General features: G+C 40.0%; 3 protein-coding genes across 4 annotated transcripts; 2 read left to right on the forward strand and 1 right to left on the reverse strand.

The window, feature by feature from the left end:
• Positions 1-3,042: 3,042 nt before the first annotated feature.
• LOC124131442 lies at positions 3,043-8,261 on the forward strand. Its single transcript, XM_046494726.2, has 2 exons — positions 3,043-3,116; positions 5,873-8,261. Exon 2 carries the CDS (start codon positions 5,886-5,888, stop codon positions 6,921-6,923), a length of 1,038 nt encoding a protein of 345 aa, XP_046350682.2. The 5' UTR covers positions 3,043-3,116; positions 5,873-5,885; the 3' UTR covers positions 6,924-8,261.
• Positions 8,262-13,095: 4,834 nt separating this feature from the next.
• On the forward strand, positions 13,096-19,685 carry LOC124131353. Its single transcript, XM_046494572.2, has 2 exons — positions 13,096-13,557; positions 16,187-19,685. The coding sequence occupies exon 2, from the start codon at positions 16,199-16,201 to the stop codon at positions 17,195-17,197; it is 999 nt and encodes a 332-aa protein (XP_046350528.1). The 5' UTR covers positions 13,096-13,557; positions 16,187-16,198; the 3' UTR covers positions 17,198-19,685.
• On the reverse strand, positions 18,119-54,124 carry LOC124131352. 2 transcript variants are annotated; one of them, XM_046494570.2, is made up of 18 exons: positions 53,592-54,124; positions 52,953-53,019; positions 49,568-49,716; positions 45,941-46,071; positions 45,223-45,358; positions 42,914-42,982; positions 40,703-40,806; positions 40,051-40,132; positions 38,966-39,133; positions 37,767-37,853; positions 34,763-34,857; positions 32,806-32,913; positions 31,753-31,813; positions 24,776-24,883; positions 23,829-23,893; positions 23,229-23,300; positions 20,885-21,054; positions 18,119-20,013 (listed from the first exon to the last, which is right to left on the reverse strand). In XM_046494570.2, the coding sequence occupies exons 1-18, from the start codon at positions 53,616-53,618 to the stop codon at positions 19,886-19,888; spliced, it is 1,827 nt and encodes a 608-aa protein (XP_046350526.1). In that variant the 5' UTR covers positions 53,619-54,124; the 3' UTR covers positions 18,119-19,885. The 2 variants fall into 2 exon arrangements, with proteins under 2 accessions (XP_046350526.1, XP_046350527.1); XM_046494571.2 differs by having other exon boundaries at positions 52,953-53,032.
• Positions 54,125-72,089: the final 17,965 nt, after the last annotated feature.

Consider the following 72,089-nt stretch of genomic DNA (forward strand, 5'->3'; position numbering starts at 1 on the left):
CTTTATTATGGGTCAGGTGTATTTGTGACGAAATGTGGTAGGTACATATTATAGCTCTATCGTTTTATGAAGATGGGCATTAACTTTCCGCGATACACGGATATTTAACGCCGTCTTGGTTAAATAACTGTTTTACGTTTTCTGGTTTTCAAGTTTATGTTTCGTGTCTGGTTTCTGTAACATGTACACGTGTGTCTCAGAAACAAAATCTGATCGTGGTCACGGGTGATAGTGAGTGGCCATGAGTGAGTGAGTGTGGTATTACGTCGCTTTTCTTATTATTCTAGCAATATAATGACACGGGACATCGGTGAGTGAGTGTAAATAGTTTTACACTGCTTTTAGCAATATTCCTTGTAAGAATATCACGGCTCGAGAAGCTAGAATTGGCTTACACCAGTGCATCATGTGGGGAATCGAATTACTTACTTCGGCACGACGAGCGTTCTCTTTAACCAACAGGCAACACATCCTCCACTTACCATTATGTAATCATGTTAATAATTATATACTATGTCAGTGAAGTAGTTAAATCTCTCAAATCTCCGAAAATTAGGTTAAAACTCTTTTCAGATACGCCCATCTTGTTGGTGAATATAACACCCTTCCTTGATTAAGGCCTGGTTCTTAGAATAAGTATGTCGCATTAAGAGTCGTATATTGTGTCCATATGTAAGTCGTACAAATTCAATTAGTGTGAGGTAATACAGGGCTGAAACTCGAGTTGAGGTATCATATGTCAAAATAACTGATAAACAGAGATGTACATGTGTGAACGACGACACGATTACTGCGAGGAAACCAATGTACACGATATGAGGTCTGTCTCGTCTTGTAACTTCTAACACGGTTGGAACGCCACCGTGGTCTGGTCGTAGAGGGTCCGTGCGGAGAGCGGAAGGTTGGGCTTCGATCCCCGGTCGCATTAAATCAAAATACGTTAAAAGATTGTACTTGTTACCCTGTCTGGATAGCTAGCGGCATTAAGGGGCTAAAACAAGGACTGGTCGGCTCGGAGTTAGTATACTGTGTCTGAGTATGCATGTTTAATGTGGGCATGGTATCTCAGCACACACACACACACACACACACACACACACACACACACACACACACACACACACACACACACACACACACACACACACACACACACACACACACACACACACACACACACACACACACACACACACTACACATATTCTGAAACGCCTATTTTTATGAACGGTTTATGTACATGACACTTATGACACTTATAAGGAAAGCTATAGCATTAGATTGAGATCTGTATGCCCAAGAGTATTATATTCATGCGAGTGAAACTGACTTTACTGAAAAAAATAATCCTGGGTTTGTTTGTCGAGATCTTAGCCTCCTGTCTTGGAGTTTTTTTCTGGTAAGGTAATAACCTAATATACAGATAAATGTTTGCTCAAAATAAACTCGTTGCTGCATCAGATTCAATCTAAAAATTGAACCTAAAATCGTATATGAAATAACATGTAATACTTGGTATTTTACGAATATTAGTGATGTCTTCGTGACAGATGAAGTGTGTTCTGGTGCTCAGTTCTGTCGATGTGTTTTCTTTCAGAAACACGTTCAGTATGATGGCATTGACTCTTCATGAAACAGTTCCTGGTCATCATCTACAGGTGCGTCGTTGACATGATCACAAAGTGTAAACACGTTCTCAGAGATGGTATACCCAGCTACATGTTGTAACGTAATTGCTGCCACCTAATCAGTGAATACTTTCTACTCCCCATCGTTTCAGTCCGTGTACGCACTCACTGCCAGCCTGCCAGACTTCCAGAGAAATATTGAATATGAGAAATATTTTGCCGTTCCTTATCACTTTCCGTTTTACACGGCGTACACTGAGGTGAGTAGCTGGGTGTGGTCTACATCCAAGCAAGTATGATCAAACTTAATATTACACTGTGTTGAACTGCAAACTCAGAGTTTATTATGTATATCAGTCTAACAGTTCATGACTACGAAGCGTACATCCAAAATACCCCACTCTCTCTCTCTCTCTCTCTCTCTCTCTCTCTCTCTCTCTCTCTCACACACACACACACACACTACACACACACACTACACACACACACTACACACACACACACACTACACACACACTACACTACACACACACTACACACACACACTACACACACAACACACACACTACACACACACACTACACACACCACACACACACACACTACACACACACACTACACACACCACACTACACACACACACTACACACACACACACACTACACACACTACACACACCACACACACACACACACACACACACACACACACACACACACACACACACACACACACACACACACACACACACAGAGACACACACACACACACACACACACACCATCAACCGGAACAGATTCCATTTTGCGCAAATTGAAAAACAGACGTGAAAATTATGTGAATGGCCCGCTGAAAATCAGTGATGACACCAGGTGTTCGCGAAAAGGGTAAGCATGTCCAACACTTCCGGTAGCACCCGCAATTCAAGTGAACCATGGAACAGAAAATCCAGTGACACGATAGTGCCTTTACATTTACTAATTCATTCAGACGCTTCAATTCGCTGTGCAGAGTTGCGTCCCTTTGACACGCCAGAAACCTATGATGGTGGATTCGATTCACAGATTCGCCCTGATGATGTGTCTAGATTTGTTCTCGAGGGTTTCACCAAAGTGGTAAACGTCTTTCCTCCCACATCAAGCTGACACACCGTGATATAATTGAAAACTGCTCTAAGGGGCCTAAACACAACTCACCCCCTCACTCACCCATGTGCCCATTTGGTCAGATGTATATGAATAGTTTAAACACGACCGCGTCAAATGTATCGCGAGGCATACATGTATAGTATTACATCTGCCAAGACATAGACGTCTGACAGTGATAACACTGAGGATACCTGAGAACAAGCCCCTTGAAAGTCAAACTGGAATCTTATCACTACAGGTGTTTGGTTTCTAAACAGAAACGAGTCGTGCGCATGAGTTGTACGTCGCAATCAGCTGTTAATTGAAGGGATCTTTCATAGGAGGTCTACAAGAGGTAGAGGTGAGGCGTTTTTTCTTATTTTTAGTTTGCGTCCGTTGGTAAATCCTGTGTGTTTCGCCAATAGCTGAATGATAACATAATGATCTGTTAACAAGGATCCTGCTGGATCATTTTACTGAGATGCTTTCGCTTTTATCTGGACTCCCGATGCAGCCAGGGCTGTATGTTTACTGAATTTAGTTAACATAGACAGAGTCATTCCAGGTTAATATTTGGTTCGTTTGTACTTGGTTAACTATATGCGTAATTCCATTTGGAAAAAAACATAACCTCGAATCGTCCCGTTCCAGTTTAGTATATTTTCTATTGTCGGGCATGTTCAAAACTTATAGAAGGAATAGTTCATAATTAGCTATGACACTCCTGCACCATGACTATCTATCTATCTATCTATCTTATCTATCTATCTTATCTATCTATCTATCTATCTATCTATCTATCTATCTATCTATCTATCTATCTATCTATCTATCTGTCTATCTTAAAGGTAGTAGTTGGTCAAATTTAAAGAATGTGTCACTGAAAATACACCTATGTTAGTAATAGTGTTTTACCTTCTAATGTCCACTCTTGCACATCGGACCGCCTCCGTGGTCTAGTGGTAGGGCGTCCGCCCGGAGAGCTGAAGGTTCGGGTTCGATCCACGGCTGCGTCATACCAAAAGACGTTACAAGATGGTACTTGTTGTTACCCTGTCTGGCGCTCGGCATTAGGGGGCTAAAACAAGGACTGGTTGGCTCGGAGTCTGTATACTGTGTCTGAGTGGGATATTCATGTTAAACTGCGGCATGGTTTCTCTGTGAGCTAGCACTAAAAATCGGCATCAGTCCGGACTAGTACAGGCAGCCACACCCACACGTGCATTCGCGTCGCTATATAAGTGCAATAATCTTGGACGCGACGTTAACCCAATTTCACATCACATACTCTTGTACATCCCTGAGTCGTTCAAGGCGGCCGGATGTTGCTATTTTCTGTAACGACAGGTTCAAGAAAATTAAGTTTGGCACAGCAACGTGTCTATGTTTGTATCCTTTTTTATGTATATTTAAGCCCGTTACTCGACCTAATAGCTGTTGGTTAAAATATACATGTGCTCACCAATTCTTGGAGATGCACATCAAATTTAATTTAACTCAAATGTATTTATTTTCAAATAACTTTGAATTATGAAATAGATACAAATATAAATGCATGTTCAATACAGAGACAGAATCAAGCATTGTCACAAACCTCAGAAAGAGATGTTGTTCCCAGATCTTCAAATGTAATATATTTCTAGTAGAAGAGAACATATTAAAGTATATTTATATAAGAAATCCAACCAATGTCGTTGGTCATGTGGGGCATAGGAAATAATGACCCAAATTTACGACAGATGTTGACAACACCTTGTTTTGTAAACAGATTTTAGGCATTTTTGTATTACAAGCAATGATGCTGTACTCGGTGAATTGGGAAGGTACCTATATCTATAGTATGTTATGAAATTATATCCTACTGGATAAAATTGTTGTCTATGCTATGACGTAGGTACCTCAGAATTTGTTGTAATATGTTGCTTTCACTTGATGATCCCGGAAGGCAAACATGGATCGGATTTGTTAGAAATAGTTTGTTTGAACATGGGTATGGATTCATTGGTTTAAATCAGGGTGTTGGAAGGCCGCAACTATTTTTAGTTTCTTTTTCATATAGATTGAAAAATGTATCACGTCAAAATTGGCTTTGTAATCTCCATGGACAATTAAAATTAAGAGTTTATGAACACTTCAAATATGTGGTACAATAAGAACAGTATCTAGTAAATATTAAAAGTCAGCTATTTAACAAAATTTTATGCTTATGTAAGTTCCGTTTTGGAGGGAAGGCGCCGCGATTAGCTGTGCAGATTTGTATTCCTTGTGAACGCCAGAAACCTATGAATGTGAGTTCGAATTCTGGTTCGCACCGATTATGTTTCTAGGTTTGCCAGCACCATACCCGTGCTCGTGGGTTTCTGAGACCTGCATCGCTTCGGACTTTCCTCCCACATTAAGCTGACACGTCGTGATATAACTGGATTACTGTTAAAAGCGGCGTTAAATCCAACTCACTCACTCACTCCCTTTTGGAAATCATAATTTTCGTATTTAGTCTGGACGATGGGAAAATAATTTTTTACGAAAAATGATCATGTTTATATTGTAAACTTTGTTTGTTTAAAGAAAGTTACCGAAGGTGAAAGACGTTTTCTGTTGATCTGTCCTTTGTATGATAATTTGATGAGTCTGAGGTGAGTGAGTGAGTGAGTGAGTGAGTGAGTGAGTGAGTGAGTGAGTGAGTGAGTGAGTGAGTGGGTGAGTGAGTGAGTGAGTGAGTGAGTGGGTGAGTGAGTGAGTGAGTACGTATTGTTTTACGCCACTTTTGGCAATATTCCTGCAAATTTCACGGCGGAGGACACCTGAAATGGGCATGACATTTGTGACATTCAACATGCATGGAAACTAGGTGCTTACACACTTCATGGCCTCAGTGTGACAAAACACGATGATATGTCTTAATACCATTTGTTGATATATATTGAAAGCAATGTATTGAATGTACAAAGGCCTTTCATTAATTTAAGGTTTACGAATTGTTTGTGAATTGTTTGTGAAATGTTAGTGAAATATGGGCCGGACACAACATTTTAAAGAATACCACCCAGCATATTAGTTTTCGACTTAAGAAAGTATCATTTAATTTGATATGATTGATTTAAATTGTTCTTTCAGGGTCAGAGAGAAAATGAACTTCACAACAAATGCTACTAAAAACGCCAATAAGGCTTTCTGGCCAGGATTTTATACTTACATCGCTAACATTCGTTATGTATTCGCGGTCATGGAAATTCTTCTTACACCCATCATCGTGTCCGCCAATATACTTTTGATTGTCTCAATCCTGAGCAATAAAACACTCAGACGGGAATTTCGCTACCTCGTGATGATAAGTATTGCTTTAGCTGACCTTCTCATAGGACTCATCTCGTGCCCATTCCGAGCTGACATGGTCTTAAAGTCGACATACCAACATGGGTGCTTGTTCTACCTGTTCATGACAGTGACGGAGTCATATGTCCAGATCTTTGTTGGAATGTGGGGTATTGTTACCATTAATTTAGATTACCTGCTAACATTATTTCATGTCAAACGACCACAGCTGAAGACGTTCCCAAGGAATTTTGTTATTGCAGTGATTCTCGGTTTGCCATGGTTAGCGATGTTCTTCGTTGTGTTACCAATAGCATATTTACATGCTAAGGAATACTTTGCACCTTTCCGCTATTGTCGTCTCATTATTCCATATGATGCCCGACAGATCGTGATGTCTCTCACGTTTATCGCCCCTGCGATTATTACCGTCGTCCAAGTGACCATCATGACATCAGTACACCTCTATCGACAAAGGACCGGAAGTGGCATGCCTTCTTTGATGACTTCACCGGAAGCGGTTCCGTTGCCATGGACATATGTTGCTGGAAGCTTGGTTACTGTCATTATGGTTGGTTTTGAACAATGCATCAACATGGCGCAGAGGGCGTTTATCCAGGCTTTAATGCCCCAGTATAAAATAATATTTTTCATGAAACACAGCAGTCATTTCCTGTCGGATTCAAAATCAGGAGTGACGCCGATTGTTTGGTTTACTATTCCCGAATTAAGAGCGGCATTCATAGAGCTTGTGAACAAATTGCCATGGAGACGAAGACTCAGGCGTTCCGACGATGCTAAAGAACAAACGGTTCGTTACAGAAATTTGTGCGAAGATACATCAATGCCTTAAGTTCGTCTGCTGGTGTGTGTTTCTGTTCACTGCGCAACTTGAACTGTTGTGAAGACAATTTGCTACAACTATCAACAAACAGTCCAATGACAAACTGCAGAATGGCCTATGAGATCATTCAATGATGAACACGTTTCTTTACGTTACAATACTGTATCACATTATCACTGGAGTGAAGCCCCACGTTATAAATTGAGTGAAATACGTAAATGTTCAGAAACCTTTTAGAGAAAGTTTTTTCTTAGTTTTTTCTTGAAATTTCAAGATACTAAGTTGAAATATCATCTTAGTTTTTTCTTGAAATTTCAAGATACTAACTTGACATTTCAAATTATAATCTTAAGATTTTATGTTATTATCTTGAAATTTCAACTGAGTATCTTGAATTTGAAACATAACGTCTTGAAATTTCAAGATAAATAAAACAAACAACAACAAATGGCCATAAAGCCTAAGGAAGCCCCTTAGGGCCATTTGTTATTTTCTTTTTTTTCTTGAAATTTCAAGATAGTAATTTGAATTTTCAAGATTGTAGCTTGAAATTTCAAGATACCAAGTTGAAATTTCAAGATGTTTTGTTGAATTTTCAAGATACATACTAAGTTGAAATTTCAAGATAATGATTTTGAAATTTCAAGATAATAAGTTATTATCTTGATTTTTTAATATCATTATCTCGAAATTTTAACTTATGTTTCTTGAAATTTAAACTTTTCAAAAGTATAATTGGGTGTTGAGTGTGACAGACACTGATCCACGATCAGTTTAATGTGTGAATAAAGTCGATTTGAAGAAGTGTTATATTTAGAGGTTATTATATACAGTTTTCATATCATACCCCGTATCAGTCCGAGACCCCAATAACAGCCCTCTGGCCTTTGTTTCTGATATGGAGTATGATATGAAAACTGCCATATAGTAACCTTTTTCTCATAAACCATTACATCAAACTGTTATTGTATCTATTTGCAAGTGAATGCAATAAATGTTCACCTTGTTTGGAAGACATTGTCACGGGAAAGCTAGCTGAGCAGAAGACGCAAAAAGGGGCGTAACTATATTACAAATAGGGCTTAATATCGTCACCCTTTCAAAATGCATTGACTAGCCGGGTACCACCCGGTCTTCCAACACTGTGCCCAACTTGGGGTATAGAGGAGTAAGGGATAAGTGTATAGTCTGTATTAAACTGTGTCCAGCTTTTCAAAGAAAACTAAAATAAATAGTGTATCACTATTACCTTGTCAAGGTAGACACAATTTTATGGATAACAACTTCTTTAAGATTGTAAAAAGCGACGTTTCGGTATAGATCCTTATACCGTTGTCAAGCAAGACTGAAAGAGGGACATAGTACAGAATATAAAAAGTAGGTGGAGGATTAACAGTAGAGTATATTCTGTACTATGTCCCTCTTTCAGTCTTGCTTGACAACGGTATAAGGATCTATACCGAAACGTAGTTTTTACAGTATTAAAGAAGTTGTTATCCCTAAAATTGTGTCTACCTTGTCATCCGTCAACTTCTAAGTAATGCCTATCAAACAATTCATTATTACCTTGTATATATTTCGCGATACTTTTTAATATTTTTCACAAATTATCCTTAACAACGGAAATCCTCATATTGGCAAGTCGGTAGGCACGATATAGCTCGTTTATCACGACACTTGTCGAACGCACCGGCGTTCCCTCAGCAAACTCATTTACATGAACCTTAAATTACGTAATCCTAGATACATGTTACATCAACCCTTCGTCTCTGATCAAGCGTCGATACATATTCCCTCATAAGCAGGCACACGTTCAACGATCTTCCAAACTATAATTACAATCAGCTTTGTTCGACAATTCTGATATTACCATCTTTCCATTGTATTCTCCTGTCGTGCATACATGGTTAAGAGTTAAAACCTTTTCCCTTGGCAGCAGACATATGTTTAACCATGCTAAACAGTAACTAATATCATCTCTCATTAGGCCAGGCTGACACTAGTGGCTTACCACATACATACTGCGAGTTGGAAACTTTCTCGGCTATGGCCAGATACCATGGTGTCAAACCCACAACATCAGAGAAAATATTACTGTTATACAATAGAGCTGTGAGGGTATTTAAGTCCCTGCTTGAATAAACACACTTGCTTGAATAAACCTTGGACCCCACATCTCTCTCCTCTCTTGTTTCAAGGTAAGAACATTTAAATACTTTTTTTTGTTATTTTATGACTTAACTTCTTATTTCATTGTTATTATTGTCCAGAAAATGTGAGTGTTAATTTTGAATAAGTGAATCAGTATTGTCATAGTGTAACGTTCAATCTTATGAGCATATATATGTTTGTTCTTAACGGCTGCTTATAACATAGTATTTACGGTTTAATACTTAGGCGCTATCCAGTAATCTTTTACGTATACTGCGTCGTGGGCTCCTCTAGTAATATGTCTTTAATGTACAAAACCAATATTCCATTTTTATATTTCCACATCCACTATCATCCCCCTATCTATGTCTATGTTTAACAATGTATGTAGAGTCCAGATTTTCGTGCTTTAGCCTAGTGTACACGTAGCTTAGTCACAAAACGATTCCTAGGTTTAACATCACTACTATTTTATAGGTAGTTAGTTAATTCATACTTACGTCAGTTCGCTCAACAAATGTTATATGAGTTGATATTCTGTATTCTTATGTTTTATCACCATGTATATAAGTATTTAAATATTGTAATAGGTTTCCATCCTTACTCAGTTATAAACAGTAGAAATCCGCTAAATACATCACCGCGGTAATTTGAATACACTTGTATTCTCCCTTTATATTTCACGGTAATGTACATTCAAAGGCACACCACTGAAGTATACATATACAGTTATATACGGTACAAAATAACCTATGAGCCAAATACGTTACCGTAGTCATGTAAATACATTTATAGTCCTCTTTTATGTTTCGCGACAATTAAGAATTGACTTTCACTTTTTGTGAGTTCATTTGAGAATGAACCTTCATAGAGTGAGGGCCAAACATTGTATGAACGTCGTCGCAAGCTCCGACGTTCATACAGTTTGGCCCTCACTACTCATACAAAGTGACCGACAATTCTTATATTTGCTTATATTTGTTTAGGGGCGGTCGGGTAGCCTAGTGGTTAAAGCGTTCGCTCGTAACGCCGAAGACCCGAGTTCGATTCCCGACATTGGTACAATGTGTGAAGCCCGTTTGTGGTGTCCCCCGCCGTGATATTGCTGGAATATTGCTAAAAGTGGCGTAAAACCATACTCACTTACTCACTTATATTTGTTTATATCACAACCTCGAATGACGACGACCTTGATCTATATACACAGTTATATTTAGTACGTGTGACTTCATGTTTACACTGACTGTCGTACTACAACCAGCTGTATCGCGTAATAAAATAGTTCCTCCAAACGAGAGGTGACATGAGCTTATGAATGCTCAACTTGCTCAACAGGGACAACTTTTGTAGTTTCTGTACAACAAATGTACTCAAATAATATCCTCATTAGGTGAGAAAGGTCTGTTAAGAACTACCACAGTAAGTCAGTCAAAATGACAGCGCGTCGTAATACATTTACATCAAGTACAAGACGTCAAAATGGCCGACACGATAAACGTGACGGGAGAGATTTCGGAAGTTGTTCAGTCATCACTGATCAACTGGCCGACCATTGAAAGGTGATTAAAGATGTGTATAATAGACAATAATGTAAATTCATAGATTGTTGTAGACTCACTGTCAGTCTAGACACGGATCGAGTCGACGCTACGATAATTTGGAAGTGCATTTCTTCGTTTTGTTCATTAGGATGGGTCGTAGCGAGGAAATTCGTGAACAATCATAAGCCAAACTCTCTGACGTTTATCAATGTATACTGTAAAACTGAGTTCCAGATTAAAGGGTCTAAATGTTCGGAAAGAACGCTTATGTATGTATTCGCACTAGGGAATTCCCAGGGGTTTCCCCAGGAATGTGTAAGTAGTCCGTCAGTGTTTACGTCATTTCAAGAACACGGTCTCGTGTAAAATGCATGAATGTCAAATTGTTTCGTTCATACACTTATGAACGTCAATTTCGCGGTCATATGACCGAGCTCTCGTCCAATGGAAAAGTCGTATATCGTGTAAACATCAAAGAGAGTTTTTATTGTACATTGAAACGTGCATCGTTGGAGTACACAATTACCATACTCACTCCATTATCTGTTATCGTCTAGCTCTTTAGCTACAGGAAATGCACGTCGACAAAATAACATAGCCTGCGTGATACATTACCGTAGTCACCAAAATGATCACAAATTAAACTTTATATTCTCTTTAAAACTGAGCTTTATATTTTCTACCGTGTACCTTAGTATCTTTACTCTGAACAAACACCCGACTTGTTTTCCCTACAGTAATTGTCGAAATTATGATGTTATAAAAAAGTATGACTAAAACTACACATTACCAAATTAAATGTCACGAACACACTGCGCAGTTGATCGTATATGCCCTGCGTATGTATTTCTCATTCCATCAATTTGGTGTCAACGTTTGTCACATATTCTCACCTTAGTTACCCATCCCACACATATAATTGTCATGTAGGTTGTACATTGTCTATTACATGTCTATTAAAATGTTACAATTACTCAATTTATCTGTAAGCTAATGTTGATGGTCATTGTCGTTCTTATTCCAGTAAATGTATATCCCTTGTATAATAGCTATGTGCGTATTTACCGTACACACTCCAATATAACATACATTGCATTTATTCCTAGACTTAGAATAAAACTGTATTATGATTTATTACCATTATTATTAGCAGTGTATGTCGTTATTTGTAAACTGATAGCCATTTGTCATTACCGTTATTACTCTAGTAAATGCCATATCTCTTGTATAATGACTGTGTGTGCATTTACAATACGTACATATATTGCATTTATATCCAGAACTGTATTAGAAAATTATTATCATTATTATTATCATTGTATGTCATTATGATATATGCCTGAATTATAAGACACTTGCTTTAATAAACCTTGGACCTCACAGCTTTATCCTCTCTTGTTTTTTAGGCCATTCCCAATAGCTTATTCCCCCATATCGAGGCCTGACAGTAACTTGATCTGGGTCAAAGCTGACTTATTATGAAGAAAAGAAGAAAATTAATTCATCACCGTGACACGTATTATATACATATTATATATTATGTCTATTTATTAAAGATACTACTATATTACCATTGCTAACGGACAGGTCAACGTCTTGTACATCGATTATGCTCTAGGTGGGCAAAAATAAAGTCCTATTCCAGTTTCTATGCTTACTGTATGTTTAAGTATAGTATATAGACATGCATATTTTACTCTGTTTGTTTTAGTTTTCTGTAACAATCCAAAATCCCTTAATCAAATACTATACTGTAATCCTCTAGAACCAAAGTTCACAGTAGGGGTAGGCCGACTTGCTATCTCAGCCTGGCAGGGTGTGTGACACGGGTCTGGTTATCACATAGCCCATCACCGCCTTTATAGCTCTATGGCACCTGCACAATCCCTCCTATCATTGATAGGTACAGTGTATATTACTATATGACACGACTTATTACATCACGACCTGTCAGTTTAATGGAGGGGGAAGGCCAAAAGGGATGCAGCTGATCTAGTAAGTTACAAGTTTCTAGTTATATAAATAACGAATGTTAATAAATGTTACATCATAGGAGTGTATGCATGTATACGTTAATGCACACGAGAAGTATGGGCGAAGCTGTGTAGCGATGTTTGATAAGAGAACTGGAGGACGATTTAAACCATTTTCAAAAGAATATATTGCTATCTCTACTTCATGACTTTATATCGTCAGTCTTGTAACGCAAAACATTGGGTCTTTCGAACAGGATGGGTCATGTGACAGTGAATGAATCGCTTTTACCCAATACCCATTTGGTAAACCTTGAAACACAACACGAACATATTTCTGATCATGATCAGAAGTATATTTTGACAATAACCAGGTCACCAAACCCTTTTTAACCTCAATTGGGAGAAGTCTTGTTTCCAGCCTCTGTGAGTGAGTGAGTGAGTATGGTTTTACGCCGCTTTTAGCAATATTCCAGCAATATCACGCCGGGGGACACCAGAAATGGGCTTCACACATTGTACCCGTGTCGAGAATCGAACCCGGGTTTTCGGCATGACGAGCGAACGCTTTAACCACTAGGCTATCCGACCGCCCCCCAGCCTCTGTGACATATCTAAGCCAGAAAAGTTAACTCTTCCGTTAAAATCCGGAACATCATGCCATTCAAAGAACTAAAACCCGGTAGGCCCTGACAAAGTCGTTCACACTGTATATATAAAATGAAAATATATTAGGAACAAAGAAGTAAACGTTTACACAGCGTAACATAATAACAAGAGTAAACAATTAAAGCATGTTCGCATTTATTTCGAGCAGTCATAATTGGTTAATGAATGTGTGACCCTAATTAGCCCCACATGTGTCTGAGAACCGAGACATTGAGGTAATACTACCCTTTACTTATCAAGGCAATAACGCCCCTTGTATTTGGAGCTGAATGCACAACAGGCAACAACACAGGCGACGACGCTCTCAAGGTAGGTTGAACTCAAAGCAAAGAATGCATTAATATTATGGCAAACAAAAAAGTATTCTTGTAATAATTGAGCACAATTACCAAATATGCCATGTACATAAATAGTCAACCATTCCTTTCAAGCACCGGTAGTGCGGGTTGAATGATTGATTTATGCTGCAAACACAGCAGAACATCTCGAATGCAAGTCGAAATGAAATAGTGATTACCAAATACACATTAGAGATTGTTTTAACATTATATAACATGTGTACACATATAAAATATCCTTTCACTGGAAACGTTTATAAAATGTATAGATAACTTATAAACTTACGAAGCCAGAAAACGGAGGAACAAACATAGGAACGGGCGGACGAACTAAAAGAACAAATCTGATGAACACAGATCGACCACGGTTGCACTTAGATCATGTTACTTTTAGACACAGATTATTTTTTTATGCTGAGGAAAACTGTACAAAATAATAATTAAGGAACCTTTCACAGATTTGACTGCAGCAACGATAGCAATGAAACTAAACTTTGCAGTTTGTTCCCGTCAAAAGTTATATTGGTTTCTGTGGCATTCTTTTAGAACATTCTGTATTACGGATGATACACGACCATCTAATGAACTGTGTCAGGAAGTGACTGTGATGTGAGGCCTAACATGCATGTAAGAACGTTTGTCGTTTTCTGATGAAAACTGTCTCAAACAATATTGCATGTGATTCATCTCTTTCAACCTTTCAATGGAATGAATATTTAGATTCTGATAACTTACATTTCAGGCCTCAATTAGGAATGCTGTGTTAGAAACGCTTTGGCATAAGTGTGTGTGTCCTGTAAACATAAACTTTCCTGTGGTGAATGACAAAAAGGAGATCAGTTGGTCAGGTTCTGTGCCTTAGCTGATTATGTGTCATCGTGTGTGTAGTCACACTTTTTGCGTTTAATAGCAATTTAGGCTGAACTGCCACTGTTTGGGACTCAAGTCTGTACGTAGGGTATGGTAGAATTACACAATATCATGATAATCAATTAACAAAGATGGCTGCAAGTGTGCTAATACATATACATGTAACCATTTGGCAGAAATGGCAAAATTGATATGTGTGTGCTTTTTTAAGAAATATCCTTCTTGCTGGCTATAAACATCGTCATTGAGGTTAGATCGCCATGGCTGCGATCAGGGTAAGGTGACTGTCGCGGTTACATGTTAACATGACAGAGCGTGAGAATCGAATTAGGTAAATCAATACATGCCACTTATCTTCATACTCCATTAGTCTGATATCTTGACTAAGGAAGAAGAAGGTAAGTAAGAACATTTTTATATAGGTATCTTGGTATAGGTATCCTGATTGGAGAAGTATATTCTAAAATATAAATAGGTACATGTAGAACTTATGTTCCAAAAACTCAATTTGCTGTGAAGAGTAAATTTATGATAGACATTGATAATACATGAATTTCAGTTAATGTTAAAACAGTTTTGTTTCTTGGCAAGATTCCAAGATTTGGGGTTGGCATAGCGTTTTCCTCTTACGATAGTGAAGTTTGGATAAAATACCCTTCCAGCCCTGTGAGGGTCCATGGATATATTTTTGTTGACGGAGGACGATCCTAACAAATAAAAGGTATTTTCACATATTATTAGATTTAGAAACCAGTACATAACGTGTTAGGATTTTTCACAGTTGGACAAACGGACCTGTTTCCTTACTCCATATTCCTTGTTGGTGGTGAGGTATGAAAATAGTATAATTGCATATTATTTTCAAAGTTTCTTCCAACACTTTGTGCCGTAACAATGTGTATTATTTTAAAGTCGTTCAATTCCTCATCCGCTCATACCTATTGCAAATCTGATAGTTATACATCTCTTTCATTAGGAAACAGCACATTAACATTATGTTCTAGATAAAATTCCTTAACTTGATTATAACACTCCATTATTTAACATTAAACAACCAATTATATAAACAACTTCAACAGGTTTGATTTTGTATTATTCCAAACTCCTCATTAACTTGAACAGTGGACTGTTACATAAACAGATAAAGCTAATTCCGCGAATCTAAGCAAGCATATTAAACCCGCACTAAAACCACTATCCATGGAAACTCTATCCATCTAGATTTGACGCCAACTTTTGGAATATTGGTTACAACATATTATGTGTTTTTTAACATGAACTCAACGATAAGTCAGTGAGTGTAACACTGTAGTCAGCAATATTCGAGCTATATCACTGTCGCGTGTAAAAAAATCGGTTCTGGTCCAGTGGTTGATATTATGAGCATCCTCAGGATACGATGTTGTTGTTGTATGTTGCTTAACGCCGCACACAGCAATATTCCAGCTATATGACGGCGGTCTGTACATAATCGAGTCTGGACCAGACAATCCAGTGATTGACATCATGAGCATCGATCCACGCAATTGGGATCGGTGACATGCATCAATCAAGTCAGCGAACCTGACCACCCGATCCCGCTAGTCGCCTTTTACGACAAGCATAGTAGAATAAATGTTCCATGGTGCCAATTCTAAGGCATAGAGAAAAACAAGACCTGTACGTTCCATTTAAATTCAACGTATTCATTTTTATATAGATGTGTTACTGAAGTTATGGTTTTTTTTCAGTTCACTTTCAAAATGAACAACACTAACTTCAACGGTACCTCGAATTTTACAGGATCAACACGCCGCAAATATGATTTATCCGCTCTCAACACCGCCCTTGCTGTCAGCGAGGCAGTGCTTATACCAGTTATAATCATTGGCAATCTTCTCCTCATCTTCTCAATACTCAACAATCGGACACTCAGGCAAGACTTCCGCCACCTTGCGATAGTCAGCATAGCCACAGCTGACCTTCTCGCGGGACTGATAACCTGTCCAGTTATTGCGGACATGAAAGCCAACAATCATAGACGACAACATGGATGTGCAACCTATTTGATCATATCCACCCTCGACTTCTATGTACAAAAGTTTGTGGTGACATGGGGTATAATAAGCATCAACGCGGACTATTTGCTAACATTGCATCGTGTGAAGATGCGGTTATCTCCCTTGATACGGAAATGTGCCATTGGTATTTGTTTGGCGCTGCCCTGGCTTGCTATGCTATTTGTTGTTTTACCAATCGCATATACTCATGTTGGCAGCGTATCCTTATCATATATATGTATACTAAGAATGTCTCCAGCTGCAACATTATTGGTGACGTGCTTCGCGTCTGTTGTACCGTCCCTAATAGCTGTTCTGCAAATTATTCACATGATCATATTGCACTGTTGTAATTCAAGAAGACAAATACATCCGGTCACCACCGATGCTGGGTCGAATAAGAGTCCTTGGATTTTCGTATGTGCAACTGTGGCCACGATCCTGTTGATTCTACCGGAAGAAGCAGCGCGATTGATAAGAATGAAACTGATTCATCAATTGGATATTCACGTATATGTAGCAATTGTGTATTCAATTGTTGCTCTGGCAGATGCAAAAAGTGCAGTTTTGCCTTTCATCTGGTTTATGGAGGCAGACATGCGGGCTGCAGTGCAGGAGCTGTACAACAGGTTGCCGTGGAGAAGTTCTTTTCACAGGTGTAGAGCAAGAGGTGACTTTGTTGTAGATTATAAGAACTTCTAATTATGGCAGTTGTATAATATGAAACAATCTTTATCTAGCTGCCTCAAGTGTTACAATCTTTGGTACTGATGGGTACTTAATGGGGAAATACATACATTGTCAATCTGTTCAAAGTACGTTTTTGTCTTTTCATTTAAGTGAAATGTGTTATATGGAGTTTTTTTATAAAGACTTTTTGCCACAAATATGACACATGTTATGTTACACCTTCTTCGTGTAGCACTCGTACGCTTCAGTGACTATTGAAGAAATATTGGATGGACAACTTTCCCGAAATGTACAACAGTGTATTCATATTTCACCAGCAATGCATGTGGGGTAGTATCGCCATGCGATTTTGTGTTATGTTTTAATGTTGACAGTTGTTGTTTGAAAGTGTACCAAATAGTCGAAGGGCAGTCTCGAAAAGTGTAAATTTAGTATATATTGTTGACAAGTGGGGCTGTAATATCAAAAAAGCGTTTTGGCAAAGTGTTGATCCTCTAATAATGATCGTGGCTTGTGTATATTAACTTATTTCGGGATACAATTTACATTTTAATACCATAATGTCGCTGGAATAGGTCTATCTGATGCATTTGTAAATTTGTTTGGGGTTGGCCATGTGACTGAATGGCCCTATGTTAGTCGTCAAATACAGGAGCCAAGATAACCAGCCACGTCAGCCAGAAACCAGCGATTTACATACACTCGCTCTGTGATAACTCGACTGCGTTGCATTTTGTTTAGTCAACAGTACATCGCAGGCAATGATTTTAACTGTCGGAGAGATATGCTACATTATGAATACAGTCTAGTTTATGTGATTACTAGAACTTGGTGAACGGAACGTCGCTCCCATTCTTTTCGCAAATAAACTACCGGGCAAAAGAAACTTATCACCTTGTTCAGTAGCTCTATTAAAAGAATCAAAGACAGGTGTTAACTATAAGATGATCATTTTAATAGAGGAAATCTTTTTCGATATCTGTACAAAAATGCAAAGCCACATCGATAGTGCACTTGCTAAAGGCCGAGCGAAAGAGACATGGGGTCAAAATAAGAAAAAAATACATTAACACGAGTCAAACAGAGCCACTCTAAAGGTACTCAAAAAAGTCAAATCCTGTGATACAACATGTCCTTAGTAGCGTGCACCAATGCACGCCAAAATACGTCTCCTCGTGGATGTCGTCCGTCAGCTGTCGATCACAATGATCCCAGAGATGCTCTATGGGAATCATGTCTGGAGAACATGCTGACCAAGGCAATACGTTGACGTTAACGTTGTGCGGATATTGCTGAACAAGTCTGGCGGTATGAGGTCGTGCATTGTCCTCCACGTAAGAATGGCACGACAACAGGTCGCAACACTTCATCTCTGTATCTTTGGCCAGTCAGATTCCCACGGATGATGACCGCCGCCACCAGAAGAGTTCACATCTTGGATGCAGTTATATTAGGTGCCAGTCGCTCTCCCCTACGTCGATAAACACGGACTCGGCCATCATTTCGGAACAAGTTAAAGCGTATTTCATCTGTGAACAACACCCTTTCCAAATCACGCCGCTGCCACAGACGTGCAGTTTTTGCCCACTGTAAGCTGCGTTCACGGTGAAGAGGGGTCAAGGACAATCCACGGAAAGCTCTGATACCATAAATGCGGAGTCGCTCTGATACCACCAATGCGGAGTCGCTCTGATATCACAATGCGGAGTCGCTCTGATACCACCAATGCGGAGTCGCTCTGATACCACCAATGCGGAGTCGCTCTGATACCACCAATGCGGAGTCGCTCTGATACCACCAATGCGGAGTCGCTCTGATACCACCAATGCGGGGTCGCTCTGATACCACCAATGCGGAGTCGCTCTGATACCACAATGCGGAGTCGCTCTGATACCACCAATGCGGAGTCGCTCTGATACCACCAATGCGGGGTCGCTCTGATACCACCAATGCGGAGTCGCTCTGATACCACCAATGCGGAGTCGCTCTGATACCACCTATGCGTAAGACCTTCTTCTGCTGATGGGTGTTCCAGTGCCGTTGACGGCACTGAATCCTGCAAAAAGTGACTTTCACATGTGCACAGGTTGTGTTTCGGTGAATGTTTTCTGATAACGTTCCAACTTATCACTCTGTCTTTATTTCAGATAAAACCTAATTTACAAGTGATAAGTTTCTTTTTCCCTTAAGTTTATGTAAAAGAATAATTGACGAGCAGTCCCCGCCGAGATTGTCAATAAATCTAAGAAATGAAAACAAAATCTTACAACGTAGACAGATAAGTATCCTTAAAGTTTACATTCAAACTCATGTTTATTAGGTAAATTTTAACATGTTTGGAAAGGTTTGTTCCTTGGTTGTCAGGAAGATAATTATCAAATAATTGATCAAAATGTGGCCTATGATATAATCTTCTGGTGTAACAAGCCTTTACAGTAGGACTGTCCTTTCATCTATCTTCGGATGTCCGTCTTAGACAAGGATGGGAACTCTAATTGTATTTTATGACAAAAGAATCACAATTCGTTATGAAGAGAGGAATGTAATCACTTATGCTAAAACGATTTTACTCAAAGAAACATTTGGAACCAAGTTGTTCTTTTGAAAGAGAAGTTGCTGACATATTATTAAAAACGTTTGTTTTAAAAACGTTAACGTGATGACTGTACGAGGATGAAACACGTCTTGTTAGTCTGCCCATCATCCCTGATAGAGCTCAGATGTCACATCAGTCATCCATTCGTTGACCATTCTCTCAAGGATTCTCAGAGGCACCGGACCATTCTTCAGCAGGAGAGCATGGAATGTCTTTAGGTCGAAAAGAGGACCTGAATATGACAAAGATAGAGTGCTTCTTAATCGTAAATATATTTGGCAAGTTGTGGTAGCGTACAGTGTACATATGTACACAGACCCCAACAGAAATGTACACGTATGTTCATCAGTCAAAGGATATTGCATACTCATGGAACAGCATTATTCCTTGGTGTGCTGTGTGTGGAAGATAACATTTATCCAAGTCAGAGTGATGAGATCTTATTGGTCCACGTGATGTTGATGAAATACTGTGTAACCCGGCTGGAGGGTAATACATTTCTCAGCGGGGTAGCAAGTTTCTTATACCCCGCCACGAGCACTACAGGCTGCACGTGCTTTTCTTAGAGACAGAATAAATCCTTTATACCCCGCTTCAAAGCAAAAAGCAGCACGTTTTTTTTCCGAGCCAGTGGATGTCACCTGACATAGCGCAACCTTGCAACAGCTCAATCGAGCAGCTGTTTTCTATCAATTTGGAATTTATTTAAATTATTTTACGATGTCATATTAAAACATGTCGGTAAGATAAATTCGTTGTAGCAGGATCCCGCGGGTAAATACTTCGAGTTATCCAAGGTTCGACACAATCGAAAAAAAATGAGTAAAGAAGGAATACGCAGGGGCCAAGCTTTCACATCGAGACAACCGTTAGTTCGACACATCAAAGTTCCACACGACTGTGTTTGACTGTATATTAAATATACAATACATACTTCAGTATGATCATACCAGAAGATAACTAGTATATTGGACTAAACATATTGCATTTGTGTACACAAAGAAAAGAAAAGAAAATATATCAAGGAACCAAATTGTTGCAAACTTGCAACTGTGTCGAGCATAACCACTTTTATTGTACCGAACATTCACTTCGACACTCACCAAGTCTTTGCATGGCTCTCTCCCTCAGCTGCCGGATCCTTATCTCTCCGATCTTGTATGAGCACGCCTGGCCTGGCCACGTGACGTACCGGTGAACCTCGCTTTCGATGTCGTTCCGGGAATATGCCGTATGTGCCAGCATGTACGACACCGCTTGTTCCTTGTCCCAACTGAAAAATAAAAATAAAAATTTACTTTTCCGCGCCGTGTACACTCAAAGAAACAAAGTAACTGTTCGCGTCCGTATTTATCATGCTGATAATTAAGCGCAGTGGTTCTTTGACTGAGTTGACGATAGACTCTTCGAGTTTTAAAGTGTTTGTACAAATTAATGCTGAAATAAAAGCAAATTTTGACTCAAATTATGGAGTTTACGCCTTAGTAGAGCTTTCAACCGCCTCCGTGGTTCGATACCCGGCCGCGTCATACCAAAAGACGTTAAAAGATGGTACTTGTTGTTACCCTGTCTGGCGCTCGGCATTCAAGGGCTAAAACAAGGACTTGTGTGCTCGGAGTCAGTAGACTGCGTCTGAGTCGGGTATTCATGTTAAACTGCGTCATGGTTTCCATGTGGGCTATCACTGATCGCCACTAGTCCGGACTAGTAGATAATCTTCAACGCGACGTTAATCCCCATTACACCTCGTAGAGCTTTCAATTTCTTCATGGTAGACATGTGGAGGACATGTTCCAAATTTGACGCATCAGTGACAAAAATATGTCCAATGCAATTCCATATTTTGGTTTGTACCATATATTTCTGTGTTTGTTCAGGAGAACAATTTACTAGCTTTGCACTTGTTTGTAACGGGTGACTACGGTATGGCAGGTTAAGCTCACCTTTCTTGAACATGTCGTCGCATCACTTTTTGATGAGTCATAAAAACGTAGTTATGATATGGCTCGGAATCTATGATGGACTTTTTATTTTGGGTCTTGTCGCCTTTTTACATACAAAAGTTGTTGTGTTAATTCTTTATAAGAGATCAAAAGGTATAATTCGACGCATGACAATTACTTAAACCCATTACTTGTATGACACTGTGCTTTTTGTTATTTGCCTCCGCCGTGATATTCCTGGAATATCGTTAAAAGCGGCGTAAAACCATACTCACTCGGCCTTATTTGCAAGCAAGTCATCAATCTATATCATCATAAATGTAATAATGTTCGGTTATCAATACATTTTCATGATCACAGTTTGTCTTTTTTTATCACGAGACAGTAGTTTATGTACGCGTGTGTCTTGCCAATTTTATCGAAGGAACGGTGTTGAAATTTGTTTTTGTGTCTGATCAAATTACCACTTAATAGTTCAATGGCATTATCAAAAGACATGTAGTTGAAAAGCCTCGAAAACTCGAACACCTTCTCCTTGTAAACTCGTTTAGTCTTATATATAGACAGTTTGGTTTCACTGCATATTGTATACGAGATACCACTTTTACATATTTTCGCTCTTAATGCTGTTTATTGTACGAAAGGTCCTCATGTGTTTAAGGTTGGAACCTGGTCTGGCCCTTCTATATACTTCTTTTTGTAATATTGAGTCCACTGTTCTATATACTGAATGTGCAAATTAAATGTAGCCTCAATTATATACATGTGTACCGTCTATATTCTGTAAATTCAGTTCATAGCCTTTGTTGTAATAAAGCTGTTCTATATTAATCAAATAAAGAAATCTGTCATTATTATATATTAATTGGGTTTCACGAGAATTGCATCACAGGAGAACGCATTGACAAAATGGTAACGACCCAGTTGTGGCCAATAGCTATGAGTGAGTGAGTGGCATTGGGTGGGTGTTGGCATAGGGTTGATGAGTGAGTGAGTGAGTGAGTGAGTGAGTGAGTGAGTGAGTGAGTGAGTGTGAGTGAGTGAGTGAGTGAGTGAGTGAGTGAGTGAGTGAGTTTTAACGCCGCTTTTAACATTCCAGTTATATCACGGCGTGTCAGCTTAATGTGGGAGGAAAGCCCGAAATGATGCAGGTCTTAGACCTATACCACTTCGGTGAAACCCACGAGCACGGGTATGGTGCTGACAAACCTAGAAACATAATCAGGGCGAACCGGGATTCGAACCCATAATCATAGGTTTCTGGCGTGCCCAAGGGACGCAACTCTGCACAGTGAATTGGGTGGATGCAGCCGGTGACCTGATGATTGTGCCACCATACTCTACGGCGTGGATAGTAATTGATGCTATCAACCATTTCTCTGCCTGATCTATATAGTTTTCAATTCTGTACATCATGATCAATCCTTAACATTGCGAACTGGCATACTACAGCATGTCACATATACGAATACTTGGATTAAACGGCAAATTCCTCATCACCTACTTGAAGTAGTGGAGTCCAGTGTCAACGACCATCCTGCTGGCGCGGAACATCTCCGAGCCGTACCGCCCCATTCTGTTGAACAAACATTTGAACGAAAATGTATATACTGGTTCATTAAGTGTGGTTTTCTGCACCTCAATATTCCATCCAGACTTATCAAGGAAGGGGAGTCCCAGAACGGCCCTGACACATGGCACGCTTGTGAGAAGCCGAACCCGGGACTACCCATTCAGACTTATCAAGGAAGGGGAGTCCCAGAACGGCCCTGACACATGGCACGCTTGTGAGAAGCCGAACCCGGGACTACGCATCCAGACTTATCAAGGAAGGGGAGTCCCAGAACGGCCCTGACACGTGGCACGCTTGTGAGAAGCCGAACCCGGGACTGCGAGGCTACCCAGGCCCACGTATACCATCAATCAGACTTTGTTGGTTATATAATACAATTATTAAATAAGAGTTAATTTGATAAGTATGTGTACAGAATTGCATCATTTTTCGTATTACTTCTTGAAGTGTGTATCAATTAACGGAAGTTATTATTACAAATACCATGCATACATAATTATGACTGTGTACTGGTTGGGTGGGGGTACTCACAGTTCATAGTCGTCCTTGTATAGCCCCATCTCCTCTCCAAGATACTCCGCGTACAGAGCCCATCCCTGCAATGTAACGGGAAACGTTCTACATACAGTCCAGCCTGACCACCCGATCCTGTTAGTCGCCTCTTACGACAAGCAAAGTCGCCTATTACGGCAAGCATGGGTTGCTGAAGACCTATTCTACCCCGGAATCTTCACGGGTCCAAAAAGTATGTCAGATACCTCACTAAAGGGTTCACCAGAAAGCATGTGAGTACAACAGACATTATGGCCGATGACTAAACCAAATGATTCCCTCTATTCTTCAAAAAGAATACTTTCTATACCTTCCAAGGGCGTGAATTAGTAATTGTATTGTTTAATAGACAGAGCCTGTCATTTTTTAGCAACGTTACATATAATATTTTCAAAACTTTAAATATTAATTCCATGACAAATAGAAAAAATCTAAACAATTCCTGAATTTATGTATTATGCAGTGCTTGACGTTTTTATTTAATAAACAAAGCATTATGAGCACGATGTCACACAATCAACCAAGTCACCAAGATTGACCACCCGATCCATTTAGTCGCCCCTCAAAACGAGCATAATTTTCAGGGGCCCCATTATAACCGGAATTCCAAACCAGTACTGAGGTACTTATAATTACAAAGTTTCATCAAGTTATGAAACTCTCATTGGAACCCAAGTCCAGACTGTTATTGCCTTAGAAACACTAAATCTAAATATTTATAGAAACCTGACTACCAAAAGGCCCCAGTTCAGCACTTCCTTGGTGTGTATACACAGTGTCACCAAGCTTATGAGTTATGAGCCGGAGAGGATCCCTACCCTCATTTGAACCTAAGTCCATTTTCACCGCAATACAACCCTGCCATCCCCAATAAGCACCTCAAAATGTCATATTATTTTCACCAGAAATAACCAGCAAAGTAGTACCTCAAGATAGGCTGTGTAAAAGGGGAATTTGAATGGTGCTTGCCAATAGTTGGTATCTTCCTGGAACTTCCGGAACGAAGGTAGGTCCGCAGCAAGAGCATATATTCTCTTATGAAAGAAATTACACATTTGTTAAACAAAATTTAGAATTTATTATCAGGTAAAATTATGCTTTATGATAATGATGATCATAAGTTCAGCAAATGTGTTTGTGTATTCAGTCTGTGGAAAACATATATGGTTATTATCACTATGATCTGATCTGTCAGCGTGAGTCACTACCTAACTGATCTGGTTAGTGTCAGCGTGAGTCACTACCTAACTGATCTGGTTAGTGTCAGCGTGAGTCACTACCTAACTGATCTGGTTAGTGTCAGCGTGAGTCACTACCTAACTGATCTGTTTAGTGTCAGCGCGAGTCACTATCTAACTGGTCTGGTTAGTGGCAGCGTGAGTCACTACCTAACTGATCTGGTTAGTGTCAGCGTGAGTCACTACCTAACGAATCTGGTTAGTGTCAGCGTGAGTCACTACCTAACGAATCTGGTTAGTGTCAGCGTGAGTCACTATCTAACTGATCTGTTAAGTGTCAGCGTGAGTCACTATCTAACTGATCTTGTTAGTGGCAGCGTGAGTCACTATCTAACTGATCTGGTTAGTGGCAGCGTGAGTCACTACCTAACTGACCTGGTTAGTGTCAGCGTTAGTCACTACCTAACTGATCTGGTTAGTGTCAGCGTGAGTCACTAAATGACTGATCTGGTTAGTGTCAGCGTGAGTCACTAAATGACTGATCTGGTTAGTGTCAGCGTGAGTCACTAAATGACTGATCTGGTTAGTGTCAGCGTGAGTCACTAAATGACTGATCTGGTTTGTGTCAGCGTCAGTCACTAAATGACTGATCTGGTTAGTGTCAGCGTGAGTCACTACATTACTGATCTGGTTTGTGTCAGCGTGAGTCACTAAATGACTGATCTGGTTAGTGTCAGCGTGAGTCACGAAATGACTGATCTGGTTAGTGTCAGCGTGAGTCACGAAATGACTGATCTGGTTAGGGTTAGCGTAAGTCACTACATTACCGATCTGGTTTGTGAGTGTATGAGTCACTACATTACCGATATGGTTAGTGTCAGTGTGTCAATGTGGGCTTAATATCAAAACAATATGTCAAAACATCCTAGGGACCTGTCTACATCCGAACAGCACAGTAACACACAAAGTTAGACATTAACACTCATAGTAACACAGTAACACTCACAGCAATACTCACAGTAACACTTACAGCAACACTTACAGTAACACTTACAGCAACACTTACAGTAACACTCACATTAACACTCATAGAAACACTCACATCAACACAGCAACACTTACAGCAACACAGTAACACTTACAGCAGCACAGTAACACTTACAGTAACACTGACAGCAACACTCACAGTAACATTTTCAGCAACACAGGAACACTAACACAAACACAGTAACACTAACACCGACACAGTAACACTCACAGCAACACTCACAGTAACACTTACAGCAACACAGTCACACTTACAGCAGCACAGTTACACTCACAGCATTACTCACAGTAACACTTACAGTAACATTTACACCAACACAGTAACACTCACACTAACACTTACAGCAACACAGTAACACTTACTGTAACATTTACACCAACACAGTTACACTCACAGCAAGACAGTAAAACTCACAGCAACACTCACAGCAACACCTACAGCAACACTTACTGCAACACTCACAGTAACACTTACAGCAACACAGCAACACTTACAGAAACACAGTAACACTCACAGCAACACTCACAGTAAAACTAACAGCGGCACTTACTGCAACACTCACAGTAACACTTACAGCAACATTTACAGCAACACTTACAGCAGCACAGTAACACTCACAGTAACACTTACAGCAACACATTAACACTCACAGCAACACTCACAGTAACACTCACAGCAACACTCACGGTAACACTCACAGCAACAATCACAGTAACACTCACAGTAACAATCACAGTAACACTCACAGCAACACTCACAGTAACACTTACAGCGGCACTTACTGCAACACTCACAGTAACACTTACATCAACATTTACAGCAACACTTACAGCAGCACAGTCACACTCACAGCAACATTTACACCAACACAGTAACACTTACTGCAACACTCACAGTAACACTTACAGCAACATTTACAGCAACACGTACAGCAGCACAGTAACACTCACAGCAACACTAACAATAACACTTACAGCAACATTTACATCAACACAGTAACACTCACAGCAACACTCACAGTAACACTTACAGCAACATTTACACAAACACAGTAACACTCACAGCAACACTCGCAGTAACACTTAGAGCGGCACTTACTGCAACACTCACAGTAACACTTACATCAACATTTACAGCAACACTTACAGTAGCACAGTAACACTCACAGTAACATTTACACCAACACAGTAACACTCACAGCAACACTCACAGTAACACTTACTGCAACACTCACAGTAACACTTACAGCAATATTTACACAAACACAGTAACACTCACAGCAACACTCGCAGTAACACTTACAGCGGCACTTACTGCAACACTCACAGTAACACTTACATCAACATTTACAGCAACACTTACAGTAGCACAGTCACACTCACAGCAACATTTACACCAACACAGTAACACTCACAGCAACACAGTAAAACTCACAGCAACACTTACTGCAACACTCACAGTAACACTTACAGCAACACAGTAACACTTACAGCAACACAGTAAAACTCACAGCAACACCTACAGCAACACTTACTGCAACACTCACAGTAACACTTACAGCAACATTTACAGCAACACTTAAATCAGCACAGTCACACTCACAGCAACATTTACACCAACACAGTAACACTCACAGCAACACTCACAGTAACACTTACAGCAACATTTACACCAACATACTAACACTTACAGAAGCACACATAGTAACACAGTAACACTTACATTAACGCTTACAGCAACACTTACAGCAACACAGTAACACTTACAGCAACACATTAACACTCACAGCAACACTCACAGTAACACTTACAGCAACACAATAAAACTTACCGAAACACTCATAGTAACACTTACAGCAACACTCACAGTAACACTTACAGGAACACTCACAGTAACACTTACAGCATCACAGTAACACTTACAGCAACACAGTAAAACTCACAGAAACACTCACAGCAAGACCTAGAGCAACACAGTAACACTTACAGAAACACAGTAACACTCACAGTAACACTCACAGTAACACTTACAGGAACACTCACAGTAACACTTACAGCAACACAGTAACACTTACAGCATCACATTAACACTCACAGCAACACTCACAGTAACACTTACAGCAACACAGTAACACTTACATCAACACATTAACACTCACAGCAACACTCACAGTAACACTTACAGCGGCACTTACTGCAACACTCACAGTAACACTTACATCAACATTTACAGCAACACTTACAGTAGCACAGTAACACTCACAGTAACATTTACAGGAACACTCACAGTAACACTTACAGCATCACAGTAACACTTACAGCAACACAGTAAAACTCACAGAAACACTCACAGCAAGACCTAGAGCAACACAGTAACACTTACAGAAACACAGTAACACTCATAGTAACACTCACAGTAACACTTACAGGAACACTCACAGTAACACTTACAGCAACACAGTAACACTTACAGCATCACATTAACACTCACAGCAACACTCACAGTAACACTTACAGCAACACAGTAACACTTACATCAACACATTAACACTCACAGCAACACTCACTGTAACACTCACAGCAACACTCACAGTAACACTTACAGCGGCACTTACTGCAACACTCACAGTAACACTTACATCAACATTTACAGCAACACTTACAGTAGCACAGTAACACTCACAGTAACATTTACACCAACACAGTAACACTCACAGCAACACTCACAGTAACACTTACTGCAACACTCACAGTAACACTTACAGCAATATTTACAGCAACACTTACAGTAGCACAGTCACACTCACAGCAACATTTACACCAACACAGTAACACTAACAGCAACACAGTAAAACTCACAGCAACACTTACTGCAACACTCACAGTAACACTTACAGCAACACAGTAACACTTACAGCAACACAGTAAAACTCACAGCAACACCTACAGCAACACTTACTGCAACACTCACAGTAACACTTACAGCAACATTTACAGCAACACTTAAAGCAGCACAGTCACACTCACAGCAACATTTACACCAACACAGTAACACTCACAGCAACACTCACAGTAACACTTACAGCAACATTTACACCAACATACTAACACTTACAGAAGCACACATAGTAACACAGTAACACTTACATTAACGCTTACAGCAACACTTACAGCAACACAGTAACACTTACAGCAACACATTAACACTCACAGCAACACTCACAGTAACACTTACAGCAACACAATAAAACTTACCGAAACACTCATAGTAACACTTACAGCAACACTCACAGTAACACTTACAGGAACACTCACAGTAACACTTACAGCATCACAGTAACACTTAAAGCAACACAGTAAAACTCACAGAAACACTTACAGCAAGACCTAGAGCAACACAGTAACACTTACAGAAACACAGTAACACTCACAGTAACACTCACAGTAACACTTACAGGAACACTCACAGTAACACTTACAGCAACACAGTAACACTTACAGCATAACATTAACACTCACAGCAACACTCACAGTAACACTTACAGCAACACAGTAACACTTACAGCAACACATTAACACTCACAGCAACACTCACAGTAACACTCACAGCAACACTCACAGTAACACTTACGGAACACTCACAGTAACACTTACAGCATCACAGTAACACTTACAGACACAGTAAAACTCACAGAAACACTCACAGCAACACTTACAGCAACACTTACTGCAACACTCACAGTAACACTTACAGCAACATTTACACCAACACAGTAACACTCACAGCAACACTCACAGTAACACTTACAGCAACATTTACACCAACACAGTAACACTTACAGCAGCACTCAAAGTAACACAGTAACACTTACATTAACGCTTACAGCAACACTTACAGCAACACAGTAACACTTACAGCAACACAGTAACACTTACAGCAACACATTAACACTCACAGCAACACTCACAGTAACACTTACAGGAACACAATAACACTTACAGAAACATTCATAGTAACACTTACAGCAACACAGTAACACTCAAAACAGCGCAGTAACACTCACAGTAACAAAGTAACACTTACAAAAACACATTAACACTCACAGCAACACTCACAGTAACACTTACAGCAACACAGTAACACTTACAGCAACACATTAACACTCACAGTAACACTCACAGTAACACTTACAGCAACACAGTAACACTTACAGCACCACATTCACACTCACAGCAACACTCAGAGTAACACTTACAGCAACACAATAACACTTACAGCAACACTCATAGTAACACTCACAGCAACACAGTAACACTCAAAGCAGCGCAGTAACATTCACAGCAACATAGTAACACTTACAACAACACATTAACACTCACAGCAACACTCACAGTCACACTTACAGCAACACAGCAACACTTACAGCAGCTCAGTAACACTCACAGCAACACTCACAGTAACACTAACAGCAACACAGCAACACTGACAGCAAAACAGGAACACTTACAGCAACACAGTAACACTCACAACAGCGCAGTAACACTCACAGTAACATAGTAACACTTACAGAAACACATTAACACTCACAGCAAAACTCACAGTAACATTTACAGCAACACAGTAACACTTACATCAGCACATTAACACTCACAGTAACACTCACAGTAACACTTACAGCAACACAGTAACACTAACAGCAACACAGCAACACTTACAGCAAAACAGGAACACTTACAGCAACACAGTAACTCTCACAGTAACACTTACAGTAACACAGTAACATTCACACTAACACTTACAGCAACACAGTAACACTTACAGCAACACTCATAGTAACACTCACAGCAACACAGTCACACTCAAAGCAGCGCAGTAACATTCACAGCAACATCGTAACACTTACAACAACACATTAACACTCACAGCAACACTCACAGTCACACTTACAGCAACACAGCAACACTTACAGCAGCTCAGTAACACTCACAGCAACACTCACAGTAACACTAACAGCAACACAGCAACACTGACAGCAAAACAGGAACACTTACAGCAACACAGTAACACTCACAACAGCGCAGTAACACTCACAGTAACATAGTAACACTTACAGAAACACATTAACACTCACAGCAAAACTCACAGTAACATTTACAGCAACACAGTAACACTTACATCAGCACATTAACACTCACAGTAACACTCACAGTAACACTTACAGCAACACAGTAACACTAACAGCAACACAGCAACACTTACAGCAAAACAGGAACACTTACAGCAACACAGTAACTCTCACAGTAACACTTACAGTAACACAGTAACATTCACACTAACACTTACAGCAACACAGTAACACTTACAGCAACACTCACAGCAACACCTACAGCAACACAGTAACACTTACAGAAACACAGTAACACCCACAGCAACACTCACAGTAGCACTCACAGTAACACCCACAGTAACACTCACAATAACACTCACAGCAACACAGTAACATTTACAGCAACACTCACAACAACACTCAGCAATACAGTAACATTTACAGCAACACAGTAACACTCACAGCAACACTCACAATAACACTCACAGTAACATGTATAGTAACATTTACAGCAACACAGTAACACTCACAGTAATACAGTAACACTCACAGTAAATACGAGGAGCCTACCTGTAAATGATGACCAGGGACAGTTTCGTGAAGAGACAACGCCTTCATGTCTATGGTCGCACTGTTGAAGGAAGAAAACCAGGAGAATGTTAGTAAGTAAACAATTCTCATCATCTCACCACACAATGCGGCACACGAACTAGTATGAAAACACTCTAAGTCAGACCAACCAGGGGGAATCAGAACAAAAACAACGACACAGCGAATCAATATGAAATGTACCGCACGTTAGCACACTGAAGGTATGAAATGTACCGCACGTTAGCACACTGAAGGTATGAAATGTGCCGAACGGTAGCACACTGAAGGTATGAAATGTACCGCACGTTAGCACACTGAAGGTATGAAATGTACCGCACGTTAGCACACTGAAGGTATGAAATGTACCGCACGTTAGCACACTGAAGGTGTTAGCAGTTACTGAAAGCAGAATTAACATACATGTAACATGCATATCAATATCCCTCCGGTTCTAACCAGGAATATCCTCGAGCGTTAAAAATATATATACATACAATGGTATCTCAGTGACTTGATCAATGTGAATGTGTAGCAAATATGTACACACACACAAAAATTATATATATATATGTGTGTGTGTGTGTGTGTGTGTGTGTGTGTGTGTGTGTGTGTGTGTGTGTGTGTGTGTGTGTGTGTGTGTGTGTGTGTGCTGTAGTGTAATAATGGTTTATCACTGTCGCGCGAGTGAATGTAATGTAATTGGTAAAATCATCTCAATGACACAAACAGTTATGCATAGCTAAGATGTGAATATTTGCTGGCGGCTGACGCGCAAAGGCAACGATCTACACGCGGCTTATAAACTACACTTTCAGTTGACGCTAAATAAAATTGAAATGACTCGCAGGCGATTATCTGACGGAGAAAGGTGGCGTAAAATTGGCTTGCCAATCACATGACTGCAAATTGGACATAGTCACAGTGCAGGGGGGATCCGACGGGTGACGTTCAAGGAGACGCGGATAGTCTCATTGACTATATATATGTCTCTGTGTGTGGCAGTGTTATGATGAGTGTTCACAGTTTGCTTACATCTCATTTGGATGGAAGAGATTGATGTAAAAGATTCCAGGGCGAGCGCCATCCGCTGTCCCCGCCAGATACTCTCCTCCCACCCCGTCGTTCGGCATCGGCGATGTTCTGCAATACAACAGACTACGTGTATTTGTCCTCGTGTGACACGAACATTCTGTATTGTTTCATTACAAACACACTAACTTTTTTTCATGAATTTGTTTTTCAATGTTGTGCTTACTATATTCGCCCCTACGCTAATTTTCAACCCGAACACAAGAGCAACTGCAAACTCTGTGAATATTATACTCCATAATATTCACAGAGTTTGCAGTTGTTGTTGTGTTCGGGTTGAAAATTAGCGTAGGGGCGAATATAGTAAGCACAACATTGAAAAACAAATGAAAATGATTTTACGCCGGTTTCAGCAATATTCCAACAATATCACGGCGAGACGACACCAACATTGTACCAATGTGGTGAATCGAAGCCCGGTAATTGGCGTGACGGGCCAGCGATTACAAAACTTGGCAACCTTATTGTCCCTGTCAATTTGAAAGAATATAAAACAAAATGAACTCAATATACATAGGCCGCGTCGAAGAGATTCAACATACATAAGTAATAGCTACCACTTACTACAACAGCATTGCTGAGACAACTGGTCGAAGATAGCTAATTTGTAGTCACAGCGTTCAATACTTGAATGCACTAGATGGCCTTTTAATACAGTAAACTACGGTTATAACGAACTCAATGGGACCACCAAGTTTAGTTCGTAATAACCGTAATTCGTTATAAGCATGTATACAGCATATATACAACAAATGGCCGGAATTAAAATATAAGTTCGTTATATCGGTCAGTTCGTTATAAGCGTGTTCGTCATAAACGTAGTTTACAGTATTGTTCTAACGGGGAAAACATCGTGCACCATAACAAGAGTAATAAATGAGTATGGTTCCCGACACTATTATTTCACAAAAACATTGACACTGATGTGCTGGGATTTACCTGCGAGTATCAGAACATTGCAAGCATAGATAACACGAGTTGGACTTTGGACCTCAAAATGAGAACAGCACTGTTTTTTTTACAGTAAAACCAGGACTTTCAGAGAATGGACGTGTTGATTCATTGACATGCTAGAAACTGGAATGCCGCGGAATGCTGAGGCTGGACGTTTTCGGTGTTCATCGTGACAGTCACTTTGGACACGTTACCATTAAACTGTCACCACCACAGAACCTTAAACCATATGCATTTGGTCCATCTTAGGAATCGGCTTCAGGCAGCAAGTTTCACAGCCTGAAGCATTCCGGACTTGTGACAAGCCAGTGCCATAACTGGTTACGTGAGCACAACATCCGACCTCACAGCGTCGCAGTTCTTTAGATATTGTCAACGGGATGCTCCTTTAGAATGATTTACTCAACTTCTGTGGTGACAAGATCGGGACGCTATCCCCGTTTCATTTGAGTCCAGGCTGCATTTTGACAGAAGCGAAGGTCGTTGTCGTGTTAGTCAACGGTCACGGGGACGTGATGTAATGTAATCGGGAGGCATCACTTTACACATCAAAACTCATTGGGATAAATGGAAATGCTATCGCCATGCTATCCCTTTAAGTAGGATAACGTGCGGCCTCGTGTAGCACATAAAACGCAAAACTCAAAATATCATCTCTTCCATGTTAGACATCCAAAAGAACAAAACTGGGAACAGGTGAAACGATGATTGCGCCGTCTCTGTTAACAGTCCGCAACCTTCTTCGAAACTCGATTTATATAAACTTCTATTGTGCACATATGTTCACATTCTGGCGTCAATTTCTTGCTTTTCAAACATTAATGGAGCAAAATGATATGTCTCCCAAACTCGGTTGTTTTTTGTTTTTCATTTCACATTTTCTACAAAAGGTATTAATGATTTCAGAGCAACATTTTTTCTGGTATTTTGTAATGGTAAATCGTACCTTAAGGGCAAATTAGGGATGTCTTTGAACAGTCGTGGAAGCTTTGGATATATCTCATTGTAGATAATATCGTTGTACTTCTGTAGAAGTGTTTGCTGAAAAAAAGATACACCATGTACTGTAAAAGATTGAATTCAATAGCCATCTTAACCCTGGGATATTGCACATACCAGACACTCGCTTTATTCACAGACAAGGGATTCTAAACAAAATGATCCCTCCCTAATTTTATTCACAAACAGGCATTCTGTACAAACTGACCCCTCCCTCGGTTTATTCACAGACACGGTATTCTGTACACACTGGCCCCTCCCTCGGTTAATTCACAGAGACGGCATTCTGTACTCAATGACCCCTCCCTCGGTTTATTCACAGACACGACATTCTGTACACACTGACCCCTCCCTCGGTTTATTCAGAGACACAGTATTCTGTACACACTGGCCCCTCCCTCGGTTAATTCACAGACACGACATTCTGTACTCACTGACCCCTCGGTCGGTTTATTCACTGCATTCTCTACACACTGACCCCTCACTTTATTCAGAGACACGGCATTATGTACACACTGTCCTCTCCCTCGGTTAATTCACAGACACGACATTCTGTACTCACTGACCCCTCCCTCGGTTTATTCAGAGACACGGCATTATGTACTCACTGACCCCTACCTCGGTTAATTTACAGACACGGCATTCTGTACTCACTGACCCCTCCCTCGGTTTATTCACAGACACGGCATTATGTACTCACTGACCCCTCCCTCGGTTAATTTACAGACACGGCATTCTGTACTCACTGGCCCCTCCCTCGGTTTATTCAGAGACACGGCATTCTGAACACATTGACCCCTCCCTCGGTTTATTCACAGACACGGCATTCTGTACTCACTGACCCCTCCCTCGGTTAAATCACAGACACGGCATTCTGTACTCACTGACCCCTCCCTCGGTTAAATCACAGACACGGCATTCTGAACACATTGACCCCTCCCTCGGTTTATTCACAGACACGGCATTCTGAACACATTGGCCCATCCCTCGGTTTATTCACAGACACGGCACACTGGCCCCTCCGTCGGTTTATTCACAGACACGGCATTCTGAACACATTGACCCCTCCCTCAGTTTATTCACAGACACGGCATTCTGTACACACTGGCCCCTCCCTCGGTTTGTTCACAGACACGGCATTCGGTACACACTGAGCCCCCACTCGGTTTATTCAGAGACACGGCATTCTGTACATACTGAGCCCTCACTCGGTTTATTCACTGACACGGCATTAATTACACACTGGCCCCTCCCTCGGTTTATTCACAGACACGGCATTAATTACACACTGGCCCCTCCGTCTGTTTATTCACAGACACGGCATTCTGTACACACCCACCCCTCCCTCGGTTTATTCACAGACACGACATTCTGTACACACTGACCCCTCCCTCGGTTTATTCAGAGACACGGCATTCTGTACACACTGACCCCTCCCTCGATTTATTCAGAGACACGGCATTAATTACACACTGACCCCTCCCTCGGTTTCTTCACAGACACGACATTCTGTACACACTGACCCCTCCCTCGGTTTATTCACAGACACGACATTCTTCACACACTGACCCCTCCCTCAGTTTATTCAGACACACGGCATTCTGTACACACTGACCCCTCCCTCGGTTTATTCAGAGACACGGCATTAATTACACACTCACAGTTTCTTCACAGACACGACATTCTGTACACACTGACCCCTCCCTCGGTTTATTCAGAGACACGGCATTCTGTACACACTGACCCCTCCCTCGGTTTATTCAGAGACACGGCATTCTGTACACACTGACCCCTCCCTCAGTTTCTTCACAGACATGACATTCTGTACACACTGACCCCTCCCTCAGTTTATTCAGAGACACGGCATTCTGTACATACTGACCCCTCCCTCGGTTTATTCACAGACACGGATTAATTACACACTGACCCCTCCCTCAGTTTCTTCACAGACACGACATTCTGTACACACTGACCCCTCCCTCGGTTTATTCACAGACACGACATTCTGTACACACTGACCCCTCCCTCGGTTTATTCAGAGACACGGCATTCTGTACACACTGACCCCTCCCTCAGTTTATTCAGAGACACGGCATTAATTACACACTGACCCCTCCCTCAGTTTCTTCACAGACACGACATTCTGTACAAACCCGACCCTCCCTCGGTTTATTCAGAGACACGGCATTCTGTACACACTGACCCCTCCCTCGGTTTATTCAGAGACACGGCATTAATTACACACTGACCCCTCCCTCAGTTTCTTCACAGACATGACATTCTGTACACACTCACCCCTCCCTCAGTTTATTCAGAGACGCGGCATTCTATACATACTGACCCCTCCCTCGGTTTATTCACAGACACGGATTAATTACACACTGACCCCTCCCTCAGTTTCTTCACAGACACGACATTCTGTACACACTGACCCCTCCCTCGGTTTATTCACAGACACGACATTCTGTACACACTGACCCCTCCCTCAGTTTATTCAGAGACACGGCATTCTGTACACACTGACCCCTCCCTCGGTTTATTCAGAGACACGGCATTAATTACACACTGACCCCTCCCTCGGTTTCTTCACAGACACGGCATTCTGTACACACTGACCCCTCCCTCGGTTTATTCACAGACACGACATTCTGTACACACTGACCCCTCCCTCGGTTTCTTCACAGACACGGCATTCTGTACACACTGACCCCTCCCTCGGTTTATTCAGAGACACGGCATTCTGTACACACTGACCCCTCCCTCGGTTTATTCAGAGACACGGCATTCTGTACACACTGACCCCTCCCTCGGTTTATTCAGAGACACGGCATTAATTACACACTGACCCCTCCCTCAGTTTCTTCACAGACACGACATTCTGTACACACCCACCCCTCCCTCGGTTTCTTCACAGACACGGCATTCTGTACACGGAGTTTGTATATACTTACCCCAGACGTGACGTGGAAGCGAGGATCAGTGCGGACCACATTGAAGAAATCAGAAATAGTTCCATTGAAGTTCATTCTGCTCATTGTCTAAAAAGATAATGTCAATATCTTCAAATGTTTACAATTCCTAACGAGTTATTGTTGATCACTGTAACTCACCTGCATGTATTTACAGTCAAAATGTAAGCAAACACAGACATTTAAATAACGTTGCTGTCAACATTGCTATTCAAACACTGAGGACTAACAACTAACACCTAACTAGAATGATTTCAACAACATATGGTGCCGAAAAAGCAGAAACATACATATCAAAGTTCAGCTCGTTCAGCCTGTCAAGTGAAGAGAAGAAAATGGTTTAAAGAGCCAAATATGCATTCTGGGAGAATTTAAGCATGGGCAAAATATATATTATTGTTGAGTAATTTCTGAGTAGTGACCATAAATATATTTTACAGTATAGCTGCTGTGGCAAGACGGACGACGGACAAACAGGCCATGACATAAGCTCACTTATCTGTCAGGCAGTAGAGCTCAAAATACCAATGTGTAGTGCAATATTGCACATGGACGTCATGTAACGTTATCACAGCAGTTTTGTATAATCGTGACAGTGTAGTTACGTTAGCACAACAGTTTGGTATTATTTTGTAGTATCGTCTTGACCGTGAAGTAACATTTTAGAACCACCCTGACATTTATCATCAAAACAGCTACATCATGACAACAGCTAAATATCAGATGTAATATCTTGGTATATTTACCGCCTCCATGGTTTAGTTGTAGGGCGTCCGCCCGGAGAGCGGAACGTCTGGGGTTCGATCTCCGGTCGTGTCACACCAAAATACATTAAAAGATGATACTTGTTGTTACCCTGCCTGGTGCTCGGCTATAAGGGGCTAAGACAAGGACTGGTCGGCTTGGAGTCAGTACACTGTGTCTGAGTATACATGGGGCATTCATGTTAAACTGCGGCATGGTATCTCAGTGGATTAGCACTATATTAGTCCGCACTAGTACAAGCAGCCACACCACCTTGCATCACGTCGCTATGGAAGTGCAGTAATCTTGGACGCGACGTTGAACCCCATTTCACCCCACCTCACCCTAAGTATATTTAACATCTTTTTGGTATCAAGACAGCAAATGAGTATCGCCATGGCCATTATTTCGCATCATGACAGCTGTGTCATACATACTTGCTCCATCTTTCTCCGTATTCTGGCCACTTCACTCAGGCCCAGTCTGTGAACATATTCCGGCGTGATGTCCAGCGATAGGTGCCAACGTAGACATGCCTTGTAATTCTCAATACCGTTGTCCCACTGACCTATACCCCAGGACGACCGAGCGTGGGGCAGATATTCCTGGAACACAGCACAGAAATAGCATTGATTATAATGAATGAATAAGTCAATGTTGTCTCACACAAACAAACACGCACGTACGCACACACATTCACACACTCACGCGCGCGTACATGCACGTTGCTATATAAGTTCAATAACGTGAAGTGAAATCGATTTGGACCCGTGAAAATCCGGGTTAGAATACGTATTCAGCAACCCATGCTTGCCATAAGCGGCGACTAACGGGATCAGGTGGCCAGGCTCGCTGATGCATGTCATCGTTTCCCAATTGCGTAGATCGATGCTCATGATGTCAATCACTGGATTGTCTGGTCCAGACCCGATTATTTACAGACAGCCGTCATATAGCTGGGCTATTGCTTGCATGCGGCGTTTAATAACAAACAAAGGGGAACGGATGGCCCAGTCGTCGAAGGCGCCGCGATTCGCTGTGCAGAGTTGCGTCCCTTGGGCACGCCAGGAACCTATGATTGTGGGTTTGAATCCCGATTCGCCCCAATTATGTTTCTAGGTTTTTCAGCACCATACCCGTGCCCGTGGGTTTCACCGAAGCGGTAAATGTCTGAGACCTGCATCACTTCGGGCTTTCCTGTCACATTAAGCTGACACGCCGTGATATCACTGGAATAATGTTAAAAGCGGCGTTAAACCCAACTCACTCAAAACTAATGACAAACAAACAAACACACAATAATTCGATTTGATAGGTTGGTAGGTAATACGGTTGACCCAGCTGCACGGTGTAATATAAATAAAAAAGGGAAAGTATAAAAAAAAAACCAGTATCCTAAAACAATAAAAAAAACATGTACCAAAATAAAAAATGTTTAAATTACCAACGATTAGAAAACGCACAATGATAATGTACATAGCGGTTAATGTAGTTCCTACACCGTACTGAGTGTGTACATTACATTTATGATATAGTTCTTCAGTGTCCGGAATGCCTCTATGACGTCATTGACAAATTGTCTTCCCTTCTCTCTGATCTCATCTCTGAAAAGGAACAATCAATGTACCCCTGAACATATTTAAATTCATAATTTATTGTATTTTGACAATGTGCTTTGATCAACGTTTACTGGAAATATATAACAGTATGTATGTCAGTGCAATGAATAATCAACCCAACACTGCATCAAAATATCACAAGGACACTAATATTGACAATTTAAATTAAATAAAACTCCAACAAATCCCATTCTGTATTCATTTGAAATCTCTGCTAAAAGCATTGTGGATTGTACGATTCCGACCATAACATGAGCATGTGTTTATGATTCACTATCAAATAGTGATGATACCAAGTTAGGGTATTCTGCCCCACCGGTGGCACCGGTCATAAACTCATGCAAAGGCAAGTCAATTGTTCACCAAAAAAAACACGGAAAACATATGACACAAGTCAAAACAGAGAATTGCATGAAAATGTCCTTTACATGTTTTACCATTAAACGTTTTTAAGAAAACTTGATGAATTTTCATTTCAACAACGATGACCACTGTACTGTTTATTAATAAAATATTTCATAGAACTATTATTATTGAATCTTTGAAAACGACGACCTTTTAACCGGCGATACACTTGACATGTCACGGAAGGGACTGTAGAAGGTTGATTGTGTCACGTCATCAACGAGCAACTTTTCTATCTGGCCAGGAACCGGCTCCTGTTGAAAGAAGGAAAATGATCATTACCATACAACTGCCTTTGTAAACAGGGTATTGAAGAACACACTGAAAAAGAGGAATTATCATTTGCAGCCTTTTTAAGATGCTTCGATGGAATGAAAAGAGATTTCCGGGAAAGTAATTTATTTTCACAATACTTCTGCTATTTAGCTATGACTTTGACACAGTTCATGGCCATATCCTCTCTTAAAGATATGTGGACATTGTTTTCTTAAAGAAATAGTATGTACGACTTGGCTGCACTGTCTTCCCAGCTGTTGTGAAAGATGTCCAGGTCATGAAATTTACTGACGGGCATGAATTTATTATTTGCGTTTTTTTCTAGCTGAGTTGTATACACTAACCATTTTAAGACTTATGTATTATTTTTATTCTTATGTTACTTTCAAACAACAAAATATAAAACATCATTTTATGTCCAATAATTGTAAAATAGCTACATACAAACAAACCAAACTAAAATATTAAAATGCCATGGAAATATCACTCTTACAGACACTAGATAACCTTCTGGCATATAACTATTATGTACTGCCTACCGGTATGTTTAAAGATATCGAAATCTGACTGAATCTTCTTACAGAATACTGGGGCACGGGTGGCCCAGTCGTCTAAGCCGCCGCGATTCGCTGTGCAGAGTTGCGTCCCTTGGGCACGCCAGAAACCAATGATTGTCGGTTCGAATCCCGGTTCGCCCGCATATGTAGAAACATATGTTTCTATGTTTGTCAGCACCATACCCGTGCCCGGGGGTTTCACCGACGTGGTGAACGTCTGAGACCTGCATCACTTCCGGCTTTCCTCCCACATTAAGCTGACGCGCCGTGATATAACTGGAATGCTGTTAAAATCGGCGTTAAACCCAACTCACTCACTCTTACACAATACAACGAAACTCGGAACAAGTTAGCGGGAAACCCAGGTTATGTCGATTACATAATGGAGAAATTATGAGAATCTGTTAGTTCAACTACCGGAATCAATAGATTCAAGTGATTTCTCCGACTTAACGACTTAATCCATGTTTTGGTTGATATATACTGAACCGCAAAAGAAACGTCACACCAAGTAACATTGCATGAAAAGTTGTCATTTAAATATCTGGGTAATATTTTTCAAAGTCTAAAATTTAACATTACCTTCTTAAAAATAAAATTTGATGATAATAAAACAAAGCAGATGACAAAAAAACCGATCGCCCAAACGCATCACGGCAACGGCGCGGAGATGCAATGGTGTCACAGCAGCTCGGTACATTGATCAAGTCTAGAGACCACACGCCACACCCCATTTGGCACGTCGCCGCAACCACGAGTTTCAGCATGATAACGCCCGTGCCCGCACTGCGAGAGCAACAAGAGCCTTCCTCCAGCAGAATGACATCAGAACCATGCAGTGGCCTGCCCTCAGTTCCGATTAAAATCCCATTGAGCACCTGTGGGACGAGATTCAAAGACGGCTGATTGACGTCCACCAAGGCCGACAGCTGTAGCTGAACTGCGTCGGGCGTTCCTCAGAGTTTGGGTTCAAGTGCCTATGGCCTTCATCAACCGCCTCATCCATTCCATGTATCGACGTTTCACGGCAGTCATCAATGCACATGGCGGACACACTAGAAACTGACTTGTGATGCCATTTTCTCAGAGACTAGTATTTCACTTTAAGAACATTTGCCACTTCAATTTCAACCTTGATGATCAGTTTTGCCAAGTTTCATCTTCTTAATATGTCTCAAAGTGTGTTTACAGCGTTTGTCTAATATGGTTTCTCATATATCTATCCATGGTGACGTTTCTTTTGCGGTTCAGTATATAATAGCTCTATACCTTTGGATGAAGACCTATAGTTGCGTCAGTTTTACTTGTTAAAATGAACGTTCATAATGACAAGTAAAATCCTGGCTCACATTGAACTACAACAACAATAGTGTGACGTCATCATAAACGCTTAAAGAATAGGGACGTTCATGTATGATACATGGCATTGATTCATTTATCCGGAAACTCGTTCTTCAGGGCGATTTCACTGAGGCGAACGAGCTATTCTCTGGAAAGGACATTGTCCGGGAGTTGTGTGACTACCTACCACGGATACTCTGTGTAGTGTGTGCTGACGGCGTACTGCTTCACTGAAGAGATATCTGAATTCAGCAAGCTGAAAGTAGACAAGACACGTCACAACTCGGAACCTGCAAACTCAATTTTGCTTTTTCAACGCTGCACTCAGCAATATTCCAACTATATGAAGGCGGTCTGTAGACAAATCTGGACCAGATAATCTGGTAATTGACATCATGAGCATCGATCAACGCAACTGGGATACGATGACATCCATCAACCAAGTCAGCGAGTCTGACCACCCGATCCCGTAATCGCCTCTTACGACAAGCATGGGTTGCTGAAGATTCTAATCCGGATCTTTACTGGCCTTCTTGAAACTGTCGAATGGAATATGGTGATGTGTATATATCTTGGTGAATTACTGAAGATGTGACATTGCTAGTGACTGCTGAAGGTCGTGTAGTGTTGCGGTAATGTGTACATCCAAGATGCGTTAAGACACTGTCTTTTTCGAATATAGTACATGGTCGTCACTCTGCTGGTCACTTTATATGGTCGTGTCCTAGTGCGATGCTGCCGGGAATAATTAGAGCCACAAAGAAAAGCAATATGTGTTTAGGGCTGATTAGCTGCTACACGCCTCGTGTTCTATTGTTTTGATAATTGGTGATTTATTATGTAGTTACACACATTTTTGTCATTTTCCTTCAAAATGAATTTGAGTGAAATTACAACAACCTACTAACAATTATTAAATATGGATCAGCCGTCCGTCGTGAGATAATGGCCCAAGCAATAAGTTATAGACTATTAACATCAAATCACTCACACAAATAAAATTGCTCGTATCAGCTTGATGATGTATTCGCCATGCTAAGGCTCCGTCCAAACAAGACATGATTCAACACCCACGCAACGCTCTCTAAAACTGGTAGTCTCTTGCGTCGCTTATCCCATTTACGACATGTAATCTAATATTCAAACTTTCAAGACGCCGAGCAAATACAGGTTTGAAGAGAATAATGACGAACAGGACCGCTAAGCAGATGATGTTCTCCGTCAGCTGATGCTCTGCCAGTACTTGCTGACATGATAGGACCTGAAATGCATTCTGATCAATTTCACTTCCTCGCGAGGGGAAGGGAGAAAGACCCAGGGACATCCGTGATCAGATGACTTAGTTACATTAGGGAATATAGCGTCTTTCCGTGATTTGTTTGTCAAGTGGTCACGCTTTGGTCCATGTGGTATTGACATTTGATAACTGTGGTACAACAGCACCCTGCATCATGGGATAGGGGGAGGACTAGTCAAACCATAGCAGATATTTAGTCATGTTTGTTTGTTGTTTAAAGCCGCACACAGCAATATTCTAGCTATATGCTTGCTCCTGTAGATCATCGAGTCTGGATTAGACAATCTAGGATCGATAGTATAAGCAACGATCCACGCCTTGGGGGTACTATGGCACGCTATGAGCCTAGCAACCGAGGCTGACAACCCGATCCAATAAGTCGTCTCTTACGACCAACGTAGGTTGCTGGAGACCTATAGACCTATACTACCCGGGATCTTTAGGGGGGGGGGGGGGGGGGGGGGGTATTTAAAGTTATCATACTAGTATATAGAATTGATGACGTCGGGATCGGCATTGATCATGGTCGTCGTCGACCTTGTCTACATCATCTCCGTCCATAACAACTTCATCATCGTCTTTATCATAAACATCATAATCGTCGTCCTTAACATCAGCAGCAGCAGCAGCAGCAGCAGCAGCATCGTCGTCGTCCTTATCACCACACCATCATCGTCTTCCTGATTATCATCAGTGCCGTTGTCACCGTCATTATTGTTGCAAATAATAAATTCTCAAACTCTCTTGTACAATTCGTACATCTGAAATTTTCCATTTACATAGTGCACATTATGTTTAGACTTTGGTCTCGACAATATATGTACTCTGGCTCACTGCAGTATTGTCAATATACTCCTTCACACTCCCCATATGTCACTACCAAAATGCGACCTACGAAGAATGTTAAAATATAAGAGATACGTTGCGTGACTGGAAATATATGTATCATGTCTTTTTGTGCATTTTATTTATATCGGCCACAAACATGTCCAGGTTTCGTTCCATCTGATTAAAATCAGATCTTAGTTTTTGCTACCGCTACACAAATTTGTTTAGCGATAGCGAGAACTAAGATCTGATTTTAATGAGATCGGGTTTCATTGACAACGACATAGTCTTGAGTTGCGTGCGTGATCTTACTTTGTTCAACTAATACAAAGACAAACGGGTGAAGCATAGTTACGCAAAACGTCACTTACTTGCTTTGGTAGTTTATGGAGACGTCGAAGGTAGTTTTCGTAGTCACGGTCCGTTTTAAAGGGCAGAGTCTCGAGGAAGTGAGCAGGGTTGGTTTGCAGTCCTTCCAGGAAGTTGATTGGGTTCAGCGTCTCGTAGCTGGAATTATACCGCAGCTGGAATTATACCGTAGCTGAAATTATTCCGTAGCTGGAATTTCACCGCTGCTGGAATTATACCGTAGCTGGAATTATACCGTAGCTGTAATTATATCGCAGCTGGAATTATACCGCAGCTGGAATTATACCGTAGCTGGAATTATACTGCAGCTGGAATTATACCGTAGCTGGAATTATATCGCAGCTGGAATTATACCGCAGCTGGAATTATACCGTAGCTGGAATTATACTGCAGCTGGAATTATACCGTAGCTGGAATTTCACCGCTGCTGGAATTATACCGCAGCTAGAATTATACCGTAGCTGGAATTATACCGTAGCTGGAATTATATCGCAGCTGGAATTATACCGCAGCTAGAATTATACCGCAGCTGGAATGATACCGTAGCTGGAATTATATCGCAATGTGATATCATTGTTCCATGCATACTTGTTCGTGATTATGCGAAATGACAAATATTCAGATTGTTTTGTATTGAGTTATATAATGGAATGATGGAATGTTGAAACTGTTGGTTTGACCATGTAGGGTATGAATCATAGAAACGTATGCGCTACTGACAATCTCCACGAGAACCCGTCCAAATACGTCTGAAGATGGTCACTGAGGATCTGGTAGTCCAACTGCTCTGCCTTGTCCAGCCAGGTGAAATCGACAGCCAAAAGACGCTCCAGAAACCCTTCCACAACCATCTGCGAGAGGGACATACTCTACTCAGCCATGTTCGGATACAACGAATGACCTTTAAAATATATTCGATACAACCGTATTCGCTATCATCGAACGTGTGACGTACACTAACTAACATTTAGTCCCAGAAATAAAGTTCTCTTATTTTAAAATATATAAATCTATAAAAAAAATAAAATGAAATCCAAATGGAGCCCAGCAAAATTCTTAGTAGACTTGAGTTGGATTATTTTTTGTTCTCTAGGGTCTGGGAGACAAAGTCCGGGGTGGGGTGAAATAACGTTTTGGCATATCGCAACCGAGGCATGTTTGACTCAAGAAATAAGACAAGTGTATTCACAGTTTTAATTTGACGCAAGCCTCTCATTACAGCGGCTATATTTTAACACAGGGTCGTGGAACATATTCCCATTCGGTGAAACAGACTTTGAAGAAGAATCGATTGAGCTTCAAGTCTTTCACACAGGAGATAAGATCAAAACGACTAACCACATTATTGATGACGTCTTTGTGGTTTGGCTTGTTGTTTTGTCGCTATGACTTACGTTGAGGCGTATAATCTTCAGGGACAAACAAAGTATTGATTTTATGTCCAAACTGACTGGTGGCACAGCGACACACTTAACGTTAAAAGGCAAAGGCGTTCTGTTTTTATCTTGTTTACAAAAACACCTAGAATGTATTCTCTACTTACTACGCGTACCTTTACCATGTAAATATTGCTTTATGCCGCATCAGAAGAGTAAGTATTACAATGGACGTTCATCAAAAGTCACTTGGTACATTCTCATGCTGTTGCTTTTTTAAAGTTTAGACAACATGTCTGTCCAGCTATACATCAGACAACAGCTACACTTGCAGTTCAGCACTTGTCCACAATCGTGAAGATACATTTTCCTTATTAGGTACAGTAAACTACGCTTATAACGAACACGCTTATAACGAACTGACGGATATAACGAACTTACTTTTTTGGTCCCGACTATTTGCTGTAGTTATGCTGTATATATGCTTATAACGAACTACGGTTATAACGAACTAAAATTAGTAGTCCCTTTGAGTTCGTTATAACCGTACTTTACTGTAGTTTGTCTCTAAGCTGAACTGATGGAAGTTCAATTAAATGAGTAAATGGTATTTAAATAAACACAACTCCGCAACTACATATCGCAGCGCTTAAACATTTCCCAACGTGGAAATCTTTACAGAAATGCCAAAATCCCCGAGGACACGGGTTCCCCAAACACGACATGAATCTCAAATCGATATATCCGACTCCCTGGCCCATCATATTACCTAACTCCTAACACTGCATGCATGTTTCTGTTGCTCTGCAAAAGGAGTGATTATTCAGTGTAAGGAATCCCACTGTCATCTATTTCCCCTCGTGGCCATGTGCTTTAGACAATGTCATTTAATCCTGATTGAGGTCACAGGGTCCGCTGCAATCTAATGTGGAGAACGCATTATCTTTCGCAACACGCATTTACCCGATTCGCTGCCAGACGCTGAGGGGATGTTTACATGCATCTTGAATATTTTGTAATGAGTGGGAAACCTGTTTAGTCCTAAGCATACAATGTAATCTTTTTGTAAATGGAAGACTTGATATTGCAGTAGAGACCTTATGCCTTTCTTCAAGTCAAAAAGCAATCTTATCAGTTGGTTGTGAAAACATCATTTCAAAAACCCTTGCACTTGGCAAAGCTGGGCACAAGTATTCATAATAGAATATAATCATGCAGTTTTATCTTCTTCCCAACATTGATCAATTTTGAATTCTTATTTATATAGTGTAAAACTGTAGTAGATATTTACATATGTAGCCAAAACAAGCATGTAAAATTAGGGGATAACCTATATGTTGATTTCAGATATGTTCATGTTATCGTTAACGGAGGAGTCAAAAGGTAAAAGTATCCTACATAAGTTTCGACAATAAGCTCTTATTCTATGACGTGTGTTCCAGCAACTTTGAAAAAAAATAATGACATAGAAACATTGAAGAGGTTTCGTCAAATTTTAATTCGACTAAAATGTAATGAATACACTTTCCTTTACAGCCTTCCGAAAAGCACTTTTTGCACGTTAAGTGGCTGAGAAAAAGGAAACTAGAAGATTAAAAATTATACCAAGAATATTGCAAGGTTGAAATTCCACTAACATCCATGACTAATTTGTCATGTAGTTCCAAATGTCACGAATAATGTACAAATAAGTTTTTTTGCATCACATCACTTCGACTACTTCTTATACAAATGAAAATATGACAAACTACGATAACCCTACTGTGGGAATAATTATATTCCCTATATTGATTCAAAAATGAACACAATTACATTTTATCACCACTGGACTGTGATGCATTTAGCAAAGTCTATTAACACTAGGACATGATGAACGAAGAATTCCTAGCCAATCGGGGCAGTGTCTGGTTATATTCAGCATTAACACATCAGCCGTGCGTTGGATGGAAGCGCAGTTAGGCCGTGTCTCGAGGGAAACAACTATAGGATCATTTGTATTCAGTTCCAAATGATTGCAGAAATGGAAACGTAAACGTCTGTATTGTTTGCTTTATTTCAAAGCATTCGTAAAGACTCGCATTCCGTTTTAGTGTTGATGAAACGGACTGTGCAACCAACCTTTTCGTGCTTTGAAGATAATGACAAGGATATTTTTTATGACGATAATAAACATTTGATCAGATCTATATTTAAACAACTGAGAGAACGAGAGAGAGGAGGGGAGTGGAGTCAGAGAAAGAGAGAGAGGAGGAATGGGGAGGGACGGAGATTGATTATTAAAATGTCCTTGAATTTCCAAAAATGGATTTTTCATCAAGTTTACCATGGTAACAAATTCAGCTTTAGGGGAGATTGAAAGTTTAGTTTCATGGCTTTCGTTGTTGCAATCAAATATTGGAAAGGTTCCTTAATTGCTACAGTCAACAGTCAATATTGAGTCATAAATGCGTTTTAATAATTCGAAATAAAGACCACTATTAATTTCACTCTGATAGTAGGACAATTAATTTAGGACAGCATAGAATGGTTATACACTGTATAAGATCGACGCCTTTGCCGGAGCAAATGATGCAATAATGCGAACGTTGAAAAAGCTACCTCACATCTAGAATTAACCTTGCTGAGGAACCTATAACCTTTGGAACAAATCATCATTCAAGTTCATGAAAAAGTATCGATTTCTTAAGTTTACAAAATATATTTGACAAAGTAACAATGGCTAAAAAATACCGTCGCGGGCCATTATGGGAAAGAAAATATATCGACATTTTATGTAAATCATAACGATTGGACATGTTTACTTGGGACATAGGGGTTTTATGTTGCCCTGTTTCTCCCTGTCCCTTCGTTAGTTATTTCATAATTGAAATTGATTATAAAATATTAACGGTTTTCCGAGAACCAAAGTCAATCTCAGCTTGATTTGCTTAGCATAGCTGCTTTAGGCGGCAAATGTGTGACGTGCACATACCCTTCTGGATTCGAACACGGACACGTTATAGGAGGCCAACTTGTCGTTGTATGTTGTAATACCAACTGACGAGGCGAATTCCGGGGCTTGCTCCAGTCTCCATTGCCAGAAGTCGTCTTCAATCAATCGCAAACTTTCACCTTTCACAACTATAGAAACAGTACAACATATAATTATTGTATTTTGTTAAAAAGACATATTACTGTTATCGAACTGATTGTTTTCAAATAGATGTGTGTGGATACGTCATATACAATTAGGCACTATTTCCTAAAATTTGAGGGGGAACGGGTGGCCCAGTCGTCTAAGGCGCCGCGATTCGCTGTGCAGAGCTGCGTACCTTGGGCACGCCAGAAACCTATGATTATAGGTTCGAGTCCCGGTTCGCCCCGATTATGTTTCTAGGTTTGTCAGCACTTGGGTTTCACCGAAGTGGTAAACGTCTGAGACCTGGATCACTTCGGGCTTTCCTCCCACATTAAGCTGACACACCGTGATATAACTGGAATACTGTTAAAAGCGGCGTTAAACCCAACTCACTCACTCATAAAATGTGATTTTGTACTAGTCATATGTGCAAGACAATTAATTCATGACATGAAACTAGACAAACTGCTTCAATCAAACTAGAACATTTGAACATTAACATAAAACTGTACCATACAATTCAGATCAGAAGACTAAGACTTCCAAGTTATATCGAACAATGGAAGTGTATCAGGTTGCATATGAATGCGTAGCGAGGATTTCGAAGCGAACTTGTATTTTTATTCGTCCAGTTATAATTCCCTAACGACAGATATTGCATTGCCTAAGACCGCCTCCGTGGTCTAGTGGTAGAGCGTCTGCCCGCAAAGAGCGGAGGGCGACATACCAAAAGACGTTAAAAGGTGGTACTTGTTGCTGGCACTCGGCATTAAAAGACTAAACAACTACTGGTCGGCTCGGAGTCAGCGTACTGTGAGTGGGTATTCATATGATCAAAAAATCATTTTATGCAGCTACAGACAAAACAAAGCTATTGCAAAGACTATAGTTAATAATTGCCATCACAGAGAATCTGCTATCAAACCAAACTTGTTAAACAATTCATTTTTAATATGGCAACGAATATAATTATATCTACAAAAGTTGTTTGATCGACTAATGTGAGGCATTGCATTTGGAGAATGTCAATATTTTATTGTATTCTTATCAAAAGGACGAGCAATCATTGTTCAAGGCCTTCTTTGACTTTGAAGTGCCAGCTGTCTAATTATTGGAAAGGAATTGTTTCGGATGCAGGTATTGTCAAACATGATACACCAACATGTACATCACTAGCATCGTTTGAACAATAGTTTGAAAGGGTTGGAAAGACAAAATATACAAAATACATTCTTTTAATCTGAACATTATCCTTATTCTGACGACATGAAAAGTCTCGACTCTAAGCTGTAACAAGTATTAAATGCGAACAATGAATATCATATGGTAAATGGAGTAAAAAGATATGGGAGAGAATATCACACGATGGAGACAAAACTATGTTTCCTTCTGGCATAATTGAGTTTTTTCATAAGATGGCATGATTTGGAACAGATTCCTTTCATTGTCAGCAGTACCTTCTCATCATGTGAAGAGGCAAAAATGTGTTTCACGCTTCTGTTTGAGAAAGCTACATGCTCATTTGTACCTGTATATCGTATTTCTGAAATGGTTAATCTTTACTATGGGCTTAAAACTTCCATGCAGCATACGATCTAAAAAGTGTGCTGATCATCTGTAGAGCAGAAAATGCAATATTGGTGAACATGAACATTGAAAAATGGACAATATCTCTTGTAATATTTACATAATTATTCCTTACAAATAATGCACTGCTCTCTCATATAGCTTTGTGAAAGTGTGCATGATTCATCAGAGAAGTATATACTAGTATCTGAATGGAAACTAGTTTCACAGTTGCTTTTAATTTTAAGTGCCCCTTCTTGATGACCTTCTTTGATTCCGAACACATGTTCATGATGGAGTTGGAATGATACAATCGAGGTTCGTTTTAAATATGGAAAGGGTTTTGTGGCTTTAATTTACCAGTGAATAACTGTAAATAGGAACACAGAATGGTTTTGAATAGATTAATTCAAAAACTACACGTATAAATTGTAAACATAATAGACAGTAATATATGAATGTCTTCAAAAGAACGGGACTTCTCTAAAGTAAATCTATTTTCTTTATGCGCTCGTTAAATATTTCATTTCGTGAACAAAGAATAACGTCACGTAATAACACGACACACAGGACCGATGTTACATAACAATGTATTTGAACATATACAGACAAATGTGGCAACTAATCAATTTTTAATCACTGACATCAAATCTTGTTATGTATTCGGTATTTAATAATCACAATGTGTATGATATTGATATATTTCACGTGGAGCTATCTTAGGAATAAATAAAATTATCCCACATTGGTTTGACATAAAATAACCAGTTGATGCTGAAGGTTTTGTTGTGCATCCAAACACAAGAAACAGTGTTTCTTCAAATGGCTTTTCGTGATTCAAGTGAAGCGGTATGAAGAATAAAGGATGATACTATTAATATTACAGTGAAACTCCAAGGGATGTGCAGAGAAGACCACAGGAACCATCAACGAATACATAGACAAAAGCCATCAGGACTGCGACGAAGCACACAGGCCTGCCTTCATTAGTAATAGATGATATACTACGGAGTATTCGACCAAAGTACAAATAATCCTGTCTTGACAGATCAATAGCAGTGTTGATAATGTCTTTACGTACACACTGTCACAGCTGATGCTTGTGTTATTTCGCAATGTTGTCTAATGAGATCCAGTTGCTCATCTTCATTTACATGTAGACAACAAACGTTTGTTTAGGTAGAATATGAAACGTCGACAATGTCATTTTGCCCATTTTAATGGGTAATAAGGCATACATGTAAGTTTATTAAACAAAATTACCATACAATTACTGACACTGAGTTACAAAGTTTCTTTTCCTCAACAATTCAAGGTATATGAAGGATTCAATTCTCGTTTCAAATATGGTTGTTGGTCAGTAATAGAAATGAGAGCGTTCAATTTTTGACTTCACGGCTCGCATCCATTCCTAACTGAAGTTGCATTGTCAGTGTGTACATGATCAAGCCATATGCTAACGATGCCATCATAACTTCTTGGAAACAACAATACGTACAAGGTGTTTGTTTTTTACAAACCTCACTGTGATGAAAACCTTCATAGTCTCGTTACAGGCGTATGTCATGCGTTCTTTAATCAATTCTGTCGGTTATAACATTTCAAATATATACATGTATACATATTTAACAAGGACAAATATCAAAGGCTAAATGTTTAATTGTCGACCTACCGTTAGATGTAATCGCTGTAGTCCATAGCACCGTCAGAAACATCGCTGATAGCAGGACCATAGTCATCTGAAACAGTGCACTACACTTTCATAACAGTCAAGTATACATACGTCTCTTGTGTTATGAGTAGGGATTACAGAATATTCCATTAATGAAGAAGTGGACAGATGCGTATCCTTGGTAACCGGTTATGGAATTGTGAAATATCTGCTAATGCTGTGTGCATCTAAATTGTCGAAATTGCATCACGCAGCTAGGCAAGAATAGAGTAACATGCAACGATTACCATCTGACTAAAAGTAATGAATTAAGCACTGACATGTAAATGCTGTTACAAGGAGGATTATTTTAATATTATAAAGACATTTACGAAAAGGTGAAAAATTCTATTTACTATAGGATCATAAATGATAACTGATCTGTATAACTACCCCCAAAGATTTGAAACGAACAATAGATTCACACCAAACCTAGCATCAGTACCTAGTTGTGCAATGTTCATACATAGAGGAACAAATATTGAACAACGTTCAACGAATTGTCACCAAATTTGAAAAGAAACCATCGAAAGTATGCTTTAAAATCCATGCATATGACGTTGATAAACAGAATAAGGCACTATCTGAAAAAATACATACCTTTGAACTAGATAATATATCCGACATGCTTTGTAATCTTCAAGCACGCATCCATCTCACAATGTTACAGTTCTGTTTGCTGAAGGAATAGTAATGCCATCAACAGGCACACAGAGAATGGGCAATCAGATTTAACACAATTAGCTCAACGGTCTGGACCACACCACTCGCTGAACAATTGATTTACCAAATGTTTGTCTGGGTAAATACACACTGCGTCTTGTTACGCTAGGAAATCTCAAGATGTCTATGAGTGCTATTAACAAGACGATCCCATCAACGCGCCATCATGCCTACGAAAGCATCTGTTCCAAGTCGGCGATTAAATGGTTATAGGCAGTGGTTGTTCTTTTCAAATCCTGACGTCAAGGGATATGTAAGCTGCTTCAAGCGACTGCGTGGTCCGTTGAACAAAGGCGCCTTTAGACATACATGAATTATAGATTTGTCTGTCAGAAACTTCGCACCACTGATCATTCAGGGACAGTTCATGTGTAAAATCTCGCCCATCCCATACACAAAGTGTTTATTCATCCTCTTGGATTAAGAGGTACAGGCCATTTCATGAATAATGCACACACACTAACACTGGCCAAGCATACTCACGGATAACATACTTAAACTATACAAATTTGTCCATTGACTTTGTAGTGCAGTCAAATGTCATGTTTCCTTCCCCCTATGGTTATGTGCTTCAGATACGACAGTTTCGATTTTAAATATGTGTGTGGCATTCGTGATGACACCTAACAAAGCTACAAATAGCTCACAAGTCAGGGTGCAACATGAAACAATGACACTTGTCAGTATGACTTAATAATAACAACGTAATGTCCAGAATACTACGTAATGTCAAAAGGGAAAGAACGTTACGGGAACAAGGGACTGAACGTTGGTATTGTATGAAGTACGGTGTATCCTAATGGTATTCGTTGTGGATTGTCTGAAAAGCCTCGTTGGAGCTGAAAGCACTTAATTGACTCCATGGCCGTATTTTTATTTGAGTTTAGAACCTGAGAGGTGAATAATATATACAGGGATATCGGATCAGAAAGTACAAAGCTAAGGCATGTCTCCAGCAGTGTAACAAGTGCTATGTCACCATATGCATATGCGGTATATATAGCTATGACGGAATACGTTACTGCCAGCGTGACATGCAAGGTGTTAACCACGATAAGTACCCTGTATTAAAGGATATAGAATGTTACAACAAAATAGGATCTCCTTAGCTTGAAACTGAGTGTATGCTGCGAGGGGATTTTACCGAAAAACAGTTTGGGCTACCGCTGTGCTGAGTTTAGAGCGTAAAGGTTAAATGGGAGGCACCGGCAAATTGATCTGCGGTAATCCGTTTTGAAAGTGCGAAGTCAGTCTGATGGATTGGAGGACGGTCCGCAGACAGAAGGTGGTGAAGTGTGATAGCGGAACCATTCTTTACACTTTCATTAGAGAGTTTGGCAGCACATAAGTTGATATTTTAATTTTCACATAATCAATAACGTTTTTCTCACGAATGTAGAAATTGAAAGTATTTTTAATGCAGAATTTATAAATGTTAATGTGATGTGAACGGTTAAAGTATCATGCGTCCTTCAATGCATCCTATAAACTCCACATAAGACAAACGTTTGGGCTATTTAAACAGCTAAAAATGTACATTGTCAGTTTGTCATTAGCACTGTCACTGACAGTTTTGAACAACGTAACTAATTGTATATAGAGAGCTAATTAATTTATATATTGACTTTAAGGAACAAAAATACAAAGAATACAAGCATAAATGTAATAGTATCTTAAATAGTGTCTTCACTTCATAAGTATTGAAGAAGTAGTGCTACACCCTGGCAGTGTACACCATTGAGAATATTTTTTTACCATTCTATTTGGGCAGAAAACGAGGAAGAATTCTAAATTCGCGTTCGAATTTTTCATCCTTCTAAATAACTTTGAGTACTTGAAATTGTGGAACATCGCCAGAAATGTGGCCTTGTTGTGTGTGTTATATGCGTCCCCTATGCACTATCAGGGCCCAGTGTGGCGCTGTCAATGTCAGACACATTTACGCTGGAAGGTGTCTAGGCCGAAGATAGCATTAACTATTAATTAACAATAACCGTCGCCGCTTTGATATACTGTGAAAGGTTTCTCCCCAGTATCTTCCTCACAGAGTCTTGATCATCTGCCGTCTCGGATTTATACAAGATGGAATGACTAACTTGTACATCTTCAACCTACATATTTTGATGCGTCGACTTTCAGTAAAAAAATTGCCTATTTTACTTTTAGGATTTTCTAAGGCCTCAGCATTCGTGTCTACCAGATGGGGCGAGTGAGTTCGAGTGATTCTGTCAGATGGAGTAAGTGGATGTTCTGTCAGATGGAGCGAGGGTGAGTGGATGTTCTATCAGATTGAGTAAGTGAGATGTTCTGTCAGATGGACTGAGTGAAACGTTCTGTCAGATGGAGTGAGTGAGATGTTCTGTGAGATGGACAAAGTGAAACGTTCTGTCAGATGGAGTGAGTGAGAGGTTTTGTCATATGGTGTGGGTGAGGTGTTCTGTCAGATGGAGTGAGAGAGAGGTTCTGTCAGATGAAGTAAGTGCAAGGTTATGTGAGATGGTGTGAGTGAGTTTCTGTCAGATGGCGTGAATGAGGTTCTGTCAGATGGCGTGAGTGAGAGGTTCTGCCAGATGGTGTGAGTGAGGTGTTCTGTCAGATGGTGTGAGCGAGGTGTTCTGTCAGATGGAGTGAGAGAGAGGTTCTGTCAGATGAAGTAAGTGCAAGGTTATGTGAGATGGTGTGAGTGAGTTTCTGTCAGATGGCGTGAATGAGGTTCTGTCAGATGGCGTGAGTGAGAGGTTCTGTCAGGAGTGAGTTCGAGTGATTCTGTCAGATGGTGTGAGTGAGTTTCTGTCAGATGGCGTGAGTGAGAGGTTCTGCCAGGAGTGAGTTCGAGTGATTCTGTCAGATGGTGTGAGTGAGTTTCTGCCAGATGGCGTGAGTGAGAGGTTCTGCCAGGAGTGAGTTCGAGTGATTCTGTCAGATGGTGTGAGTGAGGTTCTGCCAGATGGTGTGAGTGAGAGGCTCTGTCAGATGGTGTGAGTGAGGTGTTCTGTCAGATGGTGTGAGCGAGGTGTTCTGTCAGATGGAGTGAGAGAGAGGTTCTGTCAGATGAAGTAAGTGCAAGGTTATGTGAGATGGTGTGAGTGAGTTTCTGTCAGATGGCGTGAATGAGGTTCTGTCAGATGGCGTGAGTGAGAGGTTCTGCCAGGAGTGAGTTCGAGTGATTCTGTCAGATGGTGTGAGTGAGGTTCTGCCAGATGGTGTGAGTGAGAGGCTCTGTCAGATGGTGTGAGTGAGGTGTTCTGTCAGATGGTGTGAGCGAGGTGTTCTGTAAGATGGAGTGAGAGAGGTTCTGTAAGATGGAGTGAGAGAGGTTCTGTCAGATGGTGTGAGTGAGGTGTTCTGTCAGATGGTGTGAGTGGATGTCCTGTTGGATGGTGTGAGAGAGGTTCTGTCAGATGAAGTAAATGCAAGGTTCTGTCGGATGGTGTGAGAAGTTATGTCAGTTGGAGTGAATTGATGCTCTGTCAGATAGAGTGAGTGAGATGTTCTGCCAGACAGGGTACGCTTTTGCGAGATGGAACGAATGACACGTGAGAACGTCTGTTAGAGGAATATCGATTTTCTCAAATGGAATGAGTATGATAAGCCAGAGAGAATCGGTTTGACGAAGCGTGTGAATGTGAGTGAGAGAAACTGTTGGATAAAATGAGTAAGTGTGAGAGGATTAACTAGCGTTGAGTATTGTTGTAGCCAGTTTACAATAAAATACAATTACAGTTTCCCTAAAAGAGGAGTTGCATGTCAGTGACCGACCATTTGATATACTAAAAAACACCGAAATTGTCTGCCATAAAAATCATTTAAAAATGACAACTTGATGAAGACGCATTATTTCTGAGGGTTAACACAACAACAATGCATACATCCAAAAGCATCCTAAAAGCACCCGGTTTCATTCAGATTTTTGCTTCTTGATTTTCCTGCAATGTTCTATTCTTGACTTTGTAATGTGAACGTAATCAATAGTTTTAATGCCAATTTAGTTCAGACAGCAGCTGCAGCATTAGGTCTCAAAGGAAAACAATGGCCATCTCTTTATCTAGTTATAGGGAGACAAGTCTAGTAAAGAAATTCATGAAATCACCTCGTGGTCGAAGACACAAGAAACATTGACGTCACTAATACGCACACATTTGTATGCAAATAATCATCGATTGCAGAATCCCATGGCGGATCGTGCTCGCAAGCTTCTACCGGAAGCGACAACCTGTCATATTTACTGTCAACCTGAAGGTAACAAGGCAAAGATTAAACACATGCTATGACAAGGATATTCTGGGGTGATGTCGAAGAAAGAGGATTCATGGTTTTATGTCGCTAATGACATTTGCCTCAGGTCCATAATCTGAAATACGAGTGTGTTGTAGAATTGGCTTGCTAAAAGGGAATTATAAATGGTAATTTGCTGCTTACGCGATGAAAATACTCGATAACATTGGATATTAAGTCAAAGAATATGCATAAGTATAATATATCATATCTGAAGTATGCCGAAGTGATACATTCAACCGCAGAACCTTTTTAGGTTACATGTTTAAATGAAGTAGGATGCTTAAAGTATATTGTAACCAGAACATTGGTAAGTAACCCAGTCCAGATTCTTAGTGAGTGAGTTAATAATATTAATGAGTGACTTTGGTCTAACGCCGCTTGGAATGGTATTTCAGTAATAACGCAGCGTGTAACATTGATTTGGGAGGAAAAGGGGAAGTGATGGGAGTCTTACACGTCTAACAATTTCTGCTACCAGGGATTAATTGTCACTGGTTGTTCACACCTTCAGTGAAAGATGAAGTATATATATTCGTCGTGGAGACATGAATGTAAACACCCCTTACTTACCCCAATATCCCAAAGAATAACAAACTACCTAAATGAACACCAAATTAAAAATCTTAAACAAAACTGCAAACAATCAAATATCTTCACCCCTAAACTTAAAATACCCAAAATAGACACAACACTAGCTAGCCAAATAAATAAACAAACCGACCCAAACATAGCTAAAACTACCACACTAGCATACATACACGAAAATTGGCCAAATTGGTGTCACATTTACACGGACGGATCCTCAGATCCGACCTCCAAACACACAGGTTTCGGAGTCCATACCACACAACCAACTAAAACCACACAATCCTTCCGACTCCCAAACAACCAATCAATATTCACGGCAGAACTAATGGGCATGGCCTCAGCCCTCCATAATCAAGAATCCAAAAACCACAAAAAAATCCTAATACTTACCGACTCCCTAAGTGGACTGCAAGCCCTCCAAAACAAAAATACCAAAAACCGACCTAAATTAATAAATCAAATACTTAAAAGCTCCAACGACCTAACTAAGGCAGGCAAACAAATAACCTTCTTGTGGATACCCGCCCACGTAGGAATATACGGTAATGAAAACGCCGATAAAGCAGCTAAACTATCCCTCAAAATCCCAGAAATAAGCTTAAACTTACCCATCTCAAAATCAGAAATTAAAAGTGTAAACAAGCAAAAAATCACCAAAAAATGGCATAACCTATATCTAAACTCAAATAGCCAAATCAAAAAAGTGCTCAGCAAACCACTAACCAAACCAAAAATTCTCCATCCATCCAAAAAAATCGACAGAGTAATCACTAAACTCCAAACAGGACACACCAACCTAAATAACCACCTAAAAATTTTTAAAAAACATTCTACAGGTAACTGCCCACACTGCAAACAACCAGAAACCCCAGAACACGCACTCATCCACTGCACACACTACCTAACACATCGAACCGCATTACAAACCACCCTCAATCTAAACAAGGCTCTAACTCTAGAAGCAATACTAAACCCACAAAATAAACTAGAAAACTTCAAGGCCTTAGGCGTATTCTTAATCAAAACGGAACTAATAAAACGCATCTAAAAACACAATAACTCACCAAATCAAAATCACATAAACAAACAAACATCCACCATACCCAGCTCCCTTAGTTCTCCTCCCCAATCCCATCGGCATCTATTCCAAATCTCAAAATTCCCAAATTCTATATAAGCAACCCCTAAAACCCCCCTCTTGGGTTGCACAGACCACCTTCGCCCCTTTCGGAAACACATTAAATGGCCTGGCCGGGCCCGTGTGCGAAATACGCATCAGTCGGAAAGCGCACGTTAAATCTCCAAAGTAAGTAAGTAAGTAAGTAAGTAAGTAAGTAAGTATGAATGTATAGATATTTATATAACATATAAATATGAAGTGAAATCAACACACAGATATATTTTTACTCTTTTTTGTATATAGCTCGGCATGTTGCTAACTAGCATCCAAGACGCATTGCCTCTATACCACATTAAATCATTGGTTCGAACGAATACTAGTCTTTTCATATCATCCATGACGCGTTAGCAGACTTCCGAGTAGCTCTAGACGATAGCCATGGGTGACCTAAGTTTGTTTTGTTTGTTGATATATTCTATAGCTGTTATATATATAAAGAATAAATCATGAGTGACGCAGCCCCGACTGGTTTTTGCTCTCTGCAGTGTTATATTCTACGATAAACAACTCCCACTCGTCGTTTATTTCTTACATGAGATGTCAACATTATGTTTGTTTGTTTGTTTGTTGTTCGCCTCTTACGGCAAGCATGGGTCGCTTGCAGTTAGGGCTTGGAAGCTTCCACGAAGACAGGCATTTAAATACAACGTGGAAACTCTGCTGAATACATGCAGGGATATATATGCTGTATACAGATACAACGCAGTACTTTATTAGGTACCATTCGTTACGAAAAAAACCCCGAAAAATAACTTTCACATCTTGTTTTAAGGCAGCCATCGAGCCTGAATGAAAGTTCGTTTTGTGCACCTGTATCTAATTTCTTTAATTCTTTCTACAAGATGATTATGGTTATTCGCAAATGTGTCATTATTCAATGTTAGATACATAAACTTCTACATCATGCTCATCAAGTACATACCCTAAACGGCCAATGTCTTTTTAAAGATCATCTTGACATCAAGAGATATAAAAGATCGTCGACAGTAGGACCATTTGTCAATGAAATGCGGGTGGACAATCAAAGTGAGGACTTCCAGTGCCATAGGGACCTTGGGTGACATATGACTTGGTGACATATTCACCTTTCCGGTCGCAAGAATTGCCGTTTCATTGACGACATTAGCTCACTCTGAGTATGACCTCTTCTGTATGAAAACCAACTGGGGTATATAATTACCAATATCTTCTATTTTTAGTAATCAGACACGTTTATGTTATTAACCCGCCATAATGGTCCAACATAGCGAGTAACTTGTTTTGTATTCTTATTTATCATTTATTCTTACGGAGGAAGCTGGTTCGAAGAAACGACATACTACCTTTCCAACCTATCGTCTGTGGTGATTAAAATAAAACCTAGGTACACGCAGTCACAAGAAATGTTGATTGTTTGGTTATGTGCCCTAGAAACGACTTGACTCGGTGTCTTCAAGATGAGTGCAATACATCTGTGGCATATATATCCTTCAAATATCAAAGAATAATTTAAATACTTGTATTACTCTCGATATCCCAGTGGGAGTCGTTGTAAAATTTCTGTCGGTAACAAAAGGTCTCGGTCCCCACCTAATATATCACCGCCATTACATGAAATGATCGACCCCTGATACTCAACTCATTGTTCAGCCCTTAGCCCTAGCCTTTGATTTCAACTTCCTAGAAGAAACTAGACTTAAACTAAGGCATTCAGGCGTTACAAATCATCCACTCCCTTCTGTCAAATCGATAGTGCCTAACAACTATGTTCTTTTCACTTCCATCTCACCAGAACATTACAGATATATGCTCCATCCGACAGGCGGCAAGATAGGCGACAAGACACGCATAGACGAAATAGTACTTTTTCAGAATGAATCCCACCTTAGCTGTATTTCACTTTACTTCTGTTTGTTTTTGGATTCCAGCTGTCATTTGTAAGTATAAATATATTGCGAACTATAGAAAAACATTGAAAGGAAAGTCACGTATATCCAGTTAAATTGTATTTACAAAAGGCGTTGTACATATTGACCAGATATTCGAATGTTAGCAGCAGGGGGACTTGTAAACTTTGTCGAACATAATGCAAACAAAAATGGAAGTAGAAGACTTAGTTACTTCAGATATTATTTGGGAAAAGTTTATAAAAGTATACTTATTCGTCTACTAATTCTCCTCGTGTATCGAACCTACCCTTGTCACGATCTAGTGACCGCTCCGGTCCCGGCTAGAGATTCAGTAACCCGACTATTGCATTCTCTTGTGATTTAATGGCATACTCATACCATTTGTTGTCTTGATGTATGATATCTCCTACATGTTCGCTACTTTATTCGTGTATTGAAAATGTTTTTTGACTATGATTTTCAAACATTAGGGGTATTTATATGTACATTCAGATATTTCTCTGATCATTTTTGCCTCATCAATAATTATACATAGATTATTGTAAACTTTAATGATACCACTGGATAGCTAGAATAGCTTGAGTACGACCTTTAGGCAAGAAGCGGGCAACCTTTGGGCACCAACTGTTCTCTTCTTGCGGATCTGTTTCTTTATGCATATGAATCGGAATTTCTGCTCGGATTGGCAAAGTCAAAACAAGGTAATTTGGCCAAGTTTAAGTTCAACTTAAGCTTCGGGTATATCGTTCAATAACAAACAAATCAGAGCCAATTCCCTTCCAACAGAACTAGAAATAAAGGAGACCAGTGAAACGGCCTCATCTGTTTCATATTTAGATCTCTGCAGAAAGATTCAGAGTGACAAAACACTCTCCACAAGACTGTATGACAAGAGGGATGACAATAGTCAGCTTTCCCTACATGCCGAGCAATATACCAGCAGCTCCAGACTTCGGTGTGCACATTTCACAACTTTTGAGTTACAATCGAGCATGCTCTTTCTACCAATATTTCAAAGAGCATCATGCGACGCTTGCTCAGAAGTTGTTTAATCAAGGTTACAACATTCAAAACGTTTTTTGGTAGACGATGTGGGTAGATGTGGAGGACATTTCTAGATGTGACGCTTCAGTGACAACAATTATGTCAGATGCAATTCCTTTTTTTACTTGTATCATATGTTCCCGTGCTTTTTAAGGTGTACAATTGATTTGCCTTCGCATGTGTTTGTGACAGGTACCACCGGTAGGGCAGGATACGCTCACCTTTTCACGAACTCCTGGTGTCATTACTATTTGAAAGTGATTCATAAACACATGCTCATGGTATAGTCAAAATCGTACAATCGATTCTGCTTTATGCAGAAATTTCTATGGGATATGGAACAGATTTTGTGGCTTTATAAATTATATATTATTATTATTAATTATGCTCAGTGCTTTAGTTTGATACTTCCATTTTCCGTATGGATATAGTAGTTTGTTTGGCATAAGTGATTTCCAAGTGTTTAAAAACACGCTTGGGCTGAGCGCCCCAGACTGTTGTATTCCCCGACTATCCTGGAGAGATTGTCCCCTCTGAGGTCCGCGCGCTGTATATATAAACTTTTTCTAGATCTTGTGTATTCAACACCAGGACTCGTTAGGCCGTTTTTAAGGGTCGATTTAGCAAATCGGAGTGGTCGTACGAAACTCAGGTTTCGTTAGTTCATGTAAGACTTGTGTTTATGGGGCACTTTTGATCTAGTACTGTCTTACTCTGGTTGTATTGAGCTAACCTTAGTAACTGGGGTTTTAATATTCCGTTTTTCTATATTCCGTGGATAAACAACCCATGATTGTCTAGCTTTTTGTAAATTTTAGTCTTTCCTTTCTCAGTCGAAATGACTGAATCTTTAGTCTATTAGACTAGTTTGATATGCAGACGTTCTTGTCTATTTTATTGTCCAAGTGACTAGGATAGGCGCTCGGTGTTTATTTCCTGTTATTTAACCCAGCCGAGGTTATTCACTCATTTGAGTGTTGAGTTAATTAACTCAGGTGTTCATTGGCCGCAGCCGACTTAATTGCCTGTCTTCGCTTTTGGTCGGTATCATGGTTCCCTCCCATAATGTAGACCTCCAAAATGCAGACCTCCCAAAAAGCAGTTAAAATTAGCTCACTAATTAATTGGGCCATGCTGGTCACACCTAAATAATGAATGGACTTGTCCACTCCCCTGCTATGAGGGATTATCAATACGTTGAGACAATGAGCAGAAGTGGACAACAACAACATTGTCTTGTCATGTCGATGTGTTGTTTTAGCTACTCTCATTTTACAACTGTATTACAGTTGCTTAGCTAAGCCCCTTGTGTAATTGCAAAGGAACACTGTTCATTGAACCACCCAGACACGCAATGCAAACAAACAAACAAACGCGTTTTGGAGAAGGTATAAAACAACATACACAAGGTCATGTAAATGTAGGTCGGTGAACTCAAAATATGTCCACTGGCATCACAACTGAAATATTCCCACTAAGTTTATGATGATGAGCTTCGTGTAGTTGATTAGAAAACTTTTAATTTGAAACCGTTTTAATTATTAAAACACTGACCATTCAGATCGTCTACATTCTGCCATAACAGATGGTATCAGTGAAACTGAGGAATGAGTGTTTGAATGGCGAAGCATATTTATTATCATATGAGGTAATTCATAAGTAAGATGCATTTTGTTGAAAGGTAATACATTGTTTACATTTACAGGCGAAATAAACATAGCCTTGGGGAAACCAGCTAGCCAGAGCACTGCCTTCTCCAACAGCAATGCCTCTCGGGCAAATGACGGAAACAGAGCTAGTTTCTACAAGAAATGGAGTTGTTCACACACACTGAATGAGGAAACAAACTGGTGGCAAGTGGATCTCCAGGGAATCTACTCAATAGCTTCAGTCTTCATTGTCAACAGGGACATAGAACGTAAGATATGCTTATTCGGATAAGTTATAGCTAAAATGTCTTCGCTCGTTCACCAGAAATAGGGTGACACATACATATTGCTTACATTATACAATACCTGGAATACTTCTGAAGATGACAAATACGTCTGCTAATATGTTGACGAAACGTTTGTGTAAAAGCAAACGAAATAAATTGGTTTTGAAATTTCAGTGAAAGGAGGAATTATATACGAGGACTGATTAATAGGTTTTGAGCGTCACATATAAAGAATTTCATCATATTCTCCTTTCACATTGATATACGTTTGCCAACGTTGTTGGAGCGATTTTATCCCAGTCCTTCTCTTGCCGGTCCAAAACGTTCCCTACGACCGCAACGAGAGCTTTCTTCATGTTTGGTAGGGGGCGGTGGGGTAGTCTAGTGGTTAAAGCGTTCGCTCGTCACGCCGAAGACCCGGGTTCGATTCCCGACATTGGTACACTGTGTGAAGCCAATTTCTGGTGTCCCCTACCGTGATATTGCTGGAATATTGCTAAAAGCGGCGTAAAACCATACTCATTCACTCACTCACTCATGTTTGGTAACAGATGACATTCTGTAATTGCCTTAAAAGTGCAGCAAATTATATGCTCCGTATATTTTTGTCTTTTTGAAATATAGCCCACAATGACAACGGCATCCCAGAACACGGAGGACACATTTAGCTTATGGGACAGTGTTTGCCTTCTTTTGCGGTGGAGATTTCGAATTACTTCCACTGTTTTGATTGTTGTTTGGAAGTCCTAAATCAAGGTTTAATCCACAGCTACAAATCGTAACAGTGAGTCGGAGCGGTGACAGTTGCAAGAACCTTCTGGATCAACTTCAAACAGAGCTAGATTGCCACCAGGCATGTTGTCCCTGCAGATGTCAGAAGCTTCAGGGTTGATCATTTCTTCATTGCCTAAGTGCCTGTGATGATCGATGGGTTGTACTCTTTCCTGGGATGAGAAGCAGAAACATCCATTCATTCATTCGCCAATCGGAGTGGCTGTGTTGTAGTCAAGTAGTTAAAGTGTTCGCTCATCACGCCTAAGACCCGGGTTCGATTCCCCACACATTGAGCGCAATTCTGGTGTCCCCCGCCGTGATATTGCTGAAATATTGTTTCAGGCGGCGTAAAACAATACTCACTCATTCTCCGAATCATTTCTGGTGCTGCTGACGTCACAGGCCTTCCGGGTCGGGGGTCGTCTACGTGATTAAGGCTTTTCCTGTCACGCTAAACTCTGCTGCCCACCATTTCACGGCGTTAAGGAAAGAGTATTTTCCCTGATATTGTAACATATCTTCATGGATGGTTGTTGGTGTCCAGCCCCTATTGAACACTGCACGTTCTTCAAGTTTGTTCATTTTTTAAAGGTCATAAATCCCTGTTTACTGTTTTACTTGTCACAGCGAAACAATTTGATCAGTTGACTGTTTTTTGTGTGGCTATACCTTTATGACGTCTTAAAATGTCCACAACAATAGATTTCACTATAACGCAATTCCTTCTATGTGACGCTCGGAACTTATCAATCATGTTCATTACACACATACGCGATAGTGTTCATTTCACAGGCGACACATGTTCATTATACATGTCATACTTGACTGATTTTGACAGATGCATTTATGTGTATACGCACTGACGATTCATTATTATGTTCATAACGCACACACAATACTTGTTAATTACACGATACATGTACATTTTCGTGTCAATCACGCACACGCGATGCTTGTTCATTACGTACACGATACATGTTCATTCTGCACACAGCACATTCGTTCATTACGTACACACGATACATGTTCATTACTTACACACGATACATGTTCATTACGTACACACGATACATGTTCATTACGTACACACGATGCATGTTCATTACGTACACACGATATATGTTCTTTACGTACACACGATACATGTTCATTACGTACACACGATGCATGTTCATTACGTACACACGATGCATGTTCATTACCTACACACGATACATGTTCATTACTTACACACGATACATGTTCATTACGTACACACGATACATGTTCATTACGTACACACGATGCATGTTCATTACGCACACACGATATATGTTCATTACTTACACACGATGCATGTTCTTTACGTACAAACGATACATGTTCATTACTTACACACGATACATGTTCATTACGTACACACGATGCATGTTCATTACGTACACACGATGCATGTCCTTTACGTACACGCAATGCATGCTCATTATGTACACACAATGCATGTTCTTTACGTACACACGATACATGTTCATTACGTACACACGATGAATGTTCATTACGTACACACGATGCATATTCATTACGCAACACGATGCATGTTCATTACGCTCATACAATGCATGTTCATTACGTACACGATACATGTTCATTACGTACACGATGGATGTTCATTACGTACACACGATGCATGTTCATTACGTACACTCGATACATGTTTATTACTTACATACAATGCATGTTCATTACGTACACAAGATGCATGTTCATTACGTACACACGATGCATGTTCATTACGTACACGCAATGCATGTTCATTACGTACACACGATGCATGTTCATTACGTACACACAATGCATGTTCATTACGTCAAACAATGCATGTTCTTTACGTACACACGATGCATGTTCATTACGTACACACGATGCATGTTCTTTACGTACACACAATTCATGTTCTTTACGTACACACAATGCATGTTCTTTACGTACACTCGATGCATGTTCATTACGTACACACGATGCATGTTCATTACGTACACACGATGCATGTTCATTACGTACATACAATGCATGTTCATTACGTACACACGATATATGTCCATTACGTACACACGATGCATGTTCATTACGTACACACGATAGATGTTCATTACGTACACACGATGCATGCTCATTACGTACACACGATGCATGTGCGTTACGTACACACGATGAATGTTCATTACGTACACACGATGCATGTTCATTACGTACACACGATGCATGTTCATTACGTACACACGATACATGTTCATTGCGTACAGACGATATATGTTCATTACGTACACACGATGCATGCTCATTACGTACACACGATGCATGTGCGTTACGTACACACGATGCATGTTCATTACGTACACACGATGCATGTTCATTACGTACACACGATGCATGTTCATTGCGTACAGACGATATATGTTCATTACGTACACATGATGCATGTTCATTACGTACACACGATACATGTTCATTACGTACACACGATACATGTTCATTACGTACACACGATATATGTTCATTACGTACACACGATGCATATTCTTTACGTACACACGATGCATGTTCATTACGTACACACGATACATGTCCATTACGTACAGACGATGCATGTTCATTACGTACACACGATGCATATTCTTTACGTACACACGATGCATGTTCATTACGTACACACGATACATGTTCATTACATACACACGATGCATGTTCTTTACGTACAGACGGTATATGTTCATTACGTACACACGATGCATGTTCATTACGTACACGATACATGTTCATTACGTACACACGATACATGTTCATTACGTACACACGATATATGTTCATTACGTACACACGATGCATGTTCATTACGTACACACAATGCATGTTCATTACCTACACACGATACATGTTCATTACGTACACACAATGCATGTTCATTACGTACACCAGATGCATGTTCATTACGTACACACGATGCATGTTTATTACGTACACACGATGCATATTCATTACGTACACACGATACATGTTCATAACGTACACACGATGCATGTTCATTACGAACACCAGATGCATGTTCATTACGTACACACGATGCATGTTCATTACGTACACACGATACATGTTCATTACGTACATACAATGCATGTTCATTGCGCACATACTATATATGTTCATTGCACACGCACATACACACACGCGCGCGCGCACACACGATACATGCTTACTGAGCACACACGTATCATGGTCATAACATGAACACGATACATGTTCACTACGTACACACGATATATGTTCATTACGTACACACGATACATGTTCATTACGTACATACAATGCATGTTCATTGCGCACATACTATATATGTTCATTGCACACGCACATACACACACGCGCGCGCGCACACACGATACATGCTTACTGAGCACACACGTATCATGGTCATAACATGAACACGATACATGTTCACTACGTACACACGATATATGTTCACTACGTGCACACGATACATGTTCATCACGCACACACAATTCATGTTCTTTATACACACACATGAAACATGTTCATTACACACACGACACAAGTTTATTACACACACGGGATACATATTCATTTCACACTCATGATGCAAGTTTTTATAAGCATGAAATAAAGATAAAACTGCCAGGTTTGGATTGTATGAAACGTCATGCATTCTACAGAGTCATTGAAGAACATTCTGACTGTGTATACATACTTATTTTGGTTGTATACAAATTGCATCCAAGTTACCGTTGATAATCACGTTTCCAGGTTTACAGACACGATATTTTATCGATGTATTACATTAAATAGGAATTGTCATACCTTTTGTAAGGCCACGGTGCTTTAAGTCCAAAACAGACTGATCAGAGTACGAAGTAAATTTCAGATAAATTTGTAAGTTGTAAAGTTTTTTTCTAAATAAAGTGTTGGTTGGATTTAATGATAAATTAATCTTCTCTCCCTATATCATCTACTTTATTTCATATAAACATACGCGCTGATTAAAGATTGTTCTCTGTGTTTTTATTTCACAGTCTATTTTCTGCAGAACATCGAAATCCATCTATTCCGGGAAGCACCATCATCTGGTCTCCCAAATGGAACTGTGTGCGCCACCCATGAACCTGCTGTGGGTGCTAATATCACCCTGCAGTGTGAGGCCCCCGTCGTGGGAAGGTATCTTAGAGTCTACAGACGACCAATCGAAGCTCTGCCAAAATCGAAACTGGTCCTTTGTGAAGTTGAGGTACATGGACGACCTGTGACAACATGTGGAGGTATGTAGGGGTGATAATCGCACTGTCTCGTCATAGTTCACCACATGGTGTGGAAGCACTATTACTATCTTTGTGTCGTGGTTCAGTGTTCATATCTCATGACAAAGTGTATAACAACAGTGCATCGCTGTGTTGGTCTTCATTCCTCTAACAAGCGTGTGCATTCATATTCAAATGTTTGTCTATGAAAAACACATGGACTTTCTAAATCAGTATGAGCTGTCACAAAGGATGGGAGTATCTCTGTCTCTGTTATTGTGATAGTATATAACCACTAACATCGGAAACACAATTAGCTCGTAAAACACATTGATGTATTTTTCAGTATTGGTTTTCAAGTCCAAACCAGGCATGCAAGCAATCTGTGATAAAAAGGAAGCGCAGTCCAGCTCATCTGTGATTACTTGTTCAATTCTGTGTCTACAGTCAAGAGTATGCAGGGCATTCAACTACGTAAGGCAAGACGGTGGACTCGCTGTGTGTGAACTCATCTACGATATATCATTCATTAATCGTTTTGAAGCAATTGCAAATGCCAATTTCTATGATCTTATACGCAAGACCCTTCAGTCCAACTGATGAACATACTTTAAAGACGTTTGATAGAAATTCTTTAGGTGAATATTGGACGCCGAAAATGTTGATATCTTCCCCTAAACTGGTTTGGTGTGTTTGTCGTACAATAAAACATTGCAGGGAAAATAAACCACGAGGGGTGCAGCTGCAGTGTTTTATTGTTCGATAAACTATTTTTTACAGCCTCTTGAGGGTGTTAATAGAATTTAAAACTTTGATAATAGTAACCCGTATTTAAATAATGATGACTCCCTGAATACAATCTCAGCAAGGTCCATTTTATGAACAGAGGGGCTGAGGTTTGGTATTTCCTGAATATTCTCACCGCATTATGTGTACCTTTTCTCCCCTTACACATTGCCATATCTCGCCCACTTTTGGATGCGATCGTTTGACCATTGCGTTTGTCCGCTTTGCCCAGGTACATGTAAGGGACACAACTCATTGACCTCTCACAAATAGCGGCGTCCCAAGTTACAACGTAATCAAGTTGAGAATCATGTTCGAATCTCCAGAAATGACGTCATGATTGAACAATGTTTTATCGTGAAATAAACCACGCCTCGTTCTTCATCGTTTCTTGCGATTTATCGCGCAGCTATCCTGTATTGGATATTCAAATTCGGTGTCTGTATTCTAATATGAGTATGTCACATTGTGAACAAAATCTTGCGTGTTTCATCAGATAATGAATACAAGACACGATGTTTTAAAAAAAACCCGTTTATATAGAAATACAAAATAAGCAGTGCTTAACATTTTTCCAGATGTATAACTCATGTAAGGTAATTGGCAAATGAAGGCAGCCAATATGAATAAAAAGTAAACGATAAAAAGACAAGAGTATATGTTGATAATTTATTGACTATAGTCATACATGGGACGTCCAAAATATTCCAGACAAATTTCTCAAATGGCTTCTTCAATGTTTTCAAGATGTATAGTGTCAGAAATTGTACTCCTCGCTTATTCTTTCCAACAATAATGTTCATGTCTACTTTTCACATGACAAATATGTATTTATAAGCACCGACAACAAACTATCCTACAAGACTAAATATCAAGAGGGAGGACTTCAATTTTCCCATAGTCAACCTTTCCTTCATGTGTTTCCTGTATTCCAGCAGCTCCAGCCTTCGGTGTTTACATTTCACAAATGTTGAGATACAGTCGAGCAGGCTCTTTCTATGAAGATTTCAAAGAGCGTCAAACGACTCTTGCTCAAAAGTTGTTTGATCAAGTTACATCATCCAAGGCCTAAGTAAATGTCATATGATGAACGATGTATTTCCCTGATTTGACTTGCACCATAATTATGTTCCCATGTTTTAGGTGAACTACTGACTTGCCCTTGTATGCCCACCTGTCACCTTGTCGCGAACACCTATCATCACTCTTTGGTAGTGATTCATAAACACATGCTCATGATATAGTCGGAATCGTACAACAGACTCTGGTTCAGCAGAGATTTCTTCTGAATATGGAAAAGTTTTTCACTGTTTTTGTTATTGCTTTTATGGTTTACATGTTAACGTATTTCATGTTACCTTAAGACTGTTTATGAAGACTGTTGAATATGGTTGACAGAAAAGTTAGTGAGAATAATGTACATTTATTTCATAGAATGTCTGAAAACATATGTCAAACTGCAAATAGTTGAGACTCTCTGTTTGACTCTTGCATACACATGGCATTTACAGATTTTAATTCACTCCCTGCATTGGCATTGGCAAGGGTACGCAATAGGAAGATACGTAACTACAAAATCAAAAATATTTGTCTGAGAAACCAAACCTAAATAAA

Source organism: Haliotis rufescens, unplaced genomic scaffold (assembly GCF_023055435.1).
Source record: "Haliotis rufescens isolate VD_foot unplaced genomic scaffold, xgHalRufe1.0.p SCAF_1, whole genome shotgun sequence".
NCBI classification, from domain to species: Eukaryota; Metazoa; Mollusca; class Gastropoda; order Lepetellida; family Haliotidae; genus Haliotis; species Haliotis rufescens.

Bases quoted from the DNA above. Each gene is read 5' to 3' on its own strand.
- LOC124131442 (XM_046494726.2), top strand. From the start codon at position 5,886: ATGAACTTCACAACAAATGCTACTAAAAACGCCAATAAGGCTTTCTGG.
- LOC124131353 (XM_046494572.2), top strand. From the start codon at position 16,199: ATGAACAACACTAACTTCAACGGTACCTCGAATTTTACAGGATCAACA.
- LOC124131352 (XM_046494570.2), bottom strand. From the start codon at position 53,618: ATGTCGGATATATTATCTAGTTCAAAG. The intron at 53,020-53,591 runs GTATGTATTTTT...GCACTGTTTCAG, and splicing joins ATATATTATCTAGTTCAAAG to ATGACTATGGTCCTGCTATC. The intron at 45,359-45,940 runs GTCAGTAGCGCA...GTATAATTCCAG, and splicing joins GACGGGTTCTCGTGGAGATT to CTACGAGACGCTGAACCCAA.